Below are 71,173 nucleotides of genomic sequence, written 5' to 3'. Positions count from 1 at the left end.
TAGGGCAAATCTACAGGGTCTCAATCTGAAGGGATGGGATGCTCTTCTCTATTGCAGCCCCACTTTGTGATTTAGACTGATAAGACAGATGCAACAGATTTTTACATAAATATCTTGCCTTGCCCAGCTTTAAAAATGAACAAGCATCCAAAGCCTTGTCATGTAATGTGATGATTTTCCCTTAACTACTGGAACGCCGACAACAATTTCCTCCTCCGGTTAGTCCTGACAGCGCAATTTGATCGGCTGAGATAATTCCAGAGTGTCAGTATCTCACGATACAATGTACCACTCTAAGTCTGCCTTGTTTACTTTCTGTTGATCATATCGGCTGCATTCATAGTTTGACACTCCATGTGCATAAAGCCTTTTGGTCGAACTGCATTCAAGACCAGACTGTACCAATGACAAATTTAAACCTTCAGACCTGATCTGGGCTCTCTGGACAAAGGAGTGAGCACAGCAGAGTATTGGAAAGTTTATAACTGTAGCCAATGGTGTCAAGCTAATGTTGTCAAAATAGCTTTTCCCTCAGGCAAAACTCCCCACAGCCATTTTATTTACACAATAGCCAGAGAGCTTATTACTTTAAGGTGTAACTGGCAATAATTTCTTGATGCTTCCTCATCATCCCTTTGTCATACTGGCTGTCTTAACCGTTTGTAAATCCCTCTCACATTTTAAATCCCTCTATTCCAGTTCAAGTATGCAAGGAGTGTACTCTTACTGTGTATGTTGCATAGCAGCGGCATCAGAGATTACTTTTGTTAGTGCAGTACAATTATATCTTTACAAATACGCTGCTCCATGAGCCATTGTCTCATCAAACATCAAATCCATTTTTTTTATTTGCTAGTAAAAGTATCCATTAGGGATTGTTTATGTGTGACATATTGCAGATTCATTTACCCAAATAAGGGATTCTGCATAAAACTGTAAATCCACGCTCACTGAACCCTGGAATAAAGCTGAGGAAACTTCAGCTTCAGCTACCAAAACAGCACTTATATCCAGTAAATGGCCTTTCTGTTCTTCAAACCTTGGTGAATGGGTAAAAAGATTCTCAACTGTGACATCAGGAGAAAATAAAGGCTATTCACATCCATTTTCCCGGTGCTTTAAAGGGTCACATAAAAATCTGAGATTGATGCTTTTCTTCCACCTTTCACAAAGGTGATGTATAATATCCTCTCTCTCCTCTCAGTGTACTGGAGTCTGGCCTCTACTGGCAAATCAGCAAGAGGGGTGACTTGAGTCACACACACGCACGCACCCACACACATACATACACATGCACACAAACATGCATAAACAGCCGTAGTTGCTTGCACACACACCATAGCTGCATGCATGCTTTGCAATACACACATATTTTTGTGTGTATTATGTATCCCCCCTCCCGCTTTAAAAGTTCCAAATGAAATGGTGCCGATGCACCGGCCTGGTCAGAGGAGTAAACCTGCAGTTTGCTGCACACTCATGAAAAACTCAGGAATGGAGAGAGAAAGCAAGCTACAGTAACACTAATTGATTCCAAAGCAAGAAATGTGTAATTTTAATTGCTGTTGAAATTCATGGCTGTCTGTGGTCTCTGTGTGTGTGTGTGTGTGTGTGTGTGTGTCCATGTTTGTGTGTTAGCAAGAGAGAAAGAGAGTGAGAGAAAAAGACAGAGACAGGCCACAATAATAATGAGGCACTACTGAATGCACCAAAAAGTCCAAAGAGACTTACAGTATATCTTGATAATTGCTGTTGTCGTGTGAAAACTTGGTAACTCCAAATTTGTCGTTTTTCTATGACCCCTTGGACTCATGAAACCCTTTAAAAACCTACTAGAAACCCCAAAATGCATGGTGATCAATGTGAAAACAAGGCTGCTTTTCTTACTTCCTGAAAAGTTGACATCTGGGCGATACAAGGTCTTCACCCGACACGGACGTCATGTTTATTAGCAGGATCTTGCACTGTTCAGTGCCTTGATGCCTCATGTTTGGAGCCTGCAGAGAATCCATTGCAGCTAATACAGCTTCTTTAATTCAGTGTGAAAAACACGCTCATGTGTGATCTATGCAATACAATTAATTGACACTTGATTACATGAAACTCTTTGGGCTTGAGTCATTCCACCTGTTCCATCTGTTCTTCGTGACTCATTTTAAAATATGTAAATATGATAAAAGAGTGAAATTCAGAAAAAAAAAAAAAAAGCATTCACAAGACCTTAGTTTGCAGTACAAGACCATTATATTTTGGTCAAAGAATTTCATGCTCTGAACTCAATGGCCCTTCCGTTCTGTCATGCCCCCCTTTCAGATAGGGTGTGTGTGTGTGTGTGTGTGTGTGTGCGCGCGCGCGCGTGTGTGGCGGTGTTGGCCGCTGCCTTATCTCTTCTATAATCAGACGGAGGAGAAGACAATGAATCACTCAGTATGGATAATGCACTGATGGAAAAACACAGTCTCTTAGTCTGTTTCTTACGTCATCAGCGGGGAGGCAGGGGGGCAGAGAGACTGAACATTCATAAAACATTCATTCATCGCTTTATTCTGCCGGAGAGGGACTACATGTTGTGAATGTCAAATATTGACAATTAATATTTATTTCTGTTTCATATAATTTGTGGTTGTTTGGAGATGTACAGCCGTACATACTGTACAGCTGTGCTTGCTGAGTGAGTACGGTTTGCAGATTTTATAGATTTGGATTTAATGTATGTTTGTTTTAGCAGTGGAGGCCTCTAAAATATTCATGCCAAGCAAATATGTTCAGTTAGAATACTGCCACCTTGAATTTTTAATCAAGCTTATGGCACAAATGAACAGGAGCGTTTTACAACAACAGGTCAGTAATATGTTGTGACTCACCAGTTCAGCCATCGCCGTTAAAACCTCAAGGCCATGAGGTCTTGTGTAACCCTAGTAGTGTTGAAATCAATATCAGCATCTGTCTTCATGACCCAGGTCATATGTGACCTGTGTTACAGAGTCCCTTGCAGGCAGTGTGTGTGTGTGTGTGTGTGTGTGTGTGTGTGCAAGTGTGGGTGTGTCAGTGTGTGTGTGTGTGTGGTGCCGCTCTTTTCTCATTGGCAAGTAATGTGTTAGATGTTGGGGTCAGCGTGTCCTCGTGCTGCTGCTGACCAGAGGGTATACACACACACACACACACACACACACACACACACACACACACACACACACACAAGGGCTTCCACTGGGATGAACAGAAATAGCAGTCACCTCATTCAATCAGCCTTCATCACATTTTAGATGAGACGTTAAAAATAGCCCGAGTTAAAAATAGCCCTTTTCTTAGAATTATAGAACAAAGTGTGATTACAACTATATGTGAGCTGCCATCTACTGGTGCTTTATATTGCCTCCTTTCCCCCATTGCTTTTGATTTGTGCCTTACCAATCTACCGCCTAACAGAAAGGGTTTTTGGGGGTTGTATCGATCCAAAGAACCCCCAAATTGGACCACAAGAAAGCACAAAACAGCTTATTGAGGCTACTTTTTGCAACACCAACAGCTGCCGAACAATATAAGACCTGTCACCTTCAAAAATATGTTTTTCTTTCTTTCTTTCTTTTTTCTTTTTTTTTGCTCTGGTGCTGTGTGCCCGAGGATTAATTACAGCACAGAAACAACAGAGCTGAAGATCTGGCATATGAGTGAAATAATGGCTGGAAGACGTTCAGCATGGGTCATCAAAACCCAGGTTTCCTCATTCACTGAGCAGATTTATGCAACCCGTACCAAGATTTTTTTTAGTGATTATTGTTGGCAAAAATGTTTCATATTGCTTTAGCTTCAATGAAAAAATGTTGATTAAAGTTGTACATCTTCCAAGATTCCAGATTACTCGCTTTCAGTTCTCCATTAGATATAAATATCAAATGAATAGCTACATTCCCACTGCCAATAGACCTTTCAACAATTTTAAATTGCAAAATACAAGAATGATGAGAATGATATGTTGTTTGAGAATGTCGGGTGTTTGACAAGACAGATGAGGGAAAACCTCTCCAAACTTTCTAATAAAAGCAAAAATAAGGAAAGGAGAGGGAGGACACATTTAAATATTCCCCATCGTTCTCCCCTGTGAAATCCATTTCATCAGGCCAAAAGGGAGTCAGCGTTGGCAAGAAGCCACCTGTATACCTCTGTATCTATTATTTTCACAACAATTTCTGCTTCATCTGTAAAACCTCCAGGAGCGTTTCCCTCTTCGGAGTGATTTCCATGGGGCTTTTGGCAATAACCACAAGGACATTGATTTTATTCTAACAATAACCCCCAATTATCCCTGTGGATCCGTTTCTCATTTCAGGGATTGTCTTCGTTGCTCCTGTTGTGGCTTCAGTGTTTTGACTGTGACTGGAATCGCTCTCTTATAAATAGATTCTGCACTTTCACTGTTCATCACAGGAGATTATGTGGTTTTCTGTGCTCAGTGCCGTGCATCATGTGAAGGATTGGAGGGAAGTTGTGTGCTATAAATAGGGCATGTTATGATAAAGATAGATTTAAAGGTGTTTGTTTTTTTATGTGTGTGTGTGTATGTCTGTGAACGCACAAGGCCACGTGCGTGCACGGTTAAAAGTATATTCAAGTAAAGCTGGTGTTGCCTGTCCAGTTATCACACAGTTTGCAGGCAAAGATCTGTCCCTTCTCACTTAAGTAGTCCCTCTCATCCTTCGGTGCATCTCTATCCTCTCACACCACGCACACACACACACATACACACACACGCGCACACCTCCTGGTCTGTCACTTCGGGAGGCACACTCACACGTGTGTGAAAAGCTATTTCCCACCTGTGAAGCTGCGGGTCAGCCTGGTGTGTCCTCTGAAGACACACACAACAAACCAAGAGGAGATGAGAGCGGGGAGAGGAGGGGAGGGGAGGGGAGTCGGTGGTTAGTGGGGAGCGCTACTGTGTTTATGTTACATCTGTCTGTTTGAAATACAGCACAATACAGCTTGGTCCCCCCACATGACTATACGACAATCACGTTTAAGTTGTTTGCCATAAAATAAAAAGTATAAGGTTAGTTTGCAAAATTAAAATCTAAATTACTCTAAAATCGATGAATATTCTGTACTGTTAGGGTTGAAATTCATGGCCCCCTCTGTAATTCAGTTGATACTTAACAGCTCTTAATATCAAGATTTACAAAATGAGCTGATGATGAAATGCTTTGTCAGATAAGAACTGACAGAGTGTCTTTCTGCTTGCAATCTGGCATTTTTTCACAAATAAATTCCCCTTATCATAAATAATCACCGAAATCCTCATAAAGCATAGCACACAAAGTAAAAGGCAAAGTAATGAAAACTTCAAACCTCAACTGATGTCTTGACATTTTGACATTGCTTACTAGACGAGACGTTTTGTTGTCAGGCAGTGAGCAGGCAACAGTTTTGTAAGTAGACTGAATTTATGATGGCTTACAAGGAGCTTTTATAGAAGTGTAGCATGCATAAGTTCATACTGTATAAGGTCTCTATCTCTCTCTCTCTCTCACACACACACACACACCATGCTTCTGCCAGCCCACCCTCCCACACTGCAGTGCATGATGACGGTCGCCCCTCCGGCAAGGCGATGAGACGGAGAGACGGAGAGACGGAGAGAGTTGCGTTCACTAAGCCCGCCGACCCACCAGTGACACAGAAAATGAGGGCAGGTGATGTTTGTGGAGTGGATCGTCGCCAGTGCCTGCTGGAGAGGAAGAAGAAGCCAGCAGGTTTCTCTCATTAGCAAACATCATTCAGAGATGTATGGGGAAATGAAAATCATGCATTGCTGCCTCTGTATTTAAACTGTGCTTTGTTAAAAAGAGTTACTTGATAGTGAATTATGACAGCTCTACTGTTTTTGCTGTGTTGTTTTCTATTTGTGTCCTCCACCCAATACCTTCATAATGAGTAACTATATGATACGTTATAGAGGAATTCTCTCCTGCCTCAGAGAGGTCAGAGGTCATTGTCAGCTACAGAGCAACACTGCTGTAGCTGGTAGGGACTCAGTGTCTTGCTCAAAGACACGTCGGCAGGGAGGACGCTTGCTGACGTGGGACTTAAGGCTTCAGCTGCTCACACAACCAGCTCCTCAGTTCCAAGTCACTGGTTCACAACACTGCTTGCAATGTGTCTGCCACACCGTTTCACAATGCAAAGTCATACAGACTTTCTTGTTAAAAAAGCAAGCTAGTCTGATATATTGTAACACTTTCATTTTTCATTTTCAGTTTTTCATCAAAATCGTAATAAGTCTTTATTTGCCTGAGAATTTACTTTAAAATGTTTTTTTTATGTAAGACTCACATTGGATATAGAGAGAAATTCCAAAATGCAGCTCTTCTAGCTGAATTTTTTGATTTAACAGTCAATTCAAGTCTTGCACATCCCTGTTGTGTATTGAAGTAATAAGAATTGACATAATACCAAGACAGTGTTAAGTGCAGCAGTGCTGTTGGCTCACCCAGCCTCCCAGTGAAGCCATTACTGTAGCTGCCTTCACACAAAGCCACCTACAATATCAAAAGATTCACCAACCAAGCCTGGGTGGTGGGGTGATAGAGTCAGTGTGAGGAATAGGACAGATTAGGGCTTGTGTCCCCTCAGGTGTATTACAGTACCAAGGATTTAGGGTAGATCTTGATGTTTATGGCATGTGTGTATGTGTATGTGTGTGTGTGTGTGACAGAGAGAGACTGAAATCTAATGGATGTGGTTGTATTTTCACGAGTGACTGCCCAGTAGCTACAGTACTTCCTAGTGTAAAGAATTCCCCGTCTAGGCATGTGCTCCGGAAAAATACTCATCCAGGCTGTAGAGCAGACAGGTGATCCATACCGACTGATGTTCGGCACTTTGTTGTATTCATTTTGTCACAGACAGATGACATCACGTGCGATCTGTGTAGCATGGGGGCTGCAGCTTAAGCACCCCATTGGAAATCAATAGGTTAAGTGTGCGGGTCACATTCCTGGCGGCCTGCTGGCACTTTACAAGATAACTCAATCCATCTGCTGTGAGATTCACTCGGTGTTTACCATTTTGAAGTACAGATGATGACTTTTCAGATCAGCTGCATTCAGGCTCTAATCAGAGACTGAAAACAAATCTGTTCAGTATAATTTATACAGAAGTCCAGGAAAAGAGATTTTATATAACAACCCAGACCATCTGTTTCTACCAGCAATGAGCACCTTGTCATGTTGTCTCTCTAAAGAAAATGTCAGCCTCTCAACCCTGAACCCACACTGTTCTCCTCATTCAGTACAGAGCAAACCAGCAGATTATTTCTGGAGTGAAAGCATCCTGAGGAAGTATGATTCATTTGAAATGTATTATGAATAAGAATATTACATTCTTTTTGCTGATAGACATGCATGGGGGCATGTCATGAATTTCTTCAGGTTTGATGTCTTACAGTATTACAGTTAATGTCTTAATGTATTACAGTGATCAAGGTGCCAGCTAGGTCAATGCCATTAGCTGCTGGACTTATGCACGTGTAAATTGAACCTTACATATCTGGAGTGCATATAGAAATGTGTTTCTGTGGCTCTTTATGCGTTTGTGACTGCTTCTTAGACAGCGAAATGGAAAAGATAGTTATAGGTGTGAGGGCAGGCAGAGGGATTTTCTGGGAATAAGTACAAATATCTGGATATACCTGACAACAATACTATGGAGAAATGCGTATGTTGCTAGAAAACTCATTATTCGACATGTCTGCATAATCAATCTGCTATTCGGAGCTATTCGTCGGAGCTATTACACGATAACTTCAGTGGTTTGTGTAACCACTGAACCAGGTTCAGTGGGTTTCTCTGTTTCCTCTGACTAACATAAGAGTTTCTAAGAGTGCAGTTCACACCCACACACACACAAACACACACACACATACACACACATACACGCACGCACACATGCACAAACAAACCCATAAATGAGCTTCTTATACTTTCCAGGAGCCAGTTATATTTCTGCAAGACAATTCAATTAAATTCTTGAGCCCTGCTAATTAGGAACTCCTCATTCCTGTTGAAGATCAGTGCCAGAGGTTCTGATCAGTGTAAATCCCTTGGATACAGCTACTTTACCCTTAGCAACAGTTATTTATGCTGGGTCATGGACATTTGACCCTTAGTTACAGATGACTGGTCTCTAGGTACAACGTAGGCAGTTAGCCTTTCAGCAAAAGGTCTTGTATTGTCAGCCACAGGAAAACAGCTGGATAAATCAATTTAAACTCTATTTTGCATTTTACGCATTTTACTCTTTTCATTGTGTTTTACCCATGCTTAATATCCCCTACCCAAGTAACCCCCCCCCCCCCCCCAATCCCCCCCCCCCCCCCCCGAGCACTCCAGCTCACCACCACCACATGTCCCTGCTAACTGTCACATCACTCATTGTTACAAATGTTACCTGGCCTTGTACATGTAATCATGCATCATTCAGAGAGATGAATAGTTTAAATTGCAAGGATAACTTTACAGTGTGAATCCAAGCAAACACTACAGTATTGGACGTGTTGGAAATATGACGATTATAACAAATGCGAAGTGATTATATTATGATTTATAATCAAAATCATTCATTAAACTCTGCAGCAGCAGGTTTTGAATTTGAGGAAAAAGGTCTCAAACAAGGCAGTTAAAATAAGACTGAAGCCAGAGAGACAACTCAACACTGCCACTGTGTGGACACTATATTTAATTTTATTACAGATTTTGATGACAGAACACAAAATTTACAAATAAGACAGTCTGACATAAAATAAATAAATAAATAAATAAATAAATATATACATATGCATTAAAAAAAAGTAAAAGACAAGGCAACAAGTGGAGGGATGCAGAATACAATACACAGCACACTTAGTCAGATTTAATTTTCATAAGTATAAATGGATCATCAGTACAATGAGTTTAAGCACTTAATTGGGCCCCAACAGTAACACTGCTCATAAGTGATGTAATTAAAGTCCAAGGGCCATCTAGACCATCATCATAGCACATAAGAGCTTAGGCTGCTCACTCCATTGAGAGTAAATCCCAAAACTCTGGGAGCCAGTAGCCATAAGCGGCGCTATTAAGAGGCTAGGGGAAGCTAAAATTGTCATGAAAAAAAAAACGGCAGTCCAGTAGCAGAAAATGGGAGAGCGAGCAAGCGAGAGAGACAGAGAGGCGGGCGGGAGGGAGAGGGCTGAAGCAGCACACGTTGCCTCCTACGGCCCACTGACACCTGAAAGTAGCATCAGCAAATGTATTCACCCATAGGTTCTTGAACGTTCTAGTTATGCACACAATGAAATGTGGACAATTTTATTTTTGCTTGTTGTATTTTAATAGCGGCATGCATGTAGACTATATGCGGTCACGCTCGCTTGCCATGTTCATTTAATGTTCATTTCATTAGTTTTGTCTTTTAAGCCTACAGATACTCATCATATATGTTGAAATGGAAAAGGTTATGATAAAAAGAAAGCCATGCCTTCACTCAGCATGACCAGGTCAGCATTTAAACAGTTAAACTCAAGCATTGGAAAATAAACAATGGATAACCGTAGCCAATCTTTAGCACTTATTAATCTGAAATTATTTTCCATTCACTATTATAGCCTAATGTGTTGGTAAAATAAAAAAGGCTATTAAAAAAGTTTGTGTTTAAGAGGCTTTATCTCACAGTAAAGGCCCATTCACATCTAGAACGATAACTATAAAGATAACTATAACTATAAAAAGATTTCAATCGTTATAAGTAGTAAATGGAATGTCTGTGTTCACACTACAACTATAACTATAAAAACACACCGCCGGTCTGTAGAGGTCTGCAACCCGACCCGAACCCGACGGGACCCGAGACAGGCTTTTTAGTTTTATTTTCTTAGATTCGTTTTTGTTAGTATAGGTAGGTATTCTACTTCCTGCCTGTTCCAGTATTTCCTGTGGTTCAAAATAAAACTGTTGAACCGTTCCACTGCCTCTTGTCTGTTCTCTGCACTTGGGTCCAATACTGAAAAGCCTGTCAGATGGAGCTGAGCCGCTGTCTCCAGAGTGTCACCGTCCGTCCCCTGGCTGTGTTCCTGTTGATTTGCACTGTAGAGACTTGGAAGCTGCGTGGAATAGCCTACCATGTGTGCACAAAAACACAGAGGTTTGTGTATACTCATGATAGTTGAAATGAAAATCCTCTGCACTCCTCAGTGAATTATCTTATAACTTTGTGGGCATACTTAAACTCCTGACAAAATAAGATTGGACATAGGGAGTAAGTAAGTAAGTAAAGTTTATTTATATAGCACCTTTCACAGAGCAAAGTCACAAAGTGCTTCACAGGAGTAAAATAGTTAAAATAAGACCATCAAATAGTAAGAAACAATAAAACAAAAACAAAGGACATAAAAACACACCGAAATACAGACACAAGAGGCTAGACAAAGGCCAGTCTGAACAGATGAGTCTTTAGCTGCTTTTTAAAAGTGTCAGCAGAGACCGCAGATCTTAAATCCAGTGGAAGAGCGTTCCACAGTTTAGGTGCCACAATTTCAAAGGCTCGATCACCTTTTGTTTTGAGCCTAGAGCGAGGGACAACCAGTAAGCCCTGGTCAGAAGACCTAAGTGACCTGCTGGTAATGTAGGGATGGAGCAGGTCGCAGATGTACACAGGTGCCTGACCATGCAGGGCTCTATATGTGATTACAAGAACCTTAAATTGAATCCTAAACTTGATGGGAAGCCAATGTAAGGAAGCTAAGATGGGAGTGATGTGAGACGTCCTGCTGGACCTGGTCAACAGCCTTGCAGCAGCATTCTGGACCATTTGTAGACGGTCCAGGGATGACTTGCTGAGGCATGTGAAAAGGGAATTACAGTAGTCCAGGCGGGATGATATAAAGGCCTGAATAATCATCTCCAACTCAGCTTGTGACACAACAGACCTGAGGGGGAAAAAAACGGAGAAAAAGAGACATTTACTTTTGAAACATTTTTTGTTTGACTTAAAATGTATGTCCAAAATTTCTGCTGGCTGATTTCCTCTGGAAATATCAACAGGTCAAGAATAAAGATCATATGTACTGTATGTCTGGTCAGCCTAACTCTGACTTCATGATTTGGTCTCTGTAATGATATTCAGTAACATACCAAGTTTGACCAACAGATGGCTCTGGGAATTAAGGAACGTCTGTATAGACTGCCAGTAGAAGAAGTGTGGTTCCTGGGTGGTGAGCTAAACAATAAAGAACTAGCAAGCTAGCTGTTCATAAGATAATGTTTCATCATTACAAGAAATGAACAACACAGTCTCAGATAACCAACAGCCCACATTATAAACACTTGGCACATAATTATTATGTGGCAAGTGATACCACAATATTTCAAATCAGGTTTGGGAGTCTTTCTGCATTATTACTATACCAGAAGCTATTTTCTTTCTTATTGTTTCTGTTGAGAATAGCCAAAAAGGAGACCATACACTATTTTGCTCTCTTGCTCCATTCTGTACTGTATGCTCTAATTCTGCTGTCTATATGGTCTTTATACTACTGGCCCAGGACACTTCAGTGGGGCAGCTCATTCTCACAACAGTCAGTCAGGAGGTGATTGTAAAGTGTTACCTGGTGCCACCATGTGGCCCAACGCCCTCAGTTTCTCCCACATACAGCAGAGACACAATAACATCACCTGGCCCTACAGCAATGTTTTTTAGAGACTCGGAATACATGGAATTAGTGTTTTCATCGGCCATGTGACATTAATAGCACTAGTCCCAAGGTTTGACAGGTCTGGTGAGGAGGATGCAGTAGACCTGCATGCAGTGGCAAAGTGAAACTCAGGACTGTCCTCTGTGTGATGTGTTGAATCGTGAGGAAGCCTATGGCAGCTGCATCCTTTGAAAAATAGAAGGAAGTAGGAGAGAGCTGGCTCCAGTCAGCAGTACACATCGGTATGGTACAGGACAGGTAGACAGGCCGCCTTGGTGACAAGTTGTTGCACTCTGTAGCCAATGAGAACAGAGTGGATTGGATAGCCGTTGCTTTATGAGTGCAGATGAGGAAAATCACAATCAGGCTTTCATCAACAATGTTGACTTCTTCACAACAAACAGAGCATCTATGTGAGGAGCCAGAGTGGAGGGCGTGAAGATGGGAAGAGCAGCTTGGCTACAGTAATAGGATCAACACCCCTCATACTCCCACTCACATCAGCCTTCATTACCACTCGCCTTGAGCAGGATTACTGTGCCTACTTCATACATATATACTGTAAATGCCCAAGGCTATTGCATTTCATTTTGCTTGTGTCTTGAATGGATGTTACTAGTAAATAACAACAATAAAATAGTGATATATAGTTTTTTACCCATGTCTCTTTATGTCTCATTCTCGCCTGCACACTCTATTACCTTCTCCCTGTTTCTCTGCCTCCCTTCATCCCTCAGTCTTTGTGAATCCTCTTAGAGGTGGATTATGGGGCTAAGATGTCTACTATGCATACTGAGAGAGAGAGAGAGAGAGAGAGAGAGAGAGAAAGAAAAAGGAAGAGAGAAGGAAAAAGGGAGAGAGAAGATGAGCACGAGGCACACAGAGTGAGAGAGAAAGAGATACAGGAAGAGATATAGAGAAGGGAAAGCGAACGAGGGGCATGGAGAGGATTTCTTGGCCAGAAATGGGCCAGGAATGGGGCAGGAGACTGTCTATGGCTGGGGTGAGTACATGACTTCTTCCACAGGTGCCACATTAAGGGAACATTTTCTTGAAAAGTTTGTACACGATACATTGGAAGTCAATAAGGCTATTTGCTGCAAAGGACAATATACCACAGTTTCTAGTGTTATATATTTTTGTTGTCCTTTAAAGGGTACATTGGTGTGTGTGTGTGTGTGTGTGTGTGTGTGTGTGTGTGTGTGAGTGAGAGAGAGGGAGTGAGAGAGAGAGACCCAAAGACAAGTAGCAGTCATGTGATAAACTGTTTTGGATCCTGAAGACTATCACCTGCTTCTTAATTAAGCTCATTTGAAGTCGTAACCTCAATTTGGCTACAAGTGACGTGTGTGTGTGTGTGTGTGTACTCACTTACCTGAGGACAGACTACAGCCATGTAATAGACTGAAAGGATCACCTACCTCCTAATTAAGCTCACTTTTCTGAGTTCATGACCCATTAGTTGAACTGTGAGAAAAAGGCGGAGGTGTGTGTGTGTGTGTGTGTGTGTGTGTGTGAGAGAGAGAGAGAGAGAGAGAGAGAGAGAGAGAGCGTGTGAGCCAGAGACGCAGCATGAGTTTGTGTTTGTGAGTGTGTTAAAGATGTCTTGAATCAGATATTACTTTACAGCCATTTTCTCCATGTTGTCCCTTACAGGGAGAGAGAGCAGAGCCTCACATGGTGAAGCAGACACTCCCCAGACTCTCTCCCTCCTCTCTCTGACCAGGCGGGGACAGACTAACCAGGTGGCAGCAATGTCTCTCCTATCCTTAACCAACCCCCCCGGCTGGAGCATGTGGTCTGCTGTCTGCATCTTCTTCATCTTGGTGCCGGAGGCCAAAGCAGACAACCTGGACTCGACCACTCAGCGCAACGGCGGGGGTTCCCAGTGTGGGGAGTACACTAACCAGGTACTTGCTGTTCATCCTGAAGATGATAGATGCTGAAATGTGTGTAGACATGTCTAACATGTTCAATGAACAAGCCACTGAAGTAGAGAGTTAAATTTCCTTCTTTTATTGCAATGATGTGCCAACTGAGAATAATGTTATGTCATGAACCCTAACCCAAAGTGTTGTAAGGTGCACAGACATGGTGCAAATAGGAGTGTGATCTTCATATAATTTGTGTCCACAACACATAATCAGCATTGCAGACTTTGTTCTCATTTCACAAAATTTTATGAGATCACATTGCAGCATTCAGTTGTAAACTTAAGAAGTAGTGCAGAAGTGATCGATGTGTGGAAGGAAGCAGTAGTCCTTTGTGTGTTTGTGTATAGAGGAATCAGCTGGAGGCCAGTTAGTGGGACTACAAGACGAAGGAAAAAAAATGTTTTCTGCTGGCATGTTGATTTGCTTATAACTGACTGATAGTTTACTGGGTGGACGTTGATGCAGTGGGTGTTGTCCAGGGTGGAAAGGGACCTTGCAGGTTAGGTGACAGCTGATGACCAACTCTAATGCATTACAGTTTGCCTCTGAATCGGGCAGATGAGGCAGTGAACCAGACAGCTGGGGGCCCAAATATGAAAATAACCAGTGCTGTCCAAAGGAGGTTGAAATTATTCAGTTGCCGGAGGAAGTACAATCAAAGCTGGGCCTTTTTTCATGGTTTTAGCATTTGGCATTTCCTCATCCCACTTGAGGTCCTTGGTGGTGATAGTTTCCACAAATTTGAATGACTCAGTTGATGGTGTCATTGTTTGCTGAAATATAATTTGCTAATTTTTCTGTAAACCTCACAGAGTTCTGGATCCCCATTAGCTTCCAGATGATGGTCACTAGTCTTCCTGGGCTCCACACTTTACAACTAAACAGCCATTAGTCAACATAATGCAGTTTGTGGTACAAAAAGAGGCAGCTCAAATAAGAGCACTTCTCTGTGATAAGTGGACTCAACATTTTTGGAGCTGGGACCTATCAAACTCGTACAATCTGCAGATTTGAGGAGTTTAACTGATGGTCTGTGGAGGTGCAGTCATTTGTGTAGGGGTAATAGGTCATGGATGAGAGCTGAACAACACAGGATCTGGGATGTGTGTCCTGTCTGTCAGGAAGTGGGTGGCTGATCTTGACCGGACCTCTCTCTCCCGACAGGTGATGGAGGATGGGATGTGTCGGCTGGTGGCCACGCTGCCTCAGCTGGACGAGCAGCGATGCCCGGATATGTTCCGCTGCACCGACGAGGTTTCCTACTGGCTGCACGAGAACGAGGAGAGGAAACAGCAGATCGTGGCACTGAAGGAGACCATCTCTGAGCTGCAAGAGGAGCTTAGGAACCACCGGCACCGCATCAAGGTTCTAGAGCTGCAGGTGAGTTGTCAGTATAGCTACTTAGCAGGCCGGGTCAACTATCAGCTGAAATCCTTTCAACTACTTTGGGTACCGGCTTTAGTCTACCTGGACGCCGCCTGAACGTTGGCAACAATCTGACTGGTTCCATTTCCCCAGACAAGACGTAAGGGAATTCATTTAAAATATAGTAATGTGACTTATTGTGTTTCACTTGGAATGAACACTTCTTCTGTTCTTCTGAGTGTGACGGTGAATACACCTCATCAGTCAGATGTGAGAAAGATTTTAATGACCACTATTCATCTTAACAACAGGGTTGTGCATTACTAATACATGCACCTTTACCATTTCTTGTATTTCTTCTGCTCGGATCCCTTTGAGGAACTTGTCATTCTAGACTTGAATATTTATGTAAAGTCTTGAGAGCGATTTGATTTGATATGTACTTTCACTATCGACCACTGATTGTTGGAATACAAATGATGCCACATTGTTATATAGATCAAGGCATACTTGCAGTGCCATTTGAGAGAAAGGGGGCATTTTATTTTCCTACAGTTTTTGTTGTCTGTATTCTATTGATGTCCTGTAATCTAGTTTAATATAGGAAACACTTTGTACAGTAAGTATTGTAGATACTGCACTGTAATGTGGTGCCTGGTCATCAAGCTGTTTCCCCCCAGCATGTCCTTGACCCTGGTCACTAACAGGATTAGTGCTGCCTCGTGCGTCTCAGGCAGTGAGCCTGCAAACAGGCTCTCAGCTGGGCTGGCTAGTGGCCACAGGTGGATGGTGGCCAGGGCTAATGTGTGTTGTACATGGGAACGGGGCAGGGGAGAGGGCTTCGGAGAGTGTGGTAATGGGAGTTACAGTAAGGTTATCCTCCCTTTCCAGGCTAGGAACAGACCAGAGTGCATCTTACGCTTTAGAAGTGAAAGTACTGCATCACCCCTAGCAGCATCAGTGGAGTGGCGGTGTGATTTTTACATTGTCGTTCACTGCCTATACTGTGTGTGTGTGTGTGTGTGTGTGTGTGCACGTGTGTGTGTGTGTGTGTGTGTGTGTGTGTGTGTGTGTGTTTGTGTTTGTGTCAGAATGAAGAGAAGAACCATTTGAACACGTCCATGCAGCAGCGTTTTCAAGAGATGGAGGTGCACTATGCTGAAGCCACCACCCTATTGCACTTACAGGGCACGCTCATCCTAGACCTACAGGTATACTGCATGGTCCTATCACAAATGCAGGTTTCTGATAACTTTTCAAGGGCACAGATATCACACACACACTCCTGAGATGTATTAAAAACACAGCTCTGATCAACCTGGAGCCTGGACCCCATTGCAATTGCAATTAATTTGTTTCTGAGCTGAAAAGGTACATGATGGCTCAGGAGGATTGTCACAATCTAGATGCCAGGACAGGGGGCTTTGGTGTTGTCAGCATCTCATTGACATTTAGTGACAGTCATTCTAAAATGTTTTGTCACATTAGTTTTATTTCAACAGTTTGACAAAAAAAACAAGTGCAACTCATTTTATGGAAATCTACTTTATTGTTACTGTCAGGTGAAAACCTTGTATCTTTAAAATGTCAACTTTTCAGGAGCTAAGAAGAGCAACTTTGTTTTTAGCTTGACACCGATTACAAACCATGAGTTTGGCTGTTTGCCCGTCTTCCTGTGTAGAACCAGCTCCATAACCTGACAGTCTTGGTGGAGAGAGTGAAAAGGAGTCCTGGTTGCTTGATCAACATAGTCCGCCCCAACTCTCTGATGAGTGCTCAGGAGGCCCTGCATCCAGGTACACACACTCTGAAACACACATGCAAACACACCATTGTCAGCAAAAACTGCTGCAGCTCTTACCACAAATTGCCATGCTTGACCAACAGAGGGAGCCAAAACTCCCCTCTTTGGTTTAGTATCTCTCCCGTCCAATCCTGTCTCACTCTTTCTTCCCTCAGAGATTCAGCATGTGAGGAACTGTCCCATAGACTGTGCCTCTATCTACTACAATGGAGTGAAGAGATCAGGTCTCTACACAGTAGTGCCGTCAATAGTTGGCATGCCTGTGGAGGTCTACTGTGATATGGACACTGATGGTGAGTTACACACATTGGTAGGCAGAAACACACACACACACACACACACACACACACACACTTTATTGACACACCACACTGGGATGGCAGGATGGCTCAGCTGTTCGGCAGAATCTACTTCAATCAGATCACCCAAGTTTCAAGCCCCACGTCAGCAAGCATCTGCTCTGCTGAAGTGTCCCTGAGCAAGATGCTGAGTCCCTACCAGCTCCAGGGCCGCTGTGCTGTAGCTGACCCTGACCTCTGACCTCATTGGAGGGATGGGGAGCAAGGGAAAAGATAATTTCCCTGTGATGATAAGTAAAGTAACCCATTCTGTATACTTTCCATCCTTCTTCCTTAGGTGGCGGCTGGACGGTGATCCAGCGGCGGGTCGACGGCTCGGTGAGCTTCGACCGGAGCTGGAGGGACTACAGGGAGGGTTTTGGTGACCTGCACTCAGAGTTCTGGCTGGGCAACGACCACATCCACGACCTGAGCAGCCAAGGAGACTATAGCCTCCGCATTGACCTGCAGGACTGGGGCAACAAGCACAAACATGCCCTCTACCAGAGCTTCAGGTCAGTGGCACACACAGACAGGCTGAATTGGTTGCTGTCTCAAAGGGAGAGACAACAACCAATATGACCAAAGGGCCCTATATCAGGGCTAAATGTCCCACTGTTCTTCTTTGTGTGTGTGTGTGTGTGTCCAGTGTGGAAGATGAGGACCACCAGTACCGTCTGCATGTGTCAGGCTTCAGCGGCACGGTGCAGGACTCGTTCAGCTGGTACCACGATAAGCAGAGTTTCAGCACGCCCGACGGCGGCAACATCTGTGCTGAGATCTCCCACGGCGGCTGGTGGTACAACCAGTGCTTCTACGCCAACCTTAACGGAGTCTACTACAGGGTAAGGGGTGCACAGGTGTCCTCTCGCTCTACTCCACTTTTGAATTCATAAATTACAGGGCATTCACTACTTCCTTATCCCGCAGGGAGGGCGCTACAGCCCCAAAGGACGGGGCCCCCTCGGCCCTGATGGGGTCGTCTGGTACTCCTGGAGAGACTCCGACTATTACTCCCTCCGCAAAGTCAGCATGATGATCCGCCCGCGCACCTTCCGAACTCGTCTGTCACCCTGAACCGCTGTCGCCATGGCAACCGCAAGGGCACAGGGATGACACGGTCACCTCGCTGTGGTGATAACCGTGGTAATATGGGACCCAGGGGTGATAAGCGGTCCAGGGATCACTTCTAATGGCTGATCTCATCAAGAAGGAAGTGGATGGCAATTATGTCATCAACAGTTTTGGTAGTGAATGTACCTGGAGAGTAACCTCTGGAAACGGTGTCTCTTGTGTTATTTTTAAACTGAGTGCATATACGGCCAGTACACTCATGAGATTCCCTAAACTATGGACTTCTGCTACATATTTTTGGAAATGAAACACAAAGACAATTTGGGACGTGGACATTTTTCATTCAGTCAGGGAAGAGAATCCTCCCTTATTTTGTACTTCTATTTTGTACCTTTAGTTTGACACTTTATTAGCCATTCAGTAAGAATAAAAGCTGGATGTGTGTGATGGGTTGACAGAGTGGAGGGGCCTGAGGTTTCTCCAACCACTGAGAGGAGACAGTGCCACTGGCAGGCAGAGCATGTGAGACTGCTTAAAGGATAAGGCTGGTGTTTTTTAATGCATTGCTTACCGTCAACAAATCCTATGAAAATAACAAAATCAACAATGCGTTTGCTCTACTCCCATTACTTTCTGAATTCCCACGTACCGTTTTTAGCCGTCAACCAATCTGCTCCAATTGTAAGCTAAAAACCTTGAAATACAGCTCACAAAGACATAGTTTCAATTTTAAAAATCGCTAACTGTTACCACGAAAAGTCAGGCTGTTGTAGTTATTACCAAATCAAATTCAAATGGGAACAAATTCTTCATTACACGGGGACTATTTTCGGTGCTACGGAACTACTTTCCTGAGATCGCAAAGTGTTTACAGCCGGCTTATTAAGTTGTTTGAGGAAAAAGTCGGCCGGCCCGGTGCATCGTGATGATGAAATATGTTGCCCAGAGCAACGGCATGGCTCTTTGACGTGTTTTTAATCGTTTTTTTAATACAATGGAGTTCTACGGCTGCTGGGACATGGCTTCATTGGGCATCGGCTACATGGACGAGACTTGCTGGCAAAACAAAATCATTGCTGATTTTGTTATTTTCATAGGATTTGTTGACGGTAAGCAATGCATTAAAAAACACCAGCCTTATCCTTTAACAAATACTCTGCAAATGATGTGTGCTTATTCCATGTACTATTTATAATCACTCTATTATCCTATTTTCAGTCACTATGAATTTCAGGCAACTATGAATTTAATCCAGTGTGTACCTTTTCATTAGACCATAAAGGGTATGAATACTCATCTATTCAAACAAGTCATAACATAATTTCTAAGACCACTGAATTGTACTAGATATATCCCATCCCTTTGATTTGACCTCCTTAAGTGCTACTGTCTCACAGTAGGCTCAGGCAAAGAAGTGCTGTTGGAGGACCGTGTATACATGCATACGTACTGTACAATAAAGGGGAATACACTACACTTACGTCTACAGTGGAAACTGTGTTTCAAAACAGACAGAATGTTTCCACTGAGCTTTCCTGTTGAAAGGTAAAACATTATCTGGCTTACGGTTGGAAAATAATGAGTAGTACTTGGTGTACGGTATACAGAATACTGTTCATCTGTGGTGTCAAGTTGGTGCTACTTACTTACATCTAGAATGGCATCACACAGGGGATTCCACAGTCCTTTAGCATACTGGCAGGCATGTGTCAATATAACAGGCACGTGTCGGCGAGAGGTGAAGTCTATAGGCTACAAGGTTGGAGTCAATTCATTTCCAGCTCAATTATTTCAATATACAAGTTGAAAACACAATTCACCAATAATTCCAATATTTTTTATAGGCTGGATAAGATTCTCTGTACAGCAAAACATTTTCAATTTTCAAATTATGAACAAACTAACAGCGAGCCAAGCCCTGATAGAAAGGAACTGAACACACAGTACACACATTCTGCAAAATAACTGACACTGAAGTTGAGAATGTGTGGTCTGTTGAATTATATGTGAAGTGTTTAAGTTCTCCTCCTCTGGCTGCTTTATGTAGGCTACACATCCAGCTGCACCTGATGGCAGCGAGAGCTGAATGCAGGGTGAAAAGGCTCTTTCACTGCCTCCACTCCAAGACTGCACAAACACACCCTTTGACGCTCCGCACAGCCGACCGACTCATTCTCATTCCTATCCATCTCTACGTAAGAATCTGCTGAAGGGAATAAGGGCTTTACTGTGAGTGAGTTAGCGAGTGTGTAGTATGTGCGTAAACTCTGAACTATACAGAGGGCAAGACAAGGTTTCTCTCATAGTCTCCAACACACACACAAAGAAACAAATATGCAGCCGCGATGAGTACAAATCAGTGTTTAATAAATCAAACAGAATTTCTGCTCCTCTTTCTGAGTTACATTGTATTGCAAATATTTCTATACATAAAATAGTATCTCAAAGACCAAAAAGCACATGATAGATCCAATATAATATATATTTGTATTTATCAAATGATAAGAAAACAAAGAGTGAACGAGATTAGAGGCTGATTGAAAATTGGGCTGTGAAAAGCAAAAGCAAAACTAGAAGACATAATTCCTGGCTCCGTCCCAAACTCTAGACCAGCCTGATTTTTCAACCTTAACAAAGATTCTTAGAGTTGACAGCGCTGCTACGGACTCCTTCATATAAAACTCCATAATCTGGGTGAAAAAGGACACAAGGGGCTACTTCAGGCTTCAGGAGTACTGGGACAGAGCGACTGTGTTTGGCACTGACTCAAGGGAGGTATTGGTTCACTGACTTTTGGCTTCAATGTACAATGCATAAAAGAACGAACCCCAACTTGAGTACATTTTCATTTGGGCTTTTACAAGTATATTCCACATTTCTAGGCATCAGCGTTTTTTTTTTTGTTTTGTTTTTTTACTGAAATGTAAACTGCAGTGTCACGGTAGGCAGACTGTGGGAAACCAACCAAGCCAAGCATTTCCATTTTACCCCGAAGACAAGGCACATTGATCGGAAGGGGGCGGGGCTTCCTGTTAGCGTTTGAGGAAGTGTAGGATGAAAAGGGGGCGAGGCACTGCCAGCAGTGTTTGGACACACTCACAGGCAAGAAGACACACACACACATACACACACACACACACACACACACGCTTTCTCTCTGTCAACTCTCTCAAATCTGTTGGATTCTTAAAACAAGGGGATGTAATGTGACTTTAAGCCTGTATTATGTATGGGGTAACTCCCACAGTTGTGCAGAAACAGGATTTGTATCATGTTACAGAAACCGGGGTTAGACCCATGCAATAAGACAGCAAAGGCAATACATGACTGCAAACTGTGGCTTGAATGTTTCCTTCCTTTGTCACAATTTGCTGACCTTGGACAAAGGGAGCGGTCTGTATGACTCTTACTGCTGGCCCTCCGATTACAAACCATCAGTGTTTCTATTCAGCTGTTTGTAGCTGTTGCAAACTGTAACTGTTACAAAGTTCAAAGAGCAGCTGAAAAATGTAACACTGGGTATTAACTGGGGCTGTGGGCCTGAACACAAAGGGAGAGGGAGAGAGAGAGAGAGGGAGAGAGAGAGAGAGAGAGAGAGAGAGAGAGCGAGAACCACATAGTAAGAAAGAAAGATACAGGAAGAGATATGGAGAAGGAAAAGCAAACAAGGGGGATGGAGAGGATTCAAGAGATTGAAGTTCAAGGGAGGAGAGAGATAGCAAGAATATTTTGGATGTTGAGCTGGCTTAATTCATCTCGTCTTCTATCTTGAGACTGACAGCAGTTGCTTACATGGTGGTGAACTGACCGTGTGCTTGTCTCAGCTTCGCAGCAATCTGGGGGTTGAGGAGAGATAAAATTAAGTGTAAACATAGAGGCAGAAAGGACTCAAAAACAAGCATTTGCTTACTGATATGCTACAGTTTTAATATCTTTAATAAGCACTATGCAATCATTCCCCAAACAATGAGGCAACAAGTGTGATAGGCTGTTATTTGCAATGATAAATGTTAGATAGAAATGCCTTTACCGTTTCATAAAACTTGACTTGCTCCTCCAGGTACAGCTGCATGACCCTGTTGTAGTCATAGATACGGTTGCTATGGAAGTGGTTCATCTCAGCTGTGGGGCGGGAAAAGGGGGAAACCCACTTAACACAGGTTCAGCTCTATTTCAGCTAATTTTGTAAAACCCACACTTAGACCTACAGTACGCTTGCACAGTAGCTGATGGAGTATAATACCTTGTAGTGCATATGACATGGTGCTGACTCGTTTAGCCATGGTGACTTTTTCCTGAGGGGTGATTTTACTGGTGGCCACCAGCTTGTCGCCCTCCTTCACCTTCTCTATGCCTGCCTGGAAGAGTTAAAAAAATGGTCTTCAGTTACCTCTTATATGGATAAGACATCATTTAATTCACTGAAAGCTTCAAACTTTCATCTGCACCCAGATCCTGGTGATGGAATTTGAAAAGAAGCAAAGTGACAAACTAATATATTCACAAGAAAACAGCTTTAGCATTTTCCAGTATTTTTTATATCTCATCTGCCTTTGAAACTTGAGCTTGAGGTATAAGAATAAGACACCCAACGACTTTGTTTTCTAATAAAATACTGTATCCTTTTTGTGTTGGTCCCCGTTTCTCCTGACATGGGAGCTGAAGTACCTTATGGACTCCGATGGTGTCGGGGAAGCATCCAAGAAGACCCTTATATTCATTGTTGGTCTCCATGAGGAAGTGGAGGTCTTTCCTAGGCTGGAAAGGCAGCACACACACACACACAGACACAGACACACACACACACACACAAGAAATACATAAATATAACAGGAAAAAACAGCAAGATAGACCCCAATTTTTCAGAGCATGTTGTCTAAAATTGGGATAATAATGAAGAAGTCGAATGCAACACAGGAAACCACACAGGGATCTGAAACCGATAAGAATGACCACAGGAAAACAATGCATAACTTAGATGTGTTGTCACAGGAGTGACTTGAGAGTGAAACACCCAGAGTTAAATCTCAGACACAAGAGTCTAACTGCAACTCTAAAATAGGGATTCAAGTTTACCATAGTTCAAGTTCCCATTATTAGACCATGGATTCAGCTGAGCATGAGTACACGAATAGAAGCAGCTTATTTAGCTGAATTATCCACTTAACCTACATCTGGCTGTAAATTCGACTCACAAATCCTCCCTAATTTGTGAATATTTCATGGGAATGCTGCATGCAGTCTCTACAGGAGAACATAACAGAGCAAGCTAAAAGAAACACTGGGTTGAATCCATGTCCAGACAGAGGCTCTGTCTCTAGACTGATGCACTCCATCACCACATGGGATCACAGGTATTGCTAAACTCAAGCCAAACCACTCTAGAGGACCACTGTCTAAAGGGGAAAAAAAACAAAGGGGTTTGAACGTCTGGAGCAGCAGATGCTTACCAGATGAATCCTCCTTGTGGATGCTGCTGGGACATCAAACAGAGGGCCCAGGTTTGATTTCATTACACACCACACAGATCACCACACACAGAATGAGCAGAAAAGCTACATTCAAGTCAAAGCTAGATTTAGGACGTACGGCTCTGCTGTGGCTGTCACTGAAAATAGTCCTGCCTTCCCTTGGCCTCTTCCTTTAAAGATAACAAACACTTCACTAGCAGGACGCTCAGTTGAAGGGGTCAACGTGAGCTCACAACTAGGACGTAAACAGGGAGGAAAGCGTTCAGGAAATGCTGACATAATGCAGTGCAAAATCATAGGGTGGGGAGGGCGAGAGAGAGTGAACACAAAGCGGTGATGGGGACGATGAAGGGGCCTGAAATAAACTTTAAGACCTCTGAGATGTCAGGAAGTAGCACAGAGGAACAGGATGCTGACCCCTCCCCCCACCCCCCCTTCTCCCTTGCTGCTGTCCATTCAACACCCCTCCAAGGGATAGTATTAAACTCCAAGGCCTAAACAATAAAAAAAAGACAATAGACCCAAGACTATTTGAGTGAAAATGAAGGAACGGCAAACATTTTTTGGGTTCTAGATAAATTGCTGTACTGTATTGGCAATACCAAAGGGAAAGAAATTAACAAACAATTTTGTAACTGAACTTTAAAATAGCAGTGATATTGGGTTGAAACAGAAGGCAATGTACGTACCTGCTCTGCCACCATCAGAGCTATCTCCTCATATGTCTTTCCTGCTGCTGTCATGGCATCAGTCAGGGTGGACTCTCCTACAGCAGGAATGGTTCAAATATATCATCAAATATTTTGTGATTTCTACAGAGAATCTGTGTGTGAATCTGTTGCAAAACAAGCTTCCCCTTAATGACTGTTACAAAAAGTGCTTCTACTTCTGCTACTACTGTTATGATGATTACATCTGTAGATTACAGCAGCATTATGCAATCAACGGAGGCTATCATGTTTATCAATCACTTATAGGTGCAATCACAGGCAGCAATGTAAACTGCAGTTCCCACTGAATAGATGCAACTGCCGAGTGTTTGCACCTGGGAAGTCAAGATTTGCTGGTTTGATTCCAGCCTAAGGCACTCAAAACAAAGTTTGATGTCAGATATTTCTGTTCATCGTTGTACCTTGGTATCCGCTGCTGTTGAAGACAGAGGAGAGGTTTTGGAAGGCTTTGCCGATTCTCTGGTACTCTTTTGGCAAAGCTGTGGAAGAAATAAAACATGTACATGCACGCACACACATTCACAAACAGTCAAAAAAAGGTCTGTGAATGAACTATCTTGAGTTGACAAAATAGAGACTCAACATAATGGATCATACTTAAGTATAAATAGCAATTACAGAACAAAGTCAAGGTGTGGCCCCTGTGTAGTAAACTATTTATTTAGTGTGTACGTACGGCCTGTACATCTCTTCCAGTGCTCCTGGCCCACTGTGAGGATTTCCTTCACCCCATCATCCATGGCTTTGGTAAACCTACTGAACTGATCACATTTCTGTTCCCTGTGGAGGAGGAACACCATTAACTTCAAAGCCTCTGGAGCCGTGGTTTGCCATTTTCAGTGATTTAGAGCAAAGCGTGATCTAACTCACACTTCTATGGGGTCCAGGTCTGCAGCTTCAGGCTCTATAGAGGAGAAGATCATCACTCCCACTGCCTCGTCCTTCTCTGCTTTTCTCTTCCCCGTCTTCCAGTCCTGCACCAGTAAATCACTAATTTTAATCAACCAATAATGACAAGTAATAATAATAATACCGAACCTAAAATTCTAGTAATGGCAGGTAATCGTCTTAGTTCTTCAGTGCACTTGGATGAAATGCCTTTATGCAGCCTTCTGAAGCTTATTGGAACAATCAAACAAGCATTTTTCCCCAAGCCTTTTGAAGTCAAATCAAATTTACTTGAAGCACTTTCAACAGCTGGTTCTAATGACCAAAGCAGGCCTTTTCTATCCTTCAGTGATACAATATTTACACACACATCATTTGAGGGCTTGAGGGTGAAGAAGTGGAGGGAGCATGCCGTACCTTCTCATCCTTGTAGGTGAGGAAGAGCTGGAAAACTTCACTGTTGGAGACGACCGGGTGCCTGCACATCCTGGTCATCCAGCCCTGCAACCGCTCCATACGCATCTTAATAAACTCTTCCTCGAAACGCCCTGGAAGGAAGGGAGGGAAGGAAAGGGAGGAGAGAAGGCAAAGAAGGATAAGGGGGAAAGAGGAAAGAGTGACAGAAAACAGAAAGAAAGAAAAAGATCTAACTTGAGTGTTCTCTTCAGCACCTTTATCTCCTTTCTAACTGAAGAGGAGTGTCCCACATTGGTGGAGGTCAGGGAGTCAGATGCTTACCTGTCACCTGCTTATCTGGTAAAGAGGGGATGGGGATGGCCGACCCAAATTTGTCCAGGAGCCGCTCGTACAACCAATCAAAGTGCTTGTATCTGTGATTGACTGGTCTGTTTGTGGTCTGCAAACCAATAACATGGAGTTATTTACACTGGACGTTTGCAAAGTGGTGGCATACACTATATCATTAGTTTTACCACATTGTATTTATGTTTTATGAGGTGTGGGAAAACAAGATGTAATGAAGCAATTACGTTTCACATCTTGATCCACTCTCCACACAGATTGTAAGGGTGCCATCACACCTACAGTTTGTTTTCTTTGGTCTGAATCATGGTGGAAAAGTTTACTTTACTGCATTTTTGTATTTGGTTCGTTTAGGTTCACAATGCCTAATTACAAGCAAACCAGGGCTTGTAAACAAAGGTCATGGACTCACAAGTAGCTTGTTTTTTGGAGTTGTGGTAACCTGTCATCCTGCCAGGTTAGAGATTTTGGCTAATTCTGTAACATGCCCCAAGTCATTCTATTGGTGTATCGAAGTTCATGGCACTACAAGGACAATGTGAGCAGGGTTGATTCAGGACAGCTTATTCAGGCCCAGTTTAACAATTGCGCTAGAGTGAAAAAGCTGTTAGATACTTACATTGGGTGTGACTTGGTACTCGATGTAGCTCTTCAGGCCGTACATCTTGGAGCCTTTCTTGGGGTCGGCCACCACGCAGTCTAGCTGGACATCTGGGTAGGACCACACCGGACCAACTTCCCCCATCTGAGCATGAGACATTTGGTTTAAAGACCTGCCACTCTACATTTTATGGTACACAAACACAAATCCAAAAGAAACAATGTTTTGAAAAATGATTTAATGCTGTAATACTGCCACATACAGGCAGTATATCAAGTATTACCGCAGTAATCTACCTGACAAGCAAGGAAAACTGTGCCTAGTTCTGCCCATGGCTCTCATCTAGAAAGGGAGCCACAATATGACAGAGAACTTACTTTACTTTGGTCAGGCAGATTACATCGCTACTACTACTACTACTACTACTACTACCACCCGATAATGTATATATTCAAAACAATTCATATAGCTATATTCAAGTAACATACATAGATGGGTAGCTTGTCTTTGCCCTTAACAAGCTGCTTGCATAGGAGGTAGAGCTCTGGACCGGACTTGGAGAAACCAGGGAACCTGCTCAAAGAGAATAAACAACAGGTTTAAGACAAAGATGGTTAGCAACAACACCTCTTAGCTGGTCTAAAATCCCTGTTGAGCACAGCCTCATGTGGCTTATTGCTTAACAAACTCTTACTTGTTGAGGGAGATTTTCATGGAAGACCCGTGAGCTCCGCCTCTCTGCATGGCTCCGCTCTCCCCAGATTCTGACTCGGCGTAACCTCCGGAGGACTTGACATCATCCCACTCATCATCCCACTCGTCATCCTCTGCTCCTAGGGTCACATGCATGTACACATGGCTGTAATTTCCAAATTAGTAGGCACAATAAGTACAGATTGTGTATCCCACAATGCATTCAATGACCTATACCTCTTTCTGAATACAAGAATAGGATTGTGGGAGATGTATGAAAATTTAGGTTAGGCTAAGGTGTGAAAAAAAGACTCATTGTTGAGTTCAATTTTCACAAAAATACAACTTTCTCTTCATTTTATGAATTAGATGCTACTCAAAAAAGAAGACATAATTTGTAGAACACGATTTACTCAAGAGCTGTAAACCATGATGAAGTTTGGTAGTGCACAGACAGTAGTAGGCTATAGGGCGAAAGGACCAAGGGCCCGATTCAGACCATAAGACCTGCGTAACTTTACAGAGTCTGAATCGGGCCCAAAGTGAACATAAAATATATATTTCCATACATACACAGCAGGCAAATGAGCATAAGTACATTTCTGCACCACATGCATTGAGATAGAACTCCATGAACCCACTAAAACACATTCAACAATAACAGACCACTATCACAATACTCTAAATCAAGGTTAAGCACATTAGTCAATTAAAAGCTACATCAAAGTGTTAAGATCAAGATACAAATGAAAATGTCTCACACACATGCCTTTAAGTATGTAAATAATTCCATGCTGGAAACTCTTAGTCTTTTTGAGCACTTATTGCCAATCCAGCACTCAAAACCAAAAATTCAGGAAAACGTTCCCACTAGGCAATGCTTGGGATACCTGTGCAATCGATAAGGTAAGGGTATGGATAGATGTCTTTGGAAAGAGAAAAAAGAAAGGAAAAGATTTGTTAATTCTCCCCCTCGCCATTTATTCCCTTGTTCTCTTTTTAAAATAACAACTTTGTATAGGAACTGAAGAATTTAGAAAACAGGCTGAGTAATATGGCCCTTTGAGTCATACATGAGGCCAACTTTTCCATTTTCTGGTGAAAACAAAATCATGACCTGATTGTGGTGTCCAGACACTGGATCATCACTATGGTAAATTTCTATGGAGGGGCATGCCAGAGACAGACGACTAAGCAGAACCACATCTGGCTGTTTGAGCCAGTTAAGGGCCTGTGCCAGTTTAGGTCACTCCGACTCTCAACAGACCTGAGTCACACTCGGTGTTGGGTTGAACTTTCCAGACGGGAGGAGTTTACAAGATCAAGACATTTCAGACAGTGTCAAGGAAGTTGAAAGTCAGAGAAAAGTATTATGAATTGATTTTCAAACATTTCCCTGTGATGGTTTAATTTTCTGGCATTTCTCACATTGTTCTATGTTGCAAACCCCACCCATTGATACTCCAAGAAGTTTAAAACTAAGAATTATTATTGCCAATATGCCACTTGGCCACTTGTCTGGCTCCGAATGACTTTTAACTCCTGCTGGCAAACACACTTATGAAACAGATGGCAACACAAACCTTAGATGAAAACAAAACATTAGAGAAAGACTACTCCCTAAATCCCTATAGTCTTGCTACCACACAAAGAAGATCAAAACACTTCAAGTTGCACACAATCTTACTCTTTTCAAACATCAATGATAGCTTCACTCTTTCACTACAACAGAGGCCATTTTATCCAAACGCCTGAAGAACTGAGTGTGGTTAGAGGAATCAAATATTTACTAATAATCAGGATGTAACAGGGTGTAACAATCCTTTACATGATAATCTAGGGCAAGCATCCCAGCAGAAAGCCAATTCATAAGTTAAACAAATGATAGACTAACCCACAAATGGTGACTAATAGAGGACATCAGGCTCTGCCGTCATAAAACTACAGGACCGTCAGACAGGCAGCACCATTCACCAGCCACCTAATCTAAATGTTACAGGGTTGAGCATGTGACCGAGTGTGGTTATGTCACTGGGGTTATCAAATGGGCACCTTCCGTCACTTGGGGTCACAATTAGTCACATTTACTTCACATTTAGGCTTATACCTGGTTCACAGCACTACCCAATAATTTCTAAACTCGCTACTGGTCTCCACAACAACAGGTTACTGGGACGACTGAGCCCGCTGGCTTGAAACCGCCCACTCAGCAGTTCAGAAACCAAACTGTATCAGCAAGCCGTAAGGTTATTTATATAAAGGTAATCATAACAAGAGCGGAGAACGGTGTATTACCGCCCACTCCTGCTACCACAGTTATGAATCATATGTTATACAGTATCAGTTATCTATTTTTTCAGCACTTAATTTTGCTGATCATTATGTCTGTCAGCTCATTTGGTACCAAGTGTACAGTGTAAACCCAGAAGAGGCAAAATCTTATAATTCCTAATTGGCACAAGCTCATAGGCAGTAACTTTAATGTACTGACACACATATACAACTTCCTAGTTACCATGGTTTCTACCAGAACAGCTCTTCTTACCTGGGCCCTGGTAAGCCTGAGGGTGGCTCTGTGCTACAGAGCTCCAGGGGTCGGCGGAAGGGCTCTTCCCAGTCTGGGTGCCCTCTGGCTTGGACGCCCAGTTGTTGGAGGAGCCCCCCGTGGCGTCCGTGTTCCACACCGACCACGGATCATTACCGTTACTAGCCTGGGAGGGAGAGAGAGGGGGAGAGGAAAGACAGAGGAAAGATCGAGGATGGAGCGGGCAAGTGGGAGAGAGAGAAGAGACAGAGGGAGAGAGAGAGAGAGAGAGAGAGAGGTTGCAGTATAGTCTGTGGTCTGTTTAATGAGAAGCTGACAGTAGTCTTAAAACATGATGCAAACCTGGTCTGCTCGACACAGCGACTGTGTTCTGTGGTATGAAATAACTCCTGCTCAACACATGCAGCACCCAGAAAGTACTACTTAATGCTGCACATTTGGACAAAGGCACATGCTTACAACCATACATGCACACACACACAACCCTTCTCCACACACACACACTATTCTTTTACAGTACTTAAAGGCCAAAAATGCAACTACATGCCATGCACATGAGGAAGGCATAGACCATACTATAAATCACACTGCAGGTATATAACATATGGGTGTATGCATGACCATGTATCTTAAGCTTAAGGCTTAAACATTAACTAGACAAAGGAGTAAGACAGAGGAACAATGCAGAGGAACAATCCTAATTTCATTACTTCTGCAATGTTGCTAGATACACACACATATAAACACATAGACAAACATAAACTGGCCAGTAGTTTCAAAGAAAATTGCTGCAGTGAAATACAAAACACTGCAGTGACGAATAAAACACTTCAGCAACATTTTCTGGATTTAGCAGCACCTTTAAGATTATTAGACAACATTTTACACAATAACCAGGCATTTTGAAGTTTATAAAATGATGATATACATAGGATTATGATCACCATCTGTAGTAAATGCTTGAGTTCAGGGCTAATTTCATGATTTGACAGTGTGATCATTCAACTGTATGTGGTACGTGAGGATCATCGACTTTGATCTATGAAGCCGTTTGGTTTCACTGGTGCTGATCCATTCAACTGATAGGGGTGAGGGGGGTCGAATGGTGACATGTGTGTGTGTGTGCGTGTGTGTGTGCGTGTGTGTGTGTACGCATGCGTGTGCGTGTGTGTAGCATGGGGTGAATGGGGAGGGTGAGATCATGCTTTCTGCAGGCGGTGGGAGGAGGTGGGGGAATTTGCAAAGGCAGACCGATCAGGGTGAGGGGGATCGGGGGCGGAGTCGGGGGGGGTTTCGTGCCCCTGGCCCCCCTCATGTGGCGTTTACCTCATCGGGGGACGGGAGGGAGGGGGGAACCGGGGTGTCGGGGGTGTCCGGCTGGGGACTCAAGTCCCCAGCATCCACCTTGAGGGGAGAAGAAGGTGACAGTGAACGTGTACACCCAGGAGGGGAAGGCTAAAGTGATGTCAGATGCAGGTGTGTGTATGCAAGTGAGAAAGGGAGAGAGAGAGCCAGACAGAAAGAGTGAGAGAGAGAGAGAGAGAGAGAGAGAGCATGAGGGAAAAGGTGATAAGCTGACACATTTCCTGCCTTGACTCACCACTTAGTTTGTCCAAATTTCTACTGATCCAGCACACTCACTGCTATGGAACTTCCTGCCTACCAACTGCAGCGGATTTCAGTGATCTTATTTCCTCTCCATTCTGTTTTACTACATCTAAAGCCTGTGTCCGTTAGAAATGACCTGACCATGCAGAAATACCCTCAGCGAAAGCTGCTCTCACTTCTGCATCTCTGAGGCCCGTACCGGGCTAGAACGACGTCAGTAAAACTCTGAGGTCATCCCTCACTTCTGCTTTTTGCTTATCTTTTAGTTTGCCACCAACAGCAGCACTCCACCACACATACTTGGGGGTGAGAGGCCAAAGTGTGCAGGCATTGTGCTGGAACAGGGAAGGGAGGTGCCAGGGTGGAGGTGGCAGGGTGGAGGTGGCAGGGTGGAGGTGGCAGGGTGGAGGTGAGAGGCAGGGTGCACTGTGCATGGTGCAAATTATATAGTTTATGCGCGCTTACTGTATGCACAAAAAGCAAAGCACAAAATTTGCATTGAAGGCTTTTATTTCCCCCTTTCTAAGAAAAGGATGCTATTGAGTATTTTAAGTACTGGGCATGGTCGGTTGATCTAATATAATATGCAGTGTGTGTGTGTGTGTGTGTGTGCTTCGTGGTACCTGGTTTGGTGCAGGTGCTGATGTGGGGGCGAAGGCGTCAAAGAAGGACAGGTCTGGAGGTGCTGCATTTCCTGCACTTCCTACACTCGGAGCAGCTGTTGTGGCTGCCGGTCCTGGGAATGACGGAAACTGCTTACCGAGCTAGAAGCGGGGTGACGAGAGACAGAGGGAGAGACAGAAAACAGTCCCATTAGTATAACAAATCCAGATATTCCAGTGTGATCTAATGTCTTTTAAAGGTGCATTCCTCTGTGGTAAGGTGATCATGTGTCATTGGCATGCATTGGCTTTGGAACTGGGTTTCTCACTTTCTCCGTTTATCCACAATGTGATTGCATTGGCTGTTAATACTGAAGACTTCACCTTTAAATTCACTTTATGTAAAGCTAAAACCACTTTAGGTTATGACAATAACATAACTAAGCCCTTTCTCTAGTTTTGTAGGTCAACACCCTGTGCAGAATAATTTTTTCAGTTCTTCTTCATATCAATACAGTGCATTAAAATAGAAGCTGGTTGCTTGAGAAACAGCCTGTGTCCTGATGTTTTTCATTAGAAAAGCAGAAGAACACGAGCAGCAAGCTGTGATAGGTCGTCAATGGGGATATTATGATCTGGAGGCAGAATCAAAACAGTCTGGGGGCAGCTGGGGAGGTAACTAAGGGTCACATACACACACACACACGCACACACGCACACAACATTGTGTGTGCTGTTGTGCTCAGTAATGTTTAGAGTAGGGCTAAACTGTTTAGCAGACTTATCTGTCTACTTTTAACCAAGGTCTCTCTCTCTCTCTCTCTCTCTCTCTCTCTCTCTCTTTCTCTCTGTCTAAATGGCTACAGAGTGAATCACTACCACCAGGATGAAGTCACAGTTACTGGACCAAGATGGACACACACACACACACACACACACACACACATAAACACAAAAACACGCTATTCAGCAGAACTCTGAAGGAGGCACATCCTGTTGTGATTTTAGGTCCAGGCAAGAGACAGCAACACAGTATGCAGTAAATGCAGAGGCATATTCTTGTTTATATTGAGATTTAGTTTGTGGTAGATAGAAGTATTAAGAGGTTGAAAAGTTAAATGTTTGCTTGTACTCTGAAGTAGACAGCAGACATGGCACAGCTTGACTTTACTGCAGATGAATAGGTAATTTTTTTTGCTTGATTTGCTGGAAAGGCTAAAGTAAACTTCTTTTCTTCCAAATATCTGAACCATGTGTCTGCGACTGCTGTTCATGCGAGGTGAAATTTCCCACATGCCGAGCGATTGGCTCCCTCACCTCGATGTAGTCTTCTGGCACCAGTCCAACTTCCCCTCTGGAATTCTGTGCTTCGATCCAGCCGCCTCCAATATGCTGAAACAGAGTGAGACGCAGCACGTCAGTATGAATGACTGGGATGGGCTGTGGGCGGCACAAGCAGGTCTCTGCCCCGACGCTGCCGGGACAAACTCCTGTACATTCAGTTTACTTAAAAAGTGACTCTGTTTTCCTGATGTCCTGATTGGCTAGAGACAGATTTCGATAGGGAAACTATGCAGGTCAGCACACAGTGAGTGACCTTTGAACTGCTGTCAACTGGCGGTAGTGACATCATGTTTACTCTCCCTCTCTTTTCCCCTTTTTTCTTTCTTTCGCTCACCATGTTTGTGGCACACAGTGTTTATAATCTATGATCATGTGAGTTGGGCCTTTATAGGCCTGTTGATTTACAGTTACAACAGTGTTACAGATGAGCAAACAGCACACACATTTTAACTAGAGACTACAGAAGAGAAGGCTATTATAGTTAACTAAACCTAAATCTAGGAGTGGAAACACCACAATTTAAAATCAAAATAAACTTCATGAAACAAACTAAAACTAAATTGAAACTTCAAAGTCAGTCACCAAAAGTAACTGCAATAAAATTTACCTTATTTTGATTGACTCTTAATAACCTGATACATACTACACCCATCCAAATACAAATTTCTCACAATGTAGGCTACACAAAACAGGTAGCAACAACACACTCTATACAGACACTGTGTCAGACCTAAAGGAAACTGAACTGAAAATCAAATTTTAAATGAATGCAACCAGTAAAATGAATAACCCTGATAGTAGTGAATTCACATTGACACAAGCTGTGTTTTGGATACAGTGCTGCAGTGATAGATAGATACTGGGACCCTAAACCTTAGGGGGTGAGGGAGGAAGAGGAAGAGGGGTTGTGGTATGGCTGTACCTGATTGGTGATAGTGACTGTCTCGCCTTCTTTCACCGTCAACTCGTTGTTTCCAGGCTCAGCAGTGAAGTCGTACAAAACCTGCGCCTGTAGGAGAGCCAACACAATCAGGGACAGACACACAGAGACAGAAAACCAAAAAGGCTTCACTCCAGGTTTGATGGACAGTTTGTGTTGACAGGTGCATACACACCTAAACACACAACACGCACACGTATACTCTCTTGTGGCGTGAAGTCAGGCAAAGTGAAACAGGCCAAACTAGTTCTTCTGGGCCTGTTATGCTGACTCAAACTAGGCACCAGTATAAACCAAAAACAAGGCCTGAACCAAAGCTTTACCTGGTTCACTTTTATTACCAGGGCATACAGTTCTCACAGTGACCCACATCGACTAACCTGCCCTTGCCTCTGGGCCCCAGAGGAGCACGCACGCACACACACACACACACACACACACACACACACACACACACACACACACACACACACACCTCAGTGAGAGGGAATAGAGAGAAAACAACCCTGAATATGACTTCACCTTTCACAGTTCACTTAAATCATGTCCTATTTTAGAGCATCACCAAACTCCTATTTATTTTCCTAAATCCTAAATGTGACTAGGCTATTCAGATTCACTTTTAAATTGTCGATTAAATTGATTAGCATTCATTGAAGGTGAGGAGTCGGTGTGCTCTTGGTTATCACAGCAGTGTAGAATTCACAGTGCTAGGCGAACTACCATGTTCATTAACCAGAGAGGGGGGACGCAGGTCTATTAGCTGCTTCTCTGAATACAGATCTATTTTGGCGTTCGCCTGCCAGCTCCCACGGGTCAAGGAAGAGGGATATTTTCAAACAGGGACCAAATAAGTAGAGTGAAACTCAGAAGTCTTAGTGACCACAGCCCAGGTGCCTGTAGCCACAGTTATTATTAATATGTAGGCTACTGAAAGCACTTTGGTTCAGTTTCTGACAAACTGCCTGGACCAATGATAATCTGAACCTTAAAGCTGATCAATAAGATATAGACCTGGATGGCATAATATGATTTGTTAAAATGTTATTTGATATTTACTGGATTGGAAATGTGGAACTACAAAGAGCAAACAGACAAGATTTTGGCCAAAATGGGCATCAGACACCTATCCACGTATTTCCTGTCCTAATAATAACAACAGTAATAGTGATAATGATAGTAACGACAACTACAATCACTCTCAACCACACACATTAATGAAAAACACACAAAAACACCTAAGACTACAGTTCCCAGCATTCCATGGGGCAGAAATGACCCGCACTGGAAAGGTAGTAAAATGTCACAAGACACTTTCTTAATGAGACACATTTTCCATGTATAGGAAAAACATTCGTTTCGTATTAAACGCTTACAGTAACGTTGTAAACGCCCCTTATACACGTCTAAACCACAGTTTTAAAAAAGTTTGTCGGCTGTTAATAACGTATAGCTGAGCAAGTAAGGAATTCACTATTAATGCGAGAAACTGCAACGCTCCGTCTGTGCCTCAACCAACCCGTAGCCCGCAAATTTCGCAGATACAATTACATGCAAAAAATTATAGGAGACAGCAAAACCTGCTTGACGATAAAACACCCCAGAAAAGTTGTCAAACCTACCTTGTTTGCCATTGTCGGAGCGTTGATCAATCATTACAAAAACAGGCCCTGCGGTTTTCAGGATTTCAACTCCTCAGCTGGACATTTTCCCCCGCTGCTTTCAACTACGGCGAAGAAAACAAGCTAATTCCTCCCAGGGAGAGCCGCCGCGCGAGCAGTTTAGCTTTAATACATTACTAAATGCCGTTTGCCCTTTAACCTCAAACCCTCGGAGAGACGGTAGGAACCAGTTCAGTGCGACTGCAAGTTTGAACCGCGTAGTGAACTGAGCTGCTGACAGCGGAGGGAGTGACCTGCAGCGGGGAGCACAACCGGAAAGGTAGCCTCGAGCCTACGGCCCCTCCAAGACATGACCAGTTTAAAAAAATAACGAAATAAATAAAATAATAATAACCCGCTAAAAACAAGAAAAAATATTACTATTATTCTGATTATTATTATGATTATTATTATTATTAAATTACCTTTATTTATAGAGCACTTATAAAGTGTGAGCAATAAATAAAAACGTGAACAAAAAATAAAGAAGAAAAAATAATAAAATACAAAAGGGCAAATGTACAGAATTATTAAAACAAGAATACAAATAATAATATATAAATATGATAATAATATATTTTATTTATAGGCCACTTATGAACATACATAAAAATGAGAGCAATAAAAAAAAAAAAAACGTGAACAATAACTAAAGAAGATAAAGAAGAATAACCTCTTTTAGCAAGAAAGTAGGTGTTTAAAATGTTATTTTAAAATATTCAAGGCTATCTATCTTTCTTTTCTGGTTAGTAGGCTATTTTGTAGCCAGTTTAGGTTCAGAGGTTTAGACTCTTGTTTCTTAGTCTCAGTCTTCTTAGCCTGACCAGTGTTTGATGTTCCGTGTATCATTATGATTAGTAAGTAGACTGCATCATTCTTTACTGTAAATGTTTTTGACAGCTCACAGCTGGCCCAAAGGGAGTAACCCCAAACTCATTTCTGATGCTGAAGTCGCCCTCTGCTGGACTAAATGCGGTATTACATTACAAGCCAGATCCAGCGTCCCAGTAGCCTAGAAAACTCCTGGGCAGGAGGGGCAGGAAGGCCTAGGACAATATACCTCTAGACAAGGAGGAGGTACCATTCTCGAGGTACCATTAATGAAAAGCAAAATAAAAATAATATTTAATCCTTAAAGCTGCTTTGAAGCTCCTACGTTCCTACAAAGGATAGGAGCCATAGGTCAGCCATATATAAATGAGTACTCTATATTGAGATGTCATTGGCTTTCACATAATATACAAAAGGTTCTATCAAACAAAGATCATTTTATCTTGAGACGCCTCTTAGATTTGATTGAAAGATTCAAAAGAACTCTCAATGAGAAACAGTTTTCTCACCACTGAGCAAAAGAACAGTAATAGGATATTGTTGGTCATCAATCACACACAAGTAGTTAGAGGACTGACCAGGGTCCATGTCAACAGACCCAAAACCAAACAAGCAACTCAACAAACAAACCTCCTGGTGGCTTAGCTAGACTTGCAGTGTTGTGGATTTGAACCCAATTCTCAACTGCTGCTGCATGTCCATCCCACTCTCACATCTTTTATTGTCACTCTCCACTGTATACTACAAAATGAGGCAGAAATGCTATAAAAAATTACATTTGAAAAGAAATATGAGAAATGACTCAACCTTGAGGAGAGATACTAAATACAAACACTATGTAAAGTAAGCTCAAAACAAAGAAACAACCACAAAAATTGCATTTCCATGGCCAGTTCCTATAATCCAAACAGTGTTGCAATACTCATCACTCCTCCGCATTCTTTCAGATGGATTAATTTTGACCCCAGTCAAAACCTTTCCTCCCTCCTCGTTCCCCTTCACCTCCTCATATTACATATTATGCGTCCAGAGTCCAGCATTGGTCTCATTTGTCTGTCAATGGAAAAGAACCGGTGGAACAGGCTGGTACCGGGGAGGGAGGAGCCCAATGACGGAAGATATAGGTGCGTCAAGTCCGCAGCCCACCTGCTAACAGTTACTTGAGACCAGTGATATGGAAAGAGAGAAAGAGAGAAAGATACAGACAGGCTGAGGGTTACATTGATTTCAAGAGCGAGTGCCTGTGAACACTTCTGCAGCGTTGACTAGAAGGCTGTCCAAAACTTTCCTTATTCTGGGGTCGAAGACTTTGACACTGAACTTTGGGGATGTACTGTACTGAGTTGGGTTCAGAGCCAGAGAGTAAGGGGATGTGATGTGTCTTTCTACAACACTTCTTGCCTATCAATAGTACTCATCTCACTGCGCAGGTGTGTGGGAGTGTGTGTTTGGTTGTCCTGTAGAGTCAGTTTTAGGATCTCGGAGGTTACGGGGTCAGTATGCGTGCTCTGCTTCCTTGCCTCTCCCTGCTCCTGGCCTGGCCAGCAGGAGCAGGAGCAGCGGACGACTCAGTCATGCCCTTCATGGAGTACCTGGACCCGGACAGTCTGGTCTGCCTGAAGTGGGGTTTCAACAAGGTCCAGGGAACCATCACCTTCGCTCTGAGTGTCAACACGACCAGCTGGGTGGGCTTAGGCTTCAGTCCAAACGGAGGCATGCAGGGCTCAGATATCGTCATCGGAGGAGTCGGACCCAGTGGAAGATACTTCACGGTAAGCCATTACTAGATAGCAGGGATGGGAAGACATGCTTATCTTATTATAATATTATTATCTCATTATAAGATGCGCGATATGAGGTTCACGATTCAATACAACCACAAAATAATGTAATAAATAAAAGTTCAGTGCCAACAAAGTCTGACTCTGCAGAATTATGTTTGTTTCTATGACACAAATCTTTCCTGCAATGCGCATTGGCTTGCTAAAATGTAAACGACAATTTAAAAATGTCATTACAAAGTGTAAATAATGTAATTTCGATGGAGAACTTGTGAAATTTTGATGGGCAAGCCGTCTCGTTTGTGATTACTACAGCAGACTAAAATGGAGCTAAAATCATGATTCATTTTTATGCCCCACGATACGTTTCAATATATTGTCCCATCCCTATTAGATAGTGAAGTGCAATATTATAGGCAAAATGTGTACCAGCATAGGGTTTACATTTTCTCATACTCAAAGGCTAACACACCACACAACACAATGCCAGGCCTTTAGCCAGGCTTTCTGTTCTTAGAAACGTACTGTATGGCTTTTTGTCCATTAGGATCGTCATGCCACAGGAAACTTTCTGCCACCGGTGGACAAGGAACAGAACTACACTCTCCTGTCTCTGACTGAGACTGACGGTCAAACCACCATGACCTTTCAGAGGTCCATTCAGTCGTGTGATGACGATGACTTCCATATCACTGTGAGACATTCAATCGCTCTCTCCCTCTCTCTCCCTCTCTCTCTTTCTGACACTACATGCTGTCTGTCCAGTGTTATGTCCAAAGCTGTTAAGAATAATCACAGTTTATCCTCTGTAGTGCAAGTTACACATCTCATACATAAAATATCATCATTTTAAGTGACAATATTGTTGACAGTTTGCTTGTGAACGTGTTCTGGTTTCTAAGAAAGTCAAGAAAATAAGAGTGTTCAATGATTTGTCCATTAATTGGGTCCAGAATGCATTGTTTCCCCGGTCACGTTTTGTTACAAAATCATAACTATGTGAATGTACACACTACATCCATTTGTACCGCAAAAAAAAATAAAAAAAAATTCAGACTTATGTTCATGCTTCAAATGACGGTAAAATTATGAAAAATGATGGAGAACAAAAGATATTTAAACCTTTTTTTTTTTCTAAGGATGGGTTGAGTGTCCTCCCTCCAGGAGGACGTCTGTTGCCATGGTAACAATGCCATGCCCATAGGACAAAACACTCTCATCACAAGAAAAAGCACATGCTTCTTTAACCGCTGCTGAGAGTCACCTTGCTTAAATGTTTGTTTGTTTAAAGTTTTCAGACCACAGATCTTGATGCCAGGTCAACAGCTCCACTTATACTTTCTCCTCATTGTTGCTGCTCATTATTTGTAATGCTATACTCTATTGTGTTGTAACTCCAATTCTCCTTCTCTGTTATAGGAGTTCTTTTATTAGTGCTGCTTCCACATTCCTATATAATGCTTTAGATGGGGTGTTTTCAGATATTAAGGACAATGGCTAGAACTGAAAAAGGCGCACAAGGTTTTGCTTTCCAATGAACACATGAAACACTATAGGGTTTCGATAATAAAATCTGAGAGCTAAGAAGTCACAACAGAAATAAATGGCAGTTTCTTAATATCTTCACTAATATCCACTAATTTTGTTACATTGTCACTATCGTGGTGTTCAAAGTCTAGTTTGGGACCCAAGGGTGGGTTGTGGGAAGAAAGTTTGCTCACTTACTATTCTGATGACATTTGTTTATTTGTTTAATTATTTAAAATAGAAAAGTTGAAGTTGAATTTATTAATTATTGAATGAATGAATTATTTTTCTACAAAACTAGTGGCTATGTTGGAATGCCACACAGTCTTACTGACTCTCAAAAAGCAAAGACACTGAATAACATACTAGCCTTGTAATGTAAACAAAGGCTAAATATTGTTACATTTGTCTATAAAGAAGATTTGTTTACTGAGGGAAATAACATAGAAAATGTGGGTCCCAGCAAACTGTTCTCAAATACTAATACCATCAAGCATCACTTTTCCCTCAGTGAAACCCAGATCTATTATGTTGTTGCTTTTGTATCATATTAGTTGACTTGATGGCTACTACAGGTAAAAATGTAGTTTTCCTTTGCTCTCTCCTACAGGCTCGCCCCATTAAGCTGATCTATGCCTATGGGGAAACGGATGAGATCAGTTACCATGCGGCCCGCAGAGGCACCAAGGAGGTCAACCTGCTGAACTATATGCCCAGGGCCACGCTACCAGGCACCAACTATCTCAATATCACTGTGGACAATGTAGGAACGATCACACGACTTATGACAGCGATGGCCCAGAAAACATTTGAATAAAATTTTGCTCACTTTGCTGCCTGGTGATGGGGGATCAACCATCAAAAATTGGCTTGTATATACTTTTCTAAAAGGAGAGCTAGAGTATATTTGAACTTTTGCTGGTGTCAAAATACAGTTTTATGCAATAGGAATGGAAATATGAATCTAAATTGTGCTTTATTGACGCATCTTATTGCAGATCAGTCTCCCTGCCACACATACCTACTACCACTGCAAGGTCATGAAGTTACCAACGTTGAATGGGAAGCATCACATATATCGGGTAATGATCTCATCTTCATCTTTATTCAGTTTCCATCGTCACAAATCATAAAAAAGGTGCAACAATTTAATGCAATTCTTTTTATAACATGTCTGATTTCCTTTGCCTTACTAATGTCAACCACAGAATGGTTTTGGCTTTCAAATCCCAAACATGTCTTACAGTAGTAGCCATCATTGAAATCACTGCAGCCTATAAGTTCTGTGAGAAAGTAGGCATAAGCTATTCAAAACTAGTCCCTCAGCCGAAAAAAAAAAATTACTCACAATAATAACAATAACTGTCTCTGACTGTTGAGCAGGACTGAGAATTTATGTCCCTTTCTTTCTTCGTTCCTCATTCTTTAACCCTCTGTCCTCAATGCATCTCTTTTCTCACTCAGATTGACCCAGTTATCGAGCACCATGACATTGTTCATCACATGCTGCTATATGGCTGCCCCTCCTTTGTGGCTGAAACCTACGACCGGCCGTGCTACAGGGGCGACATAGGGGACAACTGCTTCCGAGTGGTGGCCGCCTGGGGAGTGGGAGGAGGGGTGAGTGAGAGGAGAGATCTACTTATCCACTAATCAAGCAACCTAGTTTTTCAATCCAGTCCATTTCAGACTGTCCAGCAAGTGAGCTATATTACCGAAAGCAGTCTTGCATCAAGTTGTCTATGTCTGAATTGTTCTACTGTGTTTCTGGGGTGGGGAAACTCTTCCAAGTCAGCGTTGTGCCCAAGTTGGTCCACAATTAATCCCTGAAATTTCACAATCTCAGGGATATGAGATTCCAGAAGATGCTGGCATTCCCGTCGGAGGTGAGCTCAATGATACATACTACAGGCTGGAAATCCACTACAATAACCCAACCAGCGAGGCCGGTAAATAGATTCTTTTCATACTTTCTGTCACTTGAAAACTAAAATTGTCTATTTCCTAAGTTGTGAAGTTAGAAAGTAAATGTCTAATATGTGTCTAATTAAACTTTGGTTAGCAGTACGAAAATGGCCTATTTTTACAATGTTAAAATACTGAGGTGTGCATTGTGTGCATTGTTTTTTAAACCATCTGGCAAATGTAGCAGGTTTTGTAATGCTACCAGCAAATTATGGCCTATAATAAATATTTTTCTCTTTCTTCATTATTCTTTACATTACATATATGCTTAAGATACAACAATTTCTTGCCTGCTGTCTGTCCCTGTGCAGGCAGGACGGACAGCTCAGGACTGAGGCTGTACTACACAGACCAGCTCAGGCAGCATGATGCGAGCGTCCTGACCACAGGCCTGATGTTAGATCTAAGTCTGGGCTACGACATCCCTGCAAATGCCACTCAGTTCCACACCTACGGCGTGTGTAACACCTCTCTCTTTTCCAAGGTATGCAATGGTTCAATGTGGGGTTGAAAAGGCATTAATGGTTATTGGGGATAGGAATTCTATTTGTGGCTGATGGTTTTCCTGGTCCCCTTCCTTGTGTTCACGTACTTCCCACCTCTATAGCTCGAGGATGGCCCTGTGCCTGACCTGCAGGTGTTTGCGTTGTTGTTGCACACTCACTTGGCTGGGAGGAAAGTCCGAGCGGGCCTCTTCAGGTGAGAGAGAAAGAGACTGTGGATTAGCCTTGGTCAGTTAGTGGAGCATTGTGCTTGAAGATCTGTCAGTCAGTCTTCTTCAAAGAAGAAGAAAAAACCCTGAAACTGACACATTCTCTTAGAAAATGACTGTTTGTGTAAAAAGTACAGTACATTTTATTATGGAAATTGTTTTAGCTACTAGCCAACCTAACACCTTTGCAAAACAGAAACATTTGTGAGGATGAAATTGTCAGTTAATATGAAATATTGAATACTGAATGAATTAAAGCTAGCAAATATTGTCAGTCAAAATAGATATGTAGCATTTTGGAATTAAATCCTTCAGGTGTTTTTTGACAGAGGGTTGACATTTATGATATGACGTTGATTTTGATCATTGTAGTATTTCTGATATTTCACATACTTCTTGGCCTCTCTAGAGATGGAAAGCAGGTTGACTTCTTGGGCTTCGATGAGAACTACAACTTTGACATGCAGCAGATCATCAATTTGGGCAACATCAAGACCATCAAGCCGGTACACCTCCATTGTATTAGACATACTGCCTATTAATATGCTAAAAGGCAGTTTATAGTAAGTTATTGGTTGTTGGAGCTATCAAAAACAATGCTACATTAATGACAGTGTTCTATAATTTCTCATGCCATATTACTTGTCTCCCACTACAGGGTGATGAGATTGTAGTGGAGTGTACCTACAGCACTGTCAATCGTACAGGAGTCACTAAGGTTGGTACATATGAACCAATCCAATTACATGCACAATATGCTTTATATGGAATCCATACTTTCTCTGAACAATATAAAAAGTAACATGGAAATAAATAATAAAAATAAATAAATAACATTTTGCCTACACTTTACGGATGAAAAGAATGAGGAGTGACGTATCTTAGCACACTGTGTCATGAAAAATTTACATATGTATGTTAAAAGAGCAATTTTTTAACTCTAAAGCTCCATTCATAAGGGAATTATTGGTATTATGAACCTATTCTAACCAGAAGTAGAGGAGAAGGCGTTGAAAGGAGACTTAACTACAGTACTATCCTTAAGCCGATTCAAGAGAATGCTTTTATTAATTAGCTTGATTTGAATGGCCTTCTCTCATTCAATGACACACATAATAGTAGAATCTTAAAGCACCTGGATTTCATTTTCCCGTGCCAACCAACCCTATATTTAACCCCATGTATAGAGAAAAAAAGCACATAATTCATCACAATTCTGTAAGGCCAGTCTCATTCTTCCCTCTTTCACAGATGGGGTTGGCAACTACCGATGAGATGTGTATGGCCTTCTTATTCTACTACCCTGCAATCAACATCAACGCTTGTTGGAGCCACCCAAACGTTACCTATCTGTTGGAGAAGTCAGACAGCCAGTAAGAGGCGATGCAGTCCTTTTCATGTAGTATTTCCACTGAGACATTTCCACTGAGACTGAATCTAGAACAAGTGGTTCACATACTGGTTTGAGAATACACACAATATTTTTTCCCACACAGATCTGTCTTGATCTACTCTTTGTCAAGTAGCTCTATTCATTTCCTCTAGAGTGCCTGAGGAGACCAAAACAGACCAGGATGCTATTACTAACCATGAGAGCTTGCTGAAGACCATACCACAAATTCAGGTGATCTCCGATCTGCATGTAAGTATCTACAGTCTGAACTGAATTGAAAGTCTCCTTTCTTCAACTCCAGACTGATAATCACATTCATCATTTGTAGTGAAAGGCCGGTCGATGACACTCAGCTCTACCTCCCACTGAAACCTGCTTTGACAGCTGAATAACTTCCTCTGTGACATGAAGTGCTGCATGTGTCAGAGCTTTTCACAGCTCAACAGTAGTATATCTGAAATCAGTTTATTCGGCCCTCCCAGCTCCAGAGGCATCATTCAAAGCCAAAATTAAACCAGCAGTTTCTGACAGTGACTTGATTTGTGAAGATCACGTTTAGAAGGTGGTACAGTCGTAGTCAAAAATCAATCCCTTGCTTTCAGCTTGTACAGAACGCAGCAGCTATGATCTTAACCGGTGCTACATCTTCACACTGTTGCCAGGGTCTGGCTTTCATATAAATGCTTCATTTTAATTTGTCTTTTATCCTTTTTATTCCTCATGTCTTTTTGTCTTTTTTTTTTTTTTTTTTTTTACATTCTTTTGGATCCTTGTGTTTTTATTTTTATTCCTTTTGTTCTATTCCTTCTGTTTTTACATCAAGCACTTTGTAAATTCTGTTTTTAGACAAGTGCTATATATAAAAAAGTTCATTATTATTATTATTATTATTATTATAATAACTTCTCTCTGTGGAAGACACATTATTGTTGTACCTGTGCTGTGCCTGTCTGCCACACCTGACTTCTTACACTGTACTGAATGTGTCATGTGCATTTAATGTCATGTATCATATGCAGAGTCTTATGTATTTGTCTAATATCAAGAGCATGATGGTGAACACAATCTTAAATTCCTTATATATGTTATGTTGTGGATGAGTTCAGCTGATTCTGATCAAATTTTCTTCATCATCTCCCTACATGTGACATACAGTTGAAGTCACTGATAACATGGCAGGTTTATTATCTGGTGTTTGTTTGATATTCTTCAAACGGTATTCCCTTGTCCTTTTCACAGAGTTTGTACTCAATGAATCCAAAAGGCACGGTCAGAGACATGATGAAAACACCTTCTCTCAGCTGTCAGGAGACCACAGTCACTTCTGCGCCTAACAACCTCGCTTCTCCGAGACCCGGCACCTCCTGGCTTGTGACCCCAGCAGGAACCATAATGTTGCTACTCTGGATTACAGCGATGTAAAGTGGGCAGCACATCCCATTATCAACATCATGTTAGACATAATTATGATTGTAAGAAAGACAACTCTTTAACTGTATTCTTGTCTCCTCTATTCAAAGTGTATCTTCTTTCTTGGGTACTAATTATGAATCACAGATTGGGTGTCATATTCACTTATTGATTCAGCAATTATCATATTGATTTTTATTATTTGCATTGTTGTCTTACATTAAACTGAGATTCATGGTATTTTGAGTGAATGCACAAAATGCTTGGCGACATATTTGCCTGGAGATGAGGCAATTAATTATGCAATTCATCAAATTTGACACTAGTTTCTAACTTCATTTCATTACATAAATAGCCTACAGAACGGAGGATTTTTATATAAAAGGAAGATAAAAACTTTTTTACATATTGCTCATTTAGGCTATGATAAATGTTATGGGCATTACTAGAGGATATGTGTCGCACTTTTGCACTTTTTTTGTACATGTATTTGTGTTGTGTTTATCGTCACATGTTGCTTTTTGATTGCCAAAAAATATCTCCATGGGAATAATAAAGTCAATCAATCAATCAATCAGTCAGTCAACTTAATCAATCAATTCAGAAATTTCCCAAATAATATATGCTATTTAGACTTTAACATTGATGTTGTCGATAAAAAAAAATCTAGAAAACTAGGGAAATTGATCAGTTATGCCGGTAATTTCACAGGCTTTCCACAGGGAGGAGCTCGCACTGGTTTATCTGCCTTGCCTGTCAGTCTGCTGACAGGGAATGAATGTGTAGGCTAGCAGGCTAAGTTAGTGTTTTTGGCAATGTTGTCAATATCAGAATGATATCGCAGCGGGAAAGAGGAGAACTTGCTCGGTTTTATACTGTCACGGACCCTAAAAAGCACCAGAAAGGTTATACTGTGTACAAAGTCACCGCAAGGGTAAGTGGAGAGAGGATGAGCACTCTGACAGCTAGGCTACTGCTAGTTGTTGTTAGCTGTTTTGCTTGAGCTTTGCTAGCTAAGCTAACATGATGCTAACATGATATAAGAAGTGTGCCCTCTACTAGGTGATGATGGTGACAGATTGGATGAACATAGCGTTCGTAGTTAACATGCACATTCACATTCGCCTAAGTTGTAAAATATGGGACATTTAGCCGAAATGGGCTGTCTTCTTGCTAACTAGGCTAACATTAGCTAACCTGATTTGACCCGACTCAAACAATACTAACGTTAGATGCTGCTGTTCGCTAACGCTAACAGTAGTTAGCTAGTTCGTATCATATATCATATCATATCATATCATATCATATCTCAAGCATAAAGGACACAAGTCATATTTAAGCCTGGGGGTTTTTGTTCAGACTGTAGTTGTCACGGTGATTGTATTTTTGAAGCAAACCAGCTAGTTAGCATTAACTCAATTAACTAAAGAATTCTCTTGACATACGAAGGGATCCAGATTATCAAGTCATACTTGTTAGTTTAGCTTGCCAGAAATGTCCAAGCCTGCAGCATACATCTCTCTCTCTCTCTCTCTCTCTCTCTCTCTCTCTCTCTCTCTCTCTCTCAGTAGTTAGGTGTCTCAAGGTTTTTAAATTAGAAGGAAAAATCCACATGGTCCTAGTATCTTGGACAATTGAGTCTTTCATTTACAAACAGGGGCTCTCCAGAAACTCTCTTCTAAAGCCAGTAATAACAGGATGAAGACTTTGATGATGTAATCCTGAAGCTGCTCCATTGACCGTGACTGTCACACCACATTTGTGAACTTTATGATAGTGCCTGTGATGAATTTACAGGGATATGGGCACATTTACTGGTTGATACCTTTTAGGACAAGGACGGTCTAAGCTTAGTTTATCTTCTCTGCCTGCCTGCCTGCCATCCTGCTTGTTATGTATGGTGGTGATGTCTCGTTCTTACACTCTGGCCTCCCATCACTCGCTTTATAATGCACTCATTGTCAGACTCACAACTGTGTCCCTACTCTTGGTTGTGACAGCCCCAGCAAAAACTCCCTACAGCAAAACCAGCACTGGCTGAGCTCAGAGGCACTGGGACAATCCATGGTGTCCAGCTTGGTATACTGTACTTATAGAGATACAAGGAAGCTTTAAAGTCTTGAGCTCTCTTCTCTCCCTTTCCAACAGATAATCTCCAGGAAGAACCCAGAGGATGTGCAAGAGGTAAGCCATTATTTTGAACATGTTGACTTTGTGGGGGTATAAAGCATAAGCATAACAGTTGTGTTAGTTTTCTTGAAAGACTGTGTGACAGGGGGTTAATGGACTATTTTGGAAGGAATGTTTTCCTGCTGGCTTGGAAGATAAGCATTGCAACCTAGCATAATATGTCTGCTAGCTCTGGCTACTTTAGTTGGCCAAGATTTTCCAAGGCCAATCAAATGACGCTTTTCAAAGTTTAGAGTTCAGAGTTTTACATCAGCCGTGTCAACAAAATCCAGCTAGAAGTGACTCAGATACGCTTTTGTGGAAAGCCTTTTGGATAGCTGCATTTCAAAAACCCATGTAGCCTTTAGTAAGTGGACATTAGTCTATGCAACCTAACGAAAATGTTCTTAGAAATGTATTTTTGCTGTTTTTGCTAAGTAAGAGAGGTCAGTCAGCTAACCAGAATAAAAGCCTCTCTGACTCACCTCCATTCAATCTTCCAAGTCTACCACTAAAATCAAACCTGTTTCCAATATTGGTCTGTGAAATAGGCTACATGTGACATCATGTTACAATATGTTTCTCCTCCTGGTTACAGTATGAGCAGAGACCTTTTGATTCAGCAGAGACCATTACATTTTGCACAAGCACACACATTGGTACTGCCGAGAGGTCTAAAGAGAGATGTTTTTAGTAACTTGCCTCCTCCCATATTTGGGTTATGTTTGCATATTAGCGTATGACTGATGGTATTGTTTGATTTAGACCTGCGTAGGTTCAGATGGGGGTTTAGTGGCTTATGCTATGTACTTAGTGGCTTATGCAGCGCAGATAAACATGCATTTCCTGGTGAGATAAGCATATACATGGGCTAAGCTATAGGCTTCTGCCAGGAATTGTCTCATTGCTAGCTTGAACCAATTCAGACTGCAGTTAAGTGTTTTGTATTGTAATTTAAAGGACAGTGTTGTGATGAGAACATAACTATAAAACATAAGGTGTAAAATTAGTTTTCATACAAAGATTGTGCCGTTTTTCATTCCATGCCTACTGTCTAGGGAGCAACACTCTGAGGCTTGGGACTCAATTCTCGGGCCAATATGGCATGCCTTACATTTTTACAAATGCCCTTCTTCACTTCTTCAAAGTTCAATCTTTCAGAGTTGATTTTGATGATTTTCTCACTGTTGCTCACAATTTTAAGAATCAATTTTTGGCTCTTGGTCATATGTCTTTTAAATTGTAATGCAGAACATTCAGCGATTCCCCTGCGCTGCAATGTGGTTATGTAGAGGCTGTAAAAACACACATCTCTCTCTTTGTCTTTCTCTTTCTCTCTCGTTCTCTCTCTTTCTCTCTCTCTCTCTGTGTGTGTCTCTCTCTCTCTCTGTATCCCTCTCTCTCCTACACACATTTGACACACACTGAGGAATGCAAACGGGCCAGGAACCAGCTCTAATAGAACAAGCATGATGTCAATTACTGTGTGTGTGTCAGAGAGAGACAGAGTGAAAGAGTTCTGCCTGGAAACACACATACCTCCATTGTTGAGTGCTGCTCCTGTTTGGGAGTGGTGCTCGGCCCAGTGTGCTTCACTCCGGCGGCCCAGCCTGGAGTTTTGTATGCTGGGCTACAATCTCAACATCAGCCCCCTTAGTTCTGCTTAATGCCATGGAGTTAAGGACTAGTTCAGACAGGTTTGTAAAGAGCTCTACTGTATATGCGGAGAGTGTCGAGCCGTGTGTTTAAGTTTCATTTTGCGAGATGGCTACGTGATGAGCTTCATGTGATGAGTTAAGTTGTTTCATGTGCTGGTATGTTAGTAATGGCTGAGGTTTGTTTCAGTGTAGTTTAAGACTATAGAACGTTTTTACCAATGTATTCAGATGTTTGTAGTCTTGTTTAAGAACCTAAAGTCAAGTTTCTTCTGCATGCAATGTTTGCTTGTGTTTAGTTTTGTGTTAAGGCTCATACTTTTTCAGACTCACAAACTCTTCCCTCTTCTCTCTCTTTCTTCATCTATTTCTCCTCTCTCTCTCTCTGTGTAGATAACAGTATGGAAGAGGTATAGTGATTTCCGGAAGCTTCATCAGAACCTCTGGCAGCTGCACAAGAACCTGTGTAGCCAGTCGGAGCTATTCCCTCCCTTTGCAAAGGCCAAAGTCTTTGGTAAGGAACTTGACTTGATCAAGACCCACATTACATGACGTTATAGGCCACTGAATGTTAATGTTAATATCTTGTTATGTATTACACTAATATAAGCCTGCTATTACTTCATGTTTTGATGACAGAGATATTAGTGAGAGACATTGCTTGAAAACAAATCCTGGATCCTTGGATTGGTGAAGCAGTTGTGGTGACTCTGCCACCTAGAGGCATTTGTAGTGGCTTTTCACAGCTCAGTATTGTGACTCAGTCAGTAATCACTATTCCCTCTGCTTGGTTTGTATATTTATATATAGAATACAGTACATTATGATCACTTGCATAATATCAGTATCATTCTACTGTGTGTGTGTGTGTGTGTCCATGTGTAGGTCGTTTTGATGACTCAGTGATTGAGGAGAGGAGACAGTGTTCTGAGGATCTACTGCAGTTCTCTGCTAATATCCCCGCTCTCTACAGTAGCCAGCACATCCAGGACTTCTTCAAGGTACACACACACGCACATGTGCACACGCAGAATCCACACAGCTTTACACACACAGCCTATACCCTTTTTTAATTGGCTGGTGGGTTCCAGGGAGGCGAGGTCCACGACGGGTCAGAGCTCATTGGTCCAGCCGAGCCCTTTTCTGACTTCCTGGCTGACAGCCTATCAGACTGCAGCTCTGAAGGTAGGGTCAGACAAAATCCTCAAAATCAGTCTTCCTCTTGATTTGCTCTGACAATTAATTTAATGTTGATGTGTGCACATCTGCTTTTTCAGTTCAAAGAGACATCAGTGGAGCAGATGATTTGACTATCACATCTGAGTATGGAGGTAAGGATTGTGTTTATGTGTTGATAAGAAATCGAATTCACTCACACAAAATCACTTAGATTTTTCCAGATTTTTTTGATTTAGTTTTTTGGGTCAAATATACTAGAAAGTGTGTGTCTATGTGTCTGTGTATTTCTGTCGGTGCTGACCCTAGTGTTCACTTCCTCCCCAGGCCCGTCCAGTGACAGCGACCTGACCTCTCTGGCTGTGGACACTGACTCTTTGGCAGAGCTGGACGATGGCATGGCCTCAGGCCGCGCCTCCCCAAACCAGCCACAGGGGGGAGCCACCAACATTAGCAGCAGCTGCAGCCCTCTCCTGCCCTCCCTGCACGAACGCCGCAGCCCGTCTCCTGCCCCAGCCCCAGCCCCAGCCTCTGGCTCCTCAACCCCTAACCAGGAGGTCGGCCGGCCCAGCCGGACGGCGCTGTTCTCCAGCAGTCTGAAGAGAGCCAGTGGCGCCAACCCAAAGGACGTGAAGTCAGATTACCTGGACAGGGCCAGCGAGCACATCTGTTTGGCCGTACAGAAGGAGAAAGAACAGGACTACCAGACGGCTTTTTCCTACTACCGCAGTGGAGTGGACCTGCTGCTGCAAGGGGTGCAGGGTGAGTTTGAATGAGTGATGGATAACTTTTTTGTACAGACCAGTGGTGTCCAATCCTGTGCCATGGAGGGCCAAGAGTCTGCAGGCTTTCCTTCCAGTCAAAGACTACACATCTGATTTCACTAATTAGCACACCTTCAGCCAAAGAGAGGGAGCAACTAATTGGGGAAATCAGGATTGTCAGTGTAGTGATTGGTTGGAAGGAAAATCTGCAGACTCTTGGCCCTCAGTACAAAACCCTTTTCCCCACATTGTCACATGCCTGCTAAAGAAAAATAAAATGTAATCTTGCTCTCCATTTGCTTGAAACGTACTCTCTACCTCACCCATTTCAGGTGAGCCCAGTCCCACGCGGCGAGAGGCAGTGAAGAAGAAAACTGCTGAGTATCTGATGCGTGCAGAGCAGATATCCAATCAGCATCTGAGAAGCAACATGGGTCAAGGGTCAACACAGACAGTGGTAAGTGAGAGTGAACTGTTATTGGTCCACATGCAAGTCTGTGCAGTACTATCACCAGAGATGCAGTGGAGGGTCAACCCACTTAAATTCAGTGTACCCACCTTTTTATTTGCAGAATAGCGTTTATTCACATAACTCTTTAAGACATACATTCATAGTTCATTTCAAACTGATGAGTGAGTTTGGGTATTTTAAGGAAAAAAACACAAATCAATGATTTTCTGAAAATGTAAGTAATATAAGTAGCTAATAAGTTTATGAAATGTGTTTGATTTTTGTCCTAGGCGATGGGGGCACAGTGCTGCCCTCCCACCAGCAGGGGAGGCCAGCAGGGTCCATCAGAGGAGCTGAGAGCCTACAGGGTGCTGGGGGTCATAGATAAGGTCAGTAGTATCACAGTATCTAAGTGATTCTTTGTCCTCCAGGGTTTCAGTTTTCCCCTGATGACTTGCAACCAAAGTCTGTGATTTTCCTTTGATGTTTCTGACAAATAGCACATCAGTTTGCTGTGCAAGGTGGTAATAGGAGTTTTATGAATATTGTAATTTAAAGGACAGTGTTGTGATGAGAACATAACTATAAAACATAAGGTGTAAAATTAATGTGGTAAAAGTCAATGAAATCATTAATTTTGGAAAAAAGATTGTTCCATTTTTTTTATATCCCTGTGACTGCAGATGTAATTCAAATTCAAAATTCAGTTGAAATTTGAAATCTTGATATTGAAGATGTGGAAAAACTCCCATGTCTTATTTCAAGTTTAAGTGACATTTGCCATCTGTTGTGCATTATTAGCACTCTGAAAAACTCTGTAGTCACACATACCTTAAAGAAAGGATTCCTGTTCCTGGTTATAAATATGTGGTTGGTGTACTGTAGGCTACGTCTCAGAGTTTCTCCTCCTCGTGTCCTTTCCGTCTTGGACAATCTCTTTCCTCTGAAGCAATAAAATGTAATAGATTTCCTGGATGGCGTGGTAAGGGCTCGGTGTGTGTATGTTTAGTGTCAGTTATGGGTACCACAAGGTCAGTTTAGGTTGCTGGTCCTCTCAACCAGCTGCCGGCGAAGCAACTTCACCACTCAGCCATGAAATGACTTGGCAAGCAGCTCAGGGAGAGGCACACAACATAGAATCAATGATGCTCAACCTACACACACACGCGCACACACACACGCAAAACCCCAAGGATAATGTTGACACAGTACCAACATGTGTTACTCTACAGAGGTGTGCGCAAAATCTACAATATGTCGGAAACAAATCAACAACACAACAAAAACACCATAGACTGCAAACTGGCTACACATAAATGGCACGACTTCCCTCTCCTCTTCCTCCTCCTCCTTCCTCCTTTCACTTTTAATGGGGACAGAGGGGACAGATGGAGAGAGCTCCTCACCCCGCTGCCCTCCCTCCCCTCCTCTCCTCCTCCCCCTTTCCCTGATGTTTGTGTCTTAATTATATTAGCGCCCTGGCTAGCACTGCCACTCTGTTTACTCACAGCTCCATTCATATCCATTTAGCCTGCACCTGTTTGGTCCCGGCCAGGGTCACATGGAGAGAACGCACACACAACCGCACGCACGCACGCATGGACACACCACGCAGAAACACACACCCGGTCGTACACATATGCTCAAGCTCTCCCCTGAGAGGGAGAGGGGGAGCAAGAGGAATGGAGATGTCAGAGAGAAAAGGAGAATTGAAGGAGGGAGGAAATGAAGATGTCAGGGAGAGATAGAGGGAGGAAGTGCAGGGTAGTGAAGTGAGAGAATAGCAGCACTGTGGAGAGTTGGGTTTGGCCCTCGTTTTTTTTTTTTTTGCATTTGGACTGCGGTTATAGATGAGAGGAAGGTGGGCATTTAGAGATGACAGTTAACCATTACTTTGTGTACTATAAAACATTGCAGGGCTCTGAGGAGACATATTTTTCAAGGAGCACATGTGCTTCAAAATTGAAAAATTTAAGAGCACCGGAAAGAAATTCATGAGCCTGATCTGTGAACGTCAATGAAAATTACCATCCCTTTTGATCTCAGATTGCTCATACGCTCCTTTTTCTATGTATATAATTATGAAAATATATGTGCTTGAGTTACATTGTGTTAGCTCTATAGAACCCAGCATTGTTTTGGTTTTTGTTTACTTTTGTTTAGGGAATCGTAATGTTTTTTCACAACCTATATAGCATATTTTTCAGTTTTTTAGGCTTCTGTTCTACACTATTATCTACAGTATTTTATTTAGTCAGAGGCATGTTGCTGGGACTCGGTTTGGTCAACACAGCAGGAATCCGTCACATTAACACCAATTGCTCTAGTATAATTTGGGGACCTACATTTATCTTCCTGTGACCCTCGGGCGGGTCCCGACCCTGTCATTGAGAAACACTGCTGTGGAAGACATAGCCACTACATCATCTTCGACTGTGTGTCTGTTCATACCTGGCAATTAATGGCACTGTTCCATCACAGGTTCTTCTGGTCATGGACAAGAGAACACAAGAGACCTTCATCCTGAAAGTAAGTCTAACGTGTGTGAGTGCATATGTGTGCGTGCGCGCTTGTGTGTGTGTGTGTGTGTGTGTGTGTGTGTGTGTGCACCCTGTGTCGTCCTGACTGTAAGTGTAAGCGTGAAGTGTGCCAGAAGCCCCCGTGTGTGACCTGTGTAATTGATTCTAATGGGCCTGTCCCTGTCAGCTCCTCTGCTCTCAGGCGCGAGACGTGTGCCAGATGCCAACGCACAGCGCAGGCACAGATGACTACACACACACGTGCTCACACACACACACACACACACACACACAGTCTGAAGTTTATGTGTAGCTCTGATAGATTTGTGTGGCTCTTTTAAAGTCACGCGCTGTATGTGGCTTGATGAATCCAGTGACTTTGGGTTGGCACGGGGCATAGCTGGCACCATGTTAATGGGAGGTTTCTCCTTTGCCACGCTCCCCTCCTCATTTTTACACCTTAATCTTCACACAACCTAAAAGCGCTCACCTTGCTCTTCCTCCTCCCGTCCATAACTTCCTTATTTGGGTTAATTTTCCGTTTCTCCTCTTGCCCTTAAATGCACATTCTTTTCTCTGCCTTTAATTACTCGCCTCCTACATCCTCCTCTCCCTTCCTATTACCTGCAGGGTCTGAGGAAGAGCAGTGAGTGTGGGAGGACTAAGAGGACCATCATGCCTAACTTGGTGCCCCACATGGTGCAGCTGAAGAAGTTCATTGTCTCTGAGGACACAGTCTTCCTTTTGCTGCAGTATGCTGAGGGTAAGACACACACACACGCACGCTTCTTTGTTAATTTTCCCTGTTTCATCCTTCCTGTGCTGTCTTCTCAACTAAGTATCTTTGCCCCTCCTTTTCCCTATCCTACACTCTCCCTCTCCCCACCCCTCTCTCTGCCCTTGTTCCAGACAGATGTTTGATAGAGATGGGTGTGTGTCACAGGTCATTATTCTGAATACCAGGTGGCGCCGTGCTTCATTAGCTATGCCAACACCTGGGCCTCCTTACATCCCACTCACTCTAGGTTGTGTGTGTAGCTGGCGTGTGTGTTAGTGTGTGTTGCTGTGGGTGAGTGCGTACAATGAAATACAGTCACACTTTTCATGCCCTGTAACCTATTCAATCTGGTGTACTCCGTAACCACCATGCGCTAATATCAGTGGACAATATGAATGTCATATGGGGCCGTCCAGCATGACTACGATTTAATAAAGCTAATGAAATACCAGCAAAGGCATAGTTTCACCACGATAGCATTCCAGTCCACTGAGTCAGAAAAGCCAGCGTTGTTCCCCATGCCTCTACACTATGGTGTCATTTTAACATGGAAGCAGCAGACAGGTTGTATGAGGACAGACAGACAGGCAGACAGACAGACAGACGGAGGGAAGCAGTGACCTGAGTGACATTGGACAATACAACATGTGGATGGTTTTACTTTCTAAGCCATCGGGCTGCCCCGCTATCATTATCATCACTGCGAACTCCCTATCCATTCTCATCACACACAACAGATGCTGGCTTCCAATCGCTCACACCACAGCTGTGTGTGTATGTGTGTGTGTGTGTGTGTGTGTGTGTGAGAGAAAGAGAGAGAGAAGTCAAAATTTTAGCATCACACTGGGAACCTATGACCCACAAAAAAATGAATGGAATTGCAACTATCCAAATTGGTTTCAGTCATAACTGTTTTTATCTACCTTGTTCACTCATACTATCCTGTTATTTTATCTTCTTTGCAATGAGCTTTTTCCTTTTCTTATTACCGCTACTTTTCCCCTGTATTAGACATCCTCTTTTCTTCTCTTTAATGGCCTGTTTCTTCCACTTCATCCCCAGGTGGGAAGCTGTGGTCTCACATTGGGAAGTTCCTGCGTAATTCCAGCCCAGATGAGAGCTTTGACATCCCTTTTATCCAGAAGAGCCACACAACGGCCGTCCACTCTCTGCAACACGCTGCACACCAGCTGGGTTTGGGTTCAGCAAGCTCTGGGTCTGGGCCTGTTGGTGGATCTGATTCAGGCTCAGGGCTGCAGAGGAAGGAGAAGCTTATCGCTCGTCCTCAGAAAAGCGGTCTCCCCCCTGGGCTCATGGAGAGCCTGGGGGCCCAGTCAGACTCCGGAGCCACTTCTGAAGAAGAGTGCACCAACAGTTACTTGACACTTTGCAACGAGTACGAACAAGATAAAGTAGAACCAGATGCACTAGAGGAGGAGGAAGAGAAGAGCGGACAGGAAGTGCTGTCGCTAGACGTCCCCGCTGCGACGACCACCACTTCCTCACGCACCCGCTCGCTGCTTAGCAACGACAGCCTCTCCTCACCCATCAGCTCTCAGGAACTTCGCTTCTTCACCGAGTCGTCTGACAACAGTGGCCGCACCCTTGACTCTGAGCGCTACCGTGGCGAGGGACAGGACCACAACGAAGTCTTTAGTCCCTTACCCTCCCCTGCTGCTCCCCTGTCTCTGGACCAGTCCAAGCACACGCCAATGGAGTTTTTTCGCATCGACAGCAAGGACAGTGCCAGTGAGGTGACCTGCCTCGACCCGGGAGAGCTGCGGCCCTCTCATAAGCCGCTCTCCCTCTTTCTTCCCTCTACTTCTGACCTGGGCTCGGAGGTCACTGAGGATGTGCCGGAGCTGGCACAGGAGGTTAAAGGTCACAGCTCGGAGCTGTGGGGGCTGGACTGCAGTGATAAAGGCTCCAATGAGTCCGTGCCAGTCATCTCATTTAAAGAAGCGGTAGTGGAGGACGAGGGCCACCCGCCAGACCTGTTGGTCAACCTGCCTGTGATGAGCGGGACTGTAGACGCTTTACAGGAGGAGCTAGAGACCTCGGGGGTGTGTCTGGGCCTGGAGGCCACAGCCTCTCCCCAGAAGTTCACCCAGCCTGATGTTTTACAGCTTCCCAGCCAGCCTGAGGAGGAGGAGGAGCAGCCAGTGGAGCAGGAACTCCCGTCTTTGTGTACAGTCTCTGCAACTTGTGAGATCAGCCTTGCCTCCTCCTCCTCACCCTGCACCTCACTGTGGGACGACTACAGTCTGGCATTTGGACAAGAGGCCACTGACAAAATGGTTGATCCCGCATGCCAAAATAATGACCTCCTCCTCCTTGATGATGCTGTATTAGTACCTCCTCCATCTAACACAGGCATTCCAGTTACTGACTCACTCACCGAGAAACTAGAGCCCAGTACGAGTGTAAACACAGACTTGGTTCCAAACCCAAGCGGCTTTAGTGAAGACTCTATCCCGGCCACGAATGGGGCTGAGGCCTGTACGGTGGTTGAGACTTTATTAGGTCTTGATGCTGAATCATCGAGAGATGTTAGTAATATAGGTGGCAGTGAATATGATAAAGAAGTATCACGGCTGTTTGCAGAGCTGGACGAGCTGTCATTGGCTGCGTCCCAAGCTCGTATCCCAGAGGAGTTTGTGCGATGCTGGGCCGTGGAGATGGTGACGGCCCTGGACGCTCTGCACCAGGAGGGCATCGTCTGCCGAGACCTAAACCCCAACAACATCCTGCTCAACCACCAAGGTTAGACATCCACCATTACCACAGCCATTTTTTTGCATGGCACTGTGCTCTAGACAAGAATTCCCATGGAAATATTTCAGCGAGTTTTGTTCAGTAAGCTCCTGTAATCCTGTTGTCTCTCACATTGGCCGTTTTGGAGCTTGTATGTGTCTTGGTTTGCAATTACACTCCAACGGTAGACTTGAACATAGACTTGATAGTATGAAATGAGTCCTAAAAGTGTATCAGTGTGGATGTTTGTGCGTGGGAGAGGGGAGGGAAACCACAATATAAAAAAAGCTATAACATCGAGACTCTAGCAATATTAGCTGGAGGGCTGCTGAGCAATATTAGCCACAACTACTTACTGGATGAAATACCAGGGCAGCATTAGCACATAGTTTAGTTACAAAAAGTAAAAATTGATTTACTGGAGACTAAGAACACATGAAAACTAGCTTAAAGCAAGTTACATGCTTGCCAGCTGTGAGAGTCTCAGCAAACTAGAAGGCACTTGGAGAATGCATCCTCCGCCAACACTGATCAATTCACCAACTTGCTGTTACGCCCCAAGACATCATTCTCTTCCTATCAAAAAAAAAGAAGTGAAAATGATTTCTTGACCCTGCAAACATACCCATAGGATTCTCTCTTTGTTAGTTTCATAGTTATGACTAAAACACAATAATCGTCTAATGGTGAAAATCCCAGATTCGGATCATCACCAAAATCTAATCAATTGTTCCTTGGCCCAAGGCCTGTCTGTCCACTAAATTTCATGTTCACAAGTTTTTGAGATATCCTGCTGACAGATGTGAAAATATAACAAGCCATCTAGATTTCTACAAAGCCAAGACAGCAATAACAATGGTGACCAGCTACGGCTGACCATAGCAAACAAAAGCACACAAAACAATAGTGGGCACATTTTTGCTTTGAAAAACAACCTGAAAATGTGACATTAAAAAATAAAATTTGTGATTTTTATGACATTCTACTTTAGTACCTAGCAGTAGAGAGTGACAGCAAAGATGAGAGACAGAGGGATCTTTGTCGCAGGACATGTGACAAAGACCATGAGTTGGATTTGAAATCACAATGTTCCAAGTATCTGGTATGCGCCCCGACCTGCTGAAACATGTGGATGCCCCAGACTTGACAGAGAGAGATAGACAGACAGACACACACACACACACACATACACACTTTTTTGTTTGTTTGCCTGTTTTTTTCCAAAACTTTATTTCCAGCAAAAGCCTGATGGTCTTTCCTCAGTCCTTTCTTAGATCAGGTTATATTTGACTGAGGGACTGGACCTGTCACTCATCCCGTTATTTAATCTATCTACCAAAATGAAGGTTCTCCCAGATGGAAAGTGTCTTTGTTTTACCAGGAGGTCACAGATTCCCCCCCTCACCTTTTTCTTTTGTCGTCCCCCAACCATCTCTCTCCACCTCGTTATCAGCGTGCGTCTAATTAGCTGAGTGGCTGTTTTCGTCTCCCTGGTGGTAATTATTGTTCTAAAGGGCCCATCAACGGCGTAGTGTGGTGCATCAGTCTGGCTAGCCCAGGCTAATGGCCACGGCTACCTAATGACACCATTAGTTCTAATGATAGCGTTAACGGGTAGCAGCTAAACAGGAGTAATCGCTGGGGCTGTGTGCTTGAAAAAGCTCACGGAGGGATGTAGAGAGGCGGAAAGGAACGGAGGAAGGAAGTGCTCCAAAGGTGAGTAAACAGTTTGGAAAGTAGAGAGTCGGAGTGACACTTGACTGCATAGGGTTGAAGAGAGAGGTGCAGCGTCAGATGAGTGTTGTTTCACACTTATGCATTGAAGCGAACACTTTCTAACCTCTCTATCGCTCGCTATCTCTTTCTCTTCCTCTCTCCCTAGGTCATGTTCAACTTACCTACTTTTGTAGCTGGAGTGAAGTGGAGGACTCCTGTGACAAGGAGGCCATCGCCAATATGTACTGTGCACCAGGTGAGTCGCGCATGCACACTCATGCCAATACGCCTTTCATTTCTATATTTTCAATCCATCTTGTGTCTTTTGTCCAAAACATGAGCCTCATTTTGTGTGTGTTTGCATGCCAGTTAGTAAGTTTGTGTGAGGTTAATGCTATGCAGGCATGCAGGGCCATAAGTAGGCCACTGTCCCATCACCACAAAGGCCTCATTCATAGAGAGAGGCACGTAAACAGTCCAAGCATACAAATACTGCTCTAGAGAGTAGTAGAAGATGAACACTGCACTGTGAGCCCTTTTGACAGTTAGATTGACAGATCTGAGTGGCGCCATTCTGTTCCACCAGTCATTAATGAGTGCTGTGAGGCCAGAAGCTATACACATCCAAAGGATATGTATTTATCATGACTATTTCCTCAGCGTTTGACTTCACGCATCTGTACCACCATGAATCAATTATTATTTAGGCAATAAGTTAGAAATACCTTGGTTTTTGAGCCTACCTGTGGCAGTTTTGAGAAGCTGGTTATTGTTGCAGTTCCCCATTTGTCCTGTAGAGTGTACTGTTGTGCCACAGTGAGCAAGTGTTATGGTGACCCTTTGTGTTGCCCCCAGCAGGCCTGTGGCAGCTCTGGCATGCTGTTTAAAGGCTGCCTAAAACAAACTGCTGCTAGACTACAGCACCATGTCCCTACTTAACACTTCTGTCTGTGTGTGTGTGTGTGTGTGTGTGTGTGTGTGTGTGTGTGTGTGTGTGCTTGTGTGTGTCTGCATTTGAAATCTACCGGTGGGGAGCGTTTCAAATATATTGTTGCTATCGGCATATGACTTTGCACTTGGGCTACTGGATAGATTGTGTGTGTGTGATATATTTAATTGCATCTTTCTCAAATGTGCCGGATGGAAAAATTGATACCTGAAAATACTCTGAGGTGTACACGATGACCCGCACACCCATTCACTCTCCCACGCACTTATATTAAGCTATTCTCATATTCATCCTCTCTCTCAAGCCAGGAAGGTCACATGTACTTTAGATTTAAATCCTCCTTGTGTCCAGAACGTATGCTGCTGTTGTAATAAATCTGAAAGCAACAAACGCTCTATCTAATATCCAAAGTGTGCATTTATATGCCCCTGGAAACAGTGTGTTTAAAAGCCTACTAATGGAAATAGGAGCACATAGAGGCATATGTTCCAAAAGCCAGCAGTAGATGATCTAAAGACATAGCATAGCTCAACACAAGGAGCTGGATCTATAAAGGAGTTTGAAATGTAAGTTAAGTTTGCCACTTAAGTCATTGTGAAATGAATGCAATCATGTTCCTATTATTACAAGCAAGGCAGAGTGTTCGCACTAGTCAAAGGTCTTGTGTATTTAAAAAAAAAAATACAAAAATTGCTGATAAAAGTGCGCAAAATAGTGAAAATGTTTGAATTTTGGCTAAATGTACACTTGACTTTGAGTTGGTTATTACTGTAGCACTGTTAAGTCAGTCTTGAATCAGTCAAGTGAAGCAAAATGTAAATGCAAGTCAGCTTGACAAACACAACAACCATGTTGGACAGAGAGCCTATAGGGTGGGGAGAGGAGCTAGAAGAGAGGTCAAAAGGAGAGACTTAGTTGTATGTAAAGGGGCAGCTGGTTGTCATGCATCAACCAGCTCCACACACAAGTAGAAATTACTGTGGTAGTATTTGAAACAGGGTTGAGGTCACATTCAATTCATTCAGTTCAAAATGTAAATGGAGTGGATATAAGAATGTTTTTGTGGCAAAAAAAGGGTTCCAGCTGAAAAATGTTGAATGAATCAACCTGAAGCCTGCTGTGAAAGTTCCTGCAAGTTACACTCCAGTTGATTCAGTGTGGATCAGTGGATGTAATTCACAGTACCGACCAGCAGGGGGTCTCATATGCTGTCGTTGAGTGAAAAGACCTCTTTCACGTCCATTGACTGTCCTCCTCATCCCCTGGCAACTTTCTCTCTTTCTCTTTTTGTCTGTCTCTTTCTGTCCACCTTTGTCTGTCGTTCCCCTTTTGGTAAGTTGAGAGATGTGCAGAACACAAAAGAATGGCAATCGTTCTGTCTCGCTTGCTTGTATTTATTTCAAACTCACGAACCCTTGCATTTGGTACAAGCATATATGTAAGCACACATGCACACGAACATACACACACACACACACACACACACACACACACACACACAGAGGTTAGTGAGTGTGTGTGTCTCTCCTGCCCTTGTTATGTATTGCTGTTTATCCAGACAGGGTCAGCTCCAGCGATGGCTTCATTCCTGATGACAGATTTATGACTGTTTGCCAGAAAGCTCGCAGGGGGCCTGCTGTGACCGTGTGTGTGTGTGTGTGTGTGTGTGTGTGTGTGTGTGTGTGTGTGTGTGTGTGTGTGTGTGTGTGTGTGTGTGTGTGTAAGAAGGGGGGGAAACATGTTTTTAAAAGGCACACATTCACACCCAAAAAACACGGGAGTGGACTCGGAAAATACAGTGACAGGGTATTAATTTGTTTATTTTGCACCACGGCTTATTTACTTTCTCAACATGTCACAATTACTGATAAACATCAGATGGCTAATGTTTTTTTTTTTTATATGATAAAAAAAAAATACAAGCTGTTGAGTGACAGTGTAGCTGAAATGGGAATTGTTCATTGTTCAGTTGAGAGGGAAGCAGTGTCAAAGCCGATTGTCTTCAAAGTCTAAGAAAAGGGGAAATTCAGTATTCTTCCCCTCTGAGGTGACAAGTCAGTGGCTTAGGTTTCAATCATCATACTCTTGTTTTTTGTTTTCATTGGTGGTTTTTTTTCACTTACCTGTTCAGCCATTAGTCAGCTACTGCATGATAAAATGGAAGATAAACTTTAGTTCCCCTTTTTGACTCTGAGCTGTTACGGGCCCATTGTTTTCAAAACTCAAGTTTTCAAGTGACAGTAATTGCACCCTAAATATAACCCTACTTTATATGATTTGGAATCAGTTTTTCTTCTTATTATAAATGGTGAAGATGAGTTACAGAGTTGTACTAGGTTTGCTGTTTCAGTGTAATTTAGGTTGTTATTTGGTTAACGACAATTTTATTAACGGTCATTATCATTTTATTTTAAAGGAAAACATCCTCCTTGTACAAGAAACACCCTGTAGTCTTGGAACTTCACACGCTGATCCCTCCTTACTTCCTACTTGCACATACATTACTTCCTCTTTCAACAATGGCTGTCGGTTAGGTTTTTGGGGAAGTCTGAAAAAGAGGAGAAGAGAGAAAGTTCCTTATGGCCCCCAGGAGAGAGGAGATGGAGTGTGATTAAGATGCGAAGCAGGAGGGAACTGCACTTTGTTGAGGGAAAGGGAAGAAGAGGAGGTTACGAGGTGAACGCACTGTGTATTGTTGTACTGGTGTATCTCACCTCCTCAGCATCCTTTGTTTTCTCACATTTCTCATGATTAATTTGAATGTTTCTCAGGCTCTGTTTAAGAAAGAAGAGATGCCAGGTTAGGGGAAAGGGAAAGAGGCATGCTCAAATTTGAACCCGGTAATAGCAAAATTAGTATAGTAATTGCATGTGCGTTCACACACGTGCTGCGTTATGCAGCGCACTGTAACAGTGGGTTTGAATGACCCATGGCCTGTGGATGCAGTTAATTCCCCCTTCCCATCCTCTTTCTCTCTTTCCCTCTCTCTCCCTTCCTCCCTGCCTTGCTCTGACAGAGCGGTAAGTGTAGCCAGCTCCACTGTACTCTCCCTGCAGCTCCTTAGACATTAATCCATTGTGATGACAATCGACCTTGCTCTGAGACGTGTGTGTGTGTGTGTGTTGTGTGTGTGCGTGTGTGTCCAGTATCTCCCCTCCAGCTCATAACTACGCAGGTATCACTAGTCGGTTCAATGACGATCTTCTCTCCTTGGCTGTCAAAACAGTAGTCCTGGGGAGCCCTGAAGACTGGTTGCTCAGTTGGCTGTGTGTGAGTGTGTGTGTGTGTGTGTGTGTGTTTGTGTGTGCACAAGTAGTATCATACCCCTCTCTAACCTTGGCTGCAAGAGAGCTGCACAGGCCCCTGGAGTTCCCTGCAGCCTCCAGGAGAAGAGGGGTCTTTGTCTCTGATGCTCCCCCAGCTGAGGAACCTGGTCTCTGGGCACACGCAGCCACGACCCTGGGTCCCGGCCCTCTGGGTGACCAGGCTCCCCTCTGGAGAGAGGAGAGCAGAGGGGAGCCGAGCGCCACAAGAGGCCATCTGGTACCCAGTGGAGCTAGCGTGTATACACACACACACACACACACACACACACACACACACACGCACATCCATTTGACTCCAGCAAATGAGTATCACTCTTGCTTTCTGTGTCTTACTTACACACACACAGTGGAGTCCCAGCAGCCCTCCAGCCGAGCTGCCTGTCAGACTGGCTGTGCGTCTGACTGTGGGAGAGCAGTGCCAGCGGCTAGACTCTGGATGGAGGGCTGGATTGAGTAGTGGACAGGCTTCCCATAAAATGTTCACCTTGAGAGACTTTTTCTAGCGTGTGTATGTGTGCGCATGCAAGGGTGTGTGTGTATTCTGCAATAATGACTAACCAAAAGACCAACGAGAGAGAATTATGAGGAGAAAGAGGAGGAAAATTAGTGTATATGCAATTATTCAGTCTTGTGCCTTTGATTATTTTTAGTAGTCTAGAAAAATAGAACTAATGGCAGACAGGTCTGTTGTGTAGATCACTCCAAGGAGCTAAAAAGAGGGTGAAAATAAAGAGCAAATGGGACTAAAGGACAAAAATGTTATAATATTTTTGTTTATGAGAATGGGCACGCAGCTCATGTGTTGCTGCTTTTATTTCTTGGTGTGTGTGTTCTGTCAGTTGGTGTGTGTGTGTGTGTGTTTGAGGTCAGGTCATGCAGATGGTGTGAAGTTGCAGCACAGACGGTTTCCTCAATTTAACTGCTTTTTTATTATGCAAATCACCCTTTCATGAGACACACACTTGTGTGTGTGTGTGTGTGCGTGCGTGTTTGTGCGCTCATTTTGAATTGAGCGTTGCTGAGTGTTGAGGGTTTTATCTTAAGAAAAAGCAAGATACCTAAAACGGCTTGGTGTAGTCATGTGAAATGTCTGGTGCATTTGGCAGTTAGGCAAATCATTAAATGATGATTTGTAAATGTACATATTTGATGAATGTTTTGCATTTTACATCTATCATAAGTTGCTAATTTCCCTACATTCTTCTCCACTTTTTCAACACATCGGCTATTTCTGTGAATTTATTGATTCATTCTATCCCTTTTTTTGCTTTTGTTGTAGAGGTGGGAGGCATTAGTGAGGAGACAGCAGCATGTGATTGGTGGAGTTTGGGCGCCATACTGTTTGAGCTACTGACAGGAAAGGTAAGTCAAACACTATTTAAAAAAAAAAAAAAAAAAAAAAGTATCTTTTGGTGTTAAGGTGTTGTGGGGTGTCTGTAGGTGTCTTGGCTTTCAATTCTCACACTCTTTATGGTTGTGCCAGGTTGTGTGTGATTCTGTGTGTGTGTGTGTCTATATGTGTTTGAGTAGGTGGATTTTGTTGTTTGTGTGTGTGTGTGAGGTGCGTCTTGGCTGCCGTCTCTTACTCTGGTTCTCGGGGAGTGCCAGGGGCGTCGGTGTGACTTTCTCCCCCAGCCTGAGCTCCATCTGCTGGGCCAGGGGGTCAGCTCTCCCTGGGCCTCTTTCCTGGCTCCTGGAGCAGCGCTGGGCTGGAGCACACTGACCTCAGATCGGCATGGAAGGTGGAGACCGGGGCAGCTCTCTAGGTGCCGCATCTCTGCTGCGGCTGGTCCAGGATCAGCGCTGGTCGAGGGACCATCTTTCCAGACGGGCTGGGGAGGAGGGGGAGCGGGAGCATCTCGGAGCCTTTTGTTAGGGAGAAAATGGATACATATTAATTTGCCACGAGAAAACTGTTAGACATGCACACAAACGCACTCACACACACCCTTTCAGCAGTACATCCTAATTATAACTTCCTGCTGTCTTGAAGGGCAAACACACACACACACACACACACAGCAGCAGCACACAGAGACAGTACAGGTGCAGAGCGTCCCTTCAATTTTTCATTGTCTATTAAATTTGAATAAATTCTAACTGATTGCCAGTGGGCATATTTCCATATCAGCCATCAGCGGTTCCCATCAATGGTCCGAACACGAGTCAGGGTGTTAGGTTAGTGTTATTATGGTGAATAATACACACCCACTTTACCTGGAAAAACTCACTCAGTCCCACAGATGTCTCCTTTGATGATTATGTTGGGGTACAGTCCTGGCAAGGATACACACACACAGGCACACATAGTGTCTCTTGATCCTTGCAGGATAAGATCTTGCCTGGAGCAGTCTTGACTGCGGCTAGGAACCCAGCCAGATCTCCTGCAGCACATATCAGGGGAGAAAGGCAACCGACCTAACTGATGGAAAAAACACAGGGTCCCCCAACACAAACACACACACACACTTTACACCTATCACTTTCCACACACTTTCTCTTTCTCTAACACTTTCAATGTGTCAGTCTAGACACAGTGAAAGGTGTAGTGTTGTAACATATGGTGATTATGATCATTATTGTCAATTATTTGGACAATGGGACTATAGTCTATGGTCACAGCAAGCACTTACCTATCTTGTGCTCCAACAAAACACAAATATCCACAAAACCTCCAAAATCTAGACAAGCAGCAATATTCTCTCTCTCTCTCTCTCTCTCTCTCTCTCTCTCTCTCTCTCTCTCTCTCTCTCTCTCTCTCTCTCTCTCTCTTTCTTTCTTTCTTTCTTTCTTTCTTTCTTTCTTTCTTTCTCTCTCTCGCTTGCTCTTTCTCTCTCTTTCTTTCTCTCTCTCTCTCTCTCTCTCTCTTTCTCTCTCTCTCTCACATATCTAGCTCTCACTTTTTCTCTGTCTCTACCTCTCTTTCTCTCACTTGCAGAGATTATTACTTATTATGACCATTGTCATGTCCTTGTTAATTAAATGAGCAGCTTGTCCTGGCCAGGTCTCCCTTTGGAAAACAGATCCTTGATCTTAATTGGCCTAACCTGGATAAATACTGGTTGAATAAAAGTAAACTAGGTCTTTCACCTTTGTATTTACCGCTACTGAACTGTTGCCCCTTCCAGTAACTTTGCTCTGTATATGGGAGGGAAAAAAAACAAACAAAAAACATAATGTTTTTTCCATTTCATTCTTTCTCTGACTCTCGCTTTCTGATACACACAGCAGTTCCAAGAAAGAGCAACAGCGGTGAACTCATTCTCTTGTTATGGTTGTGATCAGTGTTGTTTCAGGTGCTCTGTCCCTTTGGTCTCCTCCTATTTGTCCAGTCCTGGAGCTCCCACAGTGACCTAGGCTCCATGGGTGTCAGTATGTCTGTCTCTTCAGTCTGTTTTTCTTTATTTTTAATTGATAGTAATCTATATATCTCTCCTCTTTCCATCCCTCCCTCCCCCAGTCTCTGCTCCAGTGCCATCCAGCAGGTATCAGTCGCCACACGGCTCTCAACATCCCCGAGTCTGTATCGGAGGAGGCCGGGTCTCTACTGGAGCAGGTAAGATTCTAGTGTGCTCTGTTCTGCTCTTGTCTATTCTCTGGTACATATTCTTACTGAAAACAAGTGAAACCTAGCTTAGTGCTAGTTTCAAATACAACCAATATGACCAATATAACAGCGTTAAGTATCAGGCCAAAGTATATCAATTGTACATTCACAATTTACAAGAATTCACAACATTCCCAACAAAATTTGTCTCTTGCACACCAAACTCAACACATAGAAGTGACTTAATAACCCATACAGTGAATCTGGAAGTTTGTGTTCAAACACAAGCTTAAAATTTTCCCTACAGTTAAAGCCCCCTTTAGATGCCAAGGAACTTTGAAGAAAAACTAGCGCAGTGACTAACCTGTCCTGTGATTGGTTCACCACATGTACAGCTATTAGGTTCTGTCAAAGACAGGGGTGTCTTGTATGGTACATGGCCAGGCAGCACAGCCCATGATAATGCATTATTTATTGCCCAGTTGGTTAAAGTAATAATACGTTCCACTTTCATAAGTAAAGGGCCATTTTGCTACTCTCTATCACTGATTGATATAACACAATAGTTATTCAACCTATACCCAGTTCATGAAAACTTTTACATTAACTGTTCTAAACACCCGGTGTCCAGGTGCACATGAAGTGATGCATTTTACGTTTCTGGCAGCAGCAACAGTGTTTTGTTTGGAATAAATAGAAGAAGAACTGGGTAGTTAGTATGAGCAGCAATCGCCACCATGGCCAAACAGACAGAAAAAAGAGCACCACCTACAGAAACTCAAACTTCATCAACAGAAAATCCAAGGAAAAAGACGTCACATTACTGGACACACTGTTTGATTGACAGATGATCTCTGGGAAGTGCAGCGCAGAAACACCACAGCAATGAGCGCTTAGTACCAAAGATGTCGCCAAAATGCAAATAAAACACTGATCTCACCGATTACTATAAATAATTTGTGTATTTTGCTGACAGATTATCATATTACATACATCCACACATAGTACACATGATGGGAAAATCCTTCACTAACAGAGCTTGTACCATGCTAATATCTCATAGCTAATTGCTAATCCTCAACTAGTAATCTCTAGATGTGTATTAATATGGCAAGCCTGCACTTATCTTTGGTTAATGCAATACAAATCTGCCATGAATCCAACGTGCTTGTGCTGTGAAGGGCTGGACATTCAGACACAACATGGTATCTTAACTTGGGTCAGACGTTTTGATAACGGAGTCAGACAGATATTTGGATTGCCTGATGTCTGGACTCAAGTGCCCGAGCTCATTAGTCCTTTGCCCCATGTGCGGGAAGCCAATACACACACTTTAAACTGTGCACATGTTAATGCTACATCAGCTATAGTATACAGTAGCTGTAAAAGCATTCACCCGCGTGGACTTTTTGCGCATTTTCTTGTTCTATAAAAGTATTTTGAACTAATTTTGTCGCACAGGAGAAGTTTCAAAAAGTCAAAGGCGGTGAATAAATTTTCTAGCCTCTGCACTGTAAATATGCATAATTTTGGCTCACTCATTTGTCTCTCTGTCTTGTCTTCCTGTGTAGCTCCTGCAGTACAACCCAATGGAGAGACTGGGGGCGGGGGTGGGAGGCGTGGACGACATCAAAGCCCACCCCTTCTTCGCCAGAGTGGACTGGCCCAAGTAGACACATTGTGCATTGTGGGACTGTAGGAAGCAGAGTTGCATGCTGGGAAACGGACTGTCTCAGATGAACTTCTAAACTGGACACACAGATTATGCATTGCTGCACCGATCTCCCATGCCGTTTATGGCCCTTCAGTGACTATGTCCTTTTTTTTGTCTCATTTGTGGTGGAGTTTGCCAAAGCAGCAGTATTACCTACCTTGTACATTGCTCCTTTGTTTATCACTTAGAGGGTTTACTATTTCTTGTTTTTTTTGGTGCAGGGAAGACTTGACAACATTTGTGGTGCAATAATTAATAAGTGCTTATATTGAATGCTGATCCACTACAGCATTGTCGCTTTTTCACTGCTCATACAGTAGCTGTAAGCCAAAATGACACGAGTGAGACTGAGAGGTGACACTTCTAAGTCTTCAGCCATTATTCTCTGTCATTTCTCAGCCTATATGGTTTCATTGCATTTATTAAATAGGTGACCCACCTAAAACTGACCCAGACTTAAATCATCTTTTTCCTAAAGTAAAGAACACATAGACTCATGTGCAATATGCTCCGTCTGTAGCCACTTGTAACACTTGCATCATTCCTCACAGGTTGGCTGGTGACTCCAACAAAGCCCATTGAGATTAACTGAGCTGAGAGAGCTTGAGCTTTCATTTGAAGCTGGGGTTGTGATGCTCTGATCTAGAAACGGAAATATCATATCTTGCATTTATGTACATTGTCCGGCAAACAACAATACATTGTCAAACGATTTTATTGCTAAGCCCTTTTACCTCCAACCAACCCACATACGGTGATGGGGAGGGAGAGATGGATACTATGCAGGGTGAATGAACAAAATATTTTGAGACACTAGATTGATATTGTTGGTGAGTGAGGTATTTGGTTGTATTAGGATAGAGTTGTTTGGTGGATTATAGCTGGGAATACTAGGGCCAGTTCACAGACAAGGTTTAAGCCTTCTTGGCTAGAGGAAGTGTGTTTCAATGTAGAGAAGATAGAACCGTGTAGGACTAGGCTGAAACTGGATCTTTGACACACCAGCCCTTTTACAGATTGTCATTATTTTCTGAATAGTAGAGGTGTTTTCATCTAAGGAAACTCCCTACACTCTACAACACTGCTATTCTGTGCATCTAAGAAGTGTATATGATGTATGTAATATATTTAATAATACCATACAAATCTATCAAATAATAAATAATTGATGTCTTGTAAACAGGCCCTTAAAGGATGTTGTGATGAGTGAAAGCCACGTGCAGCTCTTAAAGCCTTGATAATGGCCAACTTGTCGATCACTTACTGCCTCATGAATCAAATCTTTTGTGTTTTTATTTTATGTTTGAGCACAGCCATTATCTAACATGCCACACTCCAGCCATTGACTGAGCTGTGGGTCTTGAATACTGATTTTATGATATTTATGACTGAATTGTATAGAAAACAAATTCCATACCATGTATCACCTTCCATATAATCAGACAAAACACTTCATGTTTATTAGAAGAACAGTATCAAACTGTCCTAGATTCAGTGATGCCATATCAATAGACCACTATACAAATATTCACTGTAGACACTGCACTGTATTGTACTCCACTGCACTACTGTACAATACAACGTGTTGACTGACAGGTAGGAGGGCCCTAACCCAGTGTCCTCACACATCACAGTGACATCTGACTCTTTTATTCTGGTTCCTATTGATTGCTCACTTTATCATCTGTGCTGTATGTCTATACCGGTCTGTCAGTGCACTTTGGAAAACAATAAACACATATCTGGATGATCACAAGTAGTCGCGCTTCTTTTGTAGATACACTGCAGAAGTGCAAGGTACTGGCAGTGTTGTGTGTGTGTGTGTGTTCTAAGGCTACAGCCCCTCTCTATGATCAGCAGGACTGATGACACTCCTAAAAAGCTGCTGTCACTCCTGCTGAGTGTCACCCTGACCATGATATGAGCCAGCACACACACACACACACACAC

The 71,173-nt window shown here is 42.9% G+C and overlaps 4 protein-coding genes across 7 annotated transcripts; 3 read left to right on the top strand and 1 right to left on the bottom strand.

Annotated features, from left to right (window-relative positions):
• Positions 1-13,518: 13,518 nt before the first annotated feature.
• LOC139920583 (ryncolin-1) lies at positions 13,519-18,243 on the top strand. Its single transcript, XM_078290087.1, has 8 exons — positions 13,519-13,635; positions 14,824-15,039; positions 16,116-16,235; positions 16,706-16,820; positions 16,984-17,121; positions 17,465-17,681; positions 17,816-18,011; positions 18,097-18,243. The coding sequence occupies exons 1-8, from the start codon at positions 13,519-13,521 to the stop codon at positions 18,241-18,243; spliced, it is 1,266 nt and encodes a 421-aa protein (XP_078146213.1).
• A 2,888-nt stretch (positions 18,244-21,131) lies between these two features.
• On the bottom strand, positions 21,132-36,337 carry snx9b (sorting nexin 9b). Of its 4 annotated transcripts, none has more exons than XM_078289887.1 (19): positions 36,048-36,337; positions 34,408-34,494; positions 33,459-33,533; positions 32,163-32,303; positions 31,258-31,335; positions 29,932-30,097; positions 27,388-27,526; positions 27,182-27,269; positions 26,712-26,837; positions 26,069-26,186; positions 25,748-25,878; positions 25,313-25,416; positions 25,119-25,222; positions 24,844-24,921; positions 24,401-24,477; positions 22,909-22,998; positions 22,484-22,598; positions 22,271-22,362; positions 21,132-22,076 (listed from the first exon to the last, which is right to left on the bottom strand). In XM_078289887.1, the coding sequence occupies exons 1-19, from the start codon at positions 36,057-36,059 to the stop codon at positions 22,029-22,031; spliced, it is 1,869 nt and encodes a 622-aa protein (XP_078146013.1). In that variant the 5' UTR covers positions 36,060-36,337; the 3' UTR covers positions 21,132-22,028. The 4 variants fall into 4 exon arrangements, with proteins under 4 accessions (XP_078146013.1, XP_078146014.1, XP_078146015.1 ...); XM_078289888.1 differs by having other exon boundaries at positions 27,182-27,266; XM_078289889.1 differs by lacking the exon at positions 31,258-31,335.
• Positions 36,338-38,136: 1,799 nt separating this feature from the next.
• On the top strand, positions 38,137-46,163 carry moxd1l (monooxygenase, DBH-like 1, like). The gene is made up of 13 exons (XM_071917762.2): positions 38,137-38,689; positions 39,246-39,392; positions 40,836-40,988; positions 41,224-41,307; positions 41,690-41,845; positions 42,072-42,174; positions 42,502-42,674; positions 42,798-42,889; positions 43,312-43,408; positions 43,561-43,620; positions 44,154-44,254; positions 44,448-44,544; positions 45,535-46,163. Exons 1-13 carry the CDS (start codon positions 38,417-38,419, stop codon positions 45,715-45,717), a joined length of 1,719 nt encoding a protein of 572 aa, XP_071773863.2. The 5' UTR covers positions 38,137-38,416; the 3' UTR covers positions 45,718-46,163.
• A 318-nt stretch (positions 46,164-46,481) lies between these two features.
• On the top strand, positions 46,482-70,295 carry rps6kc1 (ribosomal protein S6 kinase polypeptide 1). Its single transcript, XM_071917733.2, has 16 exons — positions 46,482-46,639; positions 47,854-47,889; positions 49,923-50,043; positions 50,415-50,530; positions 50,621-50,714; positions 50,807-50,860; positions 51,033-51,467; positions 51,802-51,926; positions 52,211-52,309; positions 54,402-54,449; positions 55,070-55,202; positions 56,280-57,980; positions 59,854-59,943; positions 65,242-65,324; positions 67,423-67,518; positions 69,081-70,295. The coding sequence occupies exons 1-16, from the start codon at positions 46,538-46,540 to the stop codon at positions 69,180-69,182; spliced, it is 3,435 nt and encodes a 1,144-aa protein (XP_071773834.2). The 5' UTR covers positions 46,482-46,537; the 3' UTR covers positions 69,183-70,295.
• Positions 70,296-71,173: the final 878 nt, after the last annotated feature.

This window comes from Centroberyx gerrardi, chromosome 18 (assembly GCF_048128805.1).
Source record: "Centroberyx gerrardi isolate f3 chromosome 18, fCenGer3.hap1.cur.20231027, whole genome shotgun sequence".
NCBI lineage: Eukaryota > Metazoa > Chordata > Actinopteri > Beryciformes > Berycidae > Centroberyx > Centroberyx gerrardi.
Note: the sequence above shows the minus strand (reverse complement) of the source record. Positions and strands in the feature narration are given on the sequence as shown.

Coding starts and splice junctions, on each gene's coding strand:
- LOC139920583 (XM_078290087.1), top strand. CDS start 13,519: ATGTGGTCTGCTGTCTGCATCTTCTTCATCTTGGTGCCGGAGGCCAAA. Junction 13,636..14,823: donor GTGGGGAGTACACTAACCAG/GTACTTGCTGTT, acceptor CTCTCCCGACAG/GTGATGGAGGATGGGATGTG. Junction 17,122..17,464: donor CTGTGATATGGACACTGATG/GTGAGTTACACA, acceptor CTTCTTCCTTAG/GTGGCGGCTGGACGGTGATC.
- snx9b (XM_078289887.1), bottom strand. Junction 27,527..29,931: donor TCAGGCTTACCAGGGCCCAG/GTAAGAAGAGCT, acceptor ATGTGACCCTAG/GAGCAGAGGATGACGAGTGG. Junction 24,478..24,843: donor CAACAGCAGCGGATACCAAG/GTACAACGATGA, acceptor TTCCTGCTGTAG/GAGAGTCCACCCTGACTGAT.
- moxd1l (XM_071917762.2), top strand. CDS start 38,417: ATGCGTGCTCTGCTTCCTTGCCTCTCCCTGCTCCTGGCCTGGCCAGCA. Junction 38,690..39,245: donor CCAGTGGAAGATACTTCACG/GTAAGCCATTAC, acceptor TTTGTCCATTAG/GATCGTCATGCCACAGGAAA. Junction 44,255..44,447: donor CACCCAAACGTTACCTATCT/GTTGGAGAAGTC, acceptor CATTTCCTCTAG/AGTGCCTGAGGAGACCAAAA.
- rps6kc1 (XM_071917733.2), top strand. CDS start 46,538: ATGATATCGCAGCGGGAAAGAGGAGAACTTGCTCGGTTTTATACTGTC. Junction 65,325..67,422: donor TTGAGCTACTGACAGGAAAG/GTAAGTCAAACA, acceptor TCCCTCCCCCAG/TCTCTGCTCCAGTGCCATCC. Junction 67,519..69,080: donor CCGGGTCTCTACTGGAGCAG/GTAAGATTCTAG, acceptor CTTCCTGTGTAG/CTCCTGCAGTACAACCCAAT.